The sequence below is a fragment of the Impatiens glandulifera genome, chromosome 2, assembly GCF_907164915.1.
Source record: "Impatiens glandulifera chromosome 2, dImpGla2.1, whole genome shotgun sequence".
Lineage (NCBI taxonomy): Eukaryota > Viridiplantae > Streptophyta > Magnoliopsida > Ericales > Balsaminaceae > Impatiens > Impatiens glandulifera.
The window spans coordinates 17,824,341-17,896,429 of NC_061863.1; the positions used below are offsets into that span (position 1 = coordinate 17,824,341).

A 72,089-nucleotide genomic window follows, 5' to 3' on the forward strand; every position below is an offset into this window, starting at 1 on the left:
ATAAACACGACGCCATTATACAAACGAATTGAAATTATCACAACTAATCATATGACCTAAGCATGACAATCAACTCTAAATCTATTCATTTTCTACCCACTTTTCTCATTTACTTTTTTAAACTACCACATTTATATTACCATCTCAAATTAAATATATATCTCTAAATAAACTCACATACTCTTTAAATTAATAAATTATTTAATTTTATAATTAAAATTATACAACTAAATTAAATTATTAAAATAAAAAATATATATTATACTCTTTAAATTAATAAATTATTTAATTATATATATATATAATTAAAATTATACAACTAAATTAAATGATTAAAATAAAATATATTATATTATGTTTTATAAACATTAAAAAAATAGATTATATGAATAAAAATAGAAGTCACTTAATTTCTCTTTTTTTATTTAATACTTTACCTAAAATAAATTAAATAATATAAAATAAAATACCCCTTATCATCCACTTTATATAGTTATAAACTATAGTGATTTATCTTAAAAAAAAATATTATAAGTAACTTAATATATTAATTAATAATAATTTAAAACAATACATAACATATTAAACTAATTTGAAAGATTTCTATTCATGTCTTCCTCCTATGCTAATAGTCATATTCATCATGGTATGAATGTTAGTTTCAAAAGTTTAGAAGGATAATGTGATAAAAGTCTAGCACTTCTGATTTTACAACTAATAAGGAGAGATTATATTAATATTTATAACAAATGTTTTTTCATCAAAAAGAGTTGTTAATTAAAAGATTATCATTAACTTAAAAAAACAATAATGATGTATATTAAATTATAAGAAAATATTTTGATATGAAAATTCGGTAAAATATATATATTGATATTATAAACAAGAAAAATGAATTATTAAAGAAGATTATTTACAAAATATTGAATATATTTATCTAACTTTAAAATATTTAATTTTTTAAAAGAAATCTAAATATTTATCCTTAAAAGAAAATACAATTTTATTAATTTTATTTATAGATATTACTAATAAATAACATGATTAAATATGAATTTTATAAATTAAATAAATATTTCATTTATAAAATTAAGATTAAATTAATATTATTAATTAAATAAAAAATTAGTTTAAACTAAACTATATTTTATCATAAAAACATCTCCATTACTTTTAATTATATTAAATAAAGGGATTAATTCTCAATTTGAAAAAATTAATAATATATTCATTCCAATACTTTTTTTAATAATTATGAGTGAATTTTTATCTAAAATTTTAAAAACTATAAAATTTCACATTTATATTGTATTTAACTAAAAATTATTTTAAAAATAAATAATAACTTAACATATTAAACCAACCTAATAATTATTTGTGAGTTTACACACACATTTTAAATAGAAAAAAAAGGTTAGATGTATGTATTAGTAAACTATAGATTGTTTCTAGCGTTTCATGTCTCAAAATAGTTTGTCTCCTCCTTTAAATGAGATGCACATCCACCCTTACTTTCATACTTTGAGGTTATGGTTCACATCTTAGGATCTAGTAAGACTTAATCATATCATTTTCAGATCGTTACTAACATAATATCATCTAGTCCATACACTAAGGATAATCTTGTTTTTATAAATTATTTCACTGGTAAAAAAAGGATCTTTACCGACGGTTTTTCCCGAATATTTTGTAAACCTCTCCTAAATACTCCCGAGAGGAACAAATCCTTCGGGATTAAAAATAGATTCTGAGTGGGGTGTAAAACCTTCGGGTTTATTAATTATTACCGAAAGTTCTACAAAGAACTTTCGGTTTTTACCTTCCCAAAAAACCCAAAAAAATTCTAAGTGTTGGGTGTGGGTTATTTGCGAAGGTTTTAGGAAAAACCTTCGGTTTTGAAATCCCTTGGTTTTTTAATTGCGAAGGTTGTTCAAAGACCCTTCTGTTTTGCCTTTTTTGAAAATTTCATTTCCGAAAGTTTTACAAAGAACCTTCGGTTTTGCTCATAAAAAAAAATTCAAATTTTTGAAATTGGTTTTTCCGAAGGTTTTATAATAAACCCTCGGTTTTGACTAATATCAAAACCGAAAGTTTTATGAAAACCTTCGGCCTCAACCTCTATAAATACAAACCCTAACCCTTCTCTTTTTCATTCCGCTTCTCTCCTTTCTCTCTCTTCCGCTTCGCCGCCGCCTGCCTCCTCCAAGCCGCGGGTTCTTCTCCTCTCTTCAGGTAATTTGTTTGATTTGGTTTTTTTGTTTTGTTTATTGTAAGATTTAGATTTTTCTTAAGTTTGTATATATATATATTATAGATCTAGATTTATGTTAGTTTACGTTTTTTTGTTTGATGAATATATATATATATACATATATCTGAAATGCATTTAGGATATGGGTGATGATTCGACATGGAAGAGACTTCGGCGTACACCGGAGAAACTGCATCCGTGTTACCAGAATCTGATAACACAATCAGAAATTGCGGCACGTGAGGAATAGGTCAAAAAGATGACGCTGGAAATGGAACAAATCCGACTAAGGGATGCCGAAAGAGGTCGTTTGCTCAGTGAAATCAAAGCGGACCGGGCCGAAATGTCTCAGAGATTAGAGAATCTCGAACAGGAACTTGTCTTGTTGAGGAGTCGACTGAATCAACCACCCGCTCCTTCCACCCCATCTAATAATTAATTTGTAGATTTATTATGGATTTATTATTGGTTTATGACAGTTATGTTTTAATATTTATGAATTATTGTTATTATGTTTGTTTGGTTTGGTTTAATATGTTTTTGTTGACTTTTCATATTTTTTTAAAAAAAACCGCATTGCCAAAACCGAAAGTTTATTTGAAAACCTTCGGTTTTGACCCATTTTTTTTTAAATATTGAGGTAAAAACCGAAGGTTTTCAAATAACCCTTCGGTTTTGTCCTTACATTAAAAAAATTAGATTTTTTTCTAAGTATGGGGAAGGGTAAAAACCGAAGGTTTTCAAATAAACCTTCGGTTTTGACCTTACATTAAAAAAATTAGATTTTTTTCTAAGTATGGGGAAGGGTAAAAACCGAAGGTTTTCAAATAAACCTTCGGTTTTGTCCTTACATTAAAAAAATTAGATTTTTTTCTAAGTATGGTGAAGGGTAAAAACCGAAGGTTTTCAAATAAACCTTCGGTTTTGTCCTTACATTAAAAAAATCTGAAAATTTTCTAAGTATGGGGAAGGGTAAAAACCGAAGGTTTTCAAATAAACCTTCGGTTTTGTCCTTACATTAAAAAAATCTGAAAATTTTCTAAGTATGGGGAAGGGTAAAAACCGAAGGTTTTCAAATAAACCTTCGGTTTTGACCTTACATTAAAAAAATTAGATTTTTTTCTAAGTATGGGGAAGGGTAAAAACCGAAGGTTTTCAAATAAACCTTCGGTTTTGTCCTTACATTAAAAAAATTAGATTTTTTTCTAAGTATGGGGAAGGGTAAAAACCGAAGGTTTTCAAATAAACCTTCGGTTTTGTCCTTACATTAAAAAAATCTGAAAATTTTCTAAGTATGGGGAAGGGTAAAAACCGAAGGTTTTCAAATAAACCTTCGGTTTTGTCCTTACATTAAAAAAATTAGATTTTTTTCTAAGTATGGGGAAGGGTAAAAACCGAAGGTTTTCAAATAAACCTTCGGTTTTGACCTTACATTAAAAAAATTAGATTTTTTTCTAAGTATGGGGAAGGGTAAAAACCGAAGGTTTTCAAATAAACCTTCGGTTTTGTCCTTACATTAAAAAAATTAGATTTTTTTCTAAGTATGGGGAAGGGTAAAAACCGAAGGTTTTCAAATAAACCTTCGGTTTTGTCCTTACATTAAAAAAATCTGAAAATTTTCTAAGTATGGGGAAGGGTAAAAACCGAAGGTTTTCAAATAAACCTTCGGTTTTGTCCTTACATTAAAAAAATTAGATTTTTTTCTAAGTATGGGGAAGGGTAAAAACCGAAGGTTTTCAAATAAACCTTCGGTTTTGACCTTACATTAAAAAAATTAGATTTTTTTCTAAGTATGGGGAAGGGTAAAAACCGAAGGTTTTCAAATAAACCTTCGGTTTTGTCCTTACATTAAAAAAATTAGATTTTTTTCTAAGTATGGGGAAGGGTAAAAACCGAAGGTTTTCAAATAAACCTTCGGTTTTGTCCTTACATTAAAAAAATCTGAAATTTTCTAAGTATGGAGAAGGGTAAAAACCGAAGGTTTTCAAATAAACCTTCGGTTTTGTCCTTACATTAAAAAAATCTGAAAATTTTCTAAGTATGGGGAAGGGTAAAAACCGAAGGTTTTCAAATAAACCTTCGGTTTTGTCCTTACATTAAAAAAATCTGAAAATTTTCTAAGTATGGGGAAGGGTAAAAACCGAAGGTTTTCAAATAAACCTTCGGTTTTATCAATTCCCAAAAAACTTCTGATCAAGGTGAAGACCGAGAGATATATTTAAAACCTTCGCAAATACACATCAAAACCGAAAGTTAATTTTATAACTTTCGGTTTTAACACTACCTGGTTTGTTCAATTGTTTTGTTTTTAACCCACTAATCTTAACTTCTAACTAATATAATCATTTTCGTGTTCTATTTTAAAAATTAATATTGTATTTCATGTTCAAATATTTATGATTGTGTTTGATTATTATAGAGAAGTCTATATGAATGTTCATGCATGTTTGATTATCTTATGAATGTAGGTAATGTTTGATCATATGGATTGTGCAATATTTTAAAGACATCAAATGTGGTAAATTAATATTGTTATAGGTCATTAGAAGGTGAAAAACCAAAGAATTTAACAATTTGTCAAGTGCTAATTCCGAAAGTTATATAATTAACTTTCGGAAATAACCATCAAAACCGAAAGTTTTATATAAACTTTCGGGTTTTACATTTCTCAAGAACGAGAGTTTTATATAAACCCTTCGGTTTTTATGGATATTTCCGAAAGTTAATTATATAACTTTCGGAATTATCATTTCACAAAATTGTTAAATTAATTGGTTTTCTACCTTCCAATTTAGACTCCTAAGTAATATAATCAAGTGTGTGTTTTTATTTTAAAAATTTAGATTGTCTTTAATGTTAAAATGTTTATGAATGTGTTTGATTATATATAGAAGTGTATATGAATGTTTATGTTTGATTATCCTATGTATTTGTGTAATGTTTGATCATAGGGATTGCAAAATGTTTTATGGATATCAAATGTGTTAAATTAATGTTGTTCATGGTTATTAGAAATTGAGAAACCAAATAATTTAACAATTTGTAAAATTAAAAAACCGAAAGTTAAGCATATAACTTTCGGAATTAACCACCAAAACCGAAAGTTTTATATAAAACTTTCGGAAATGAACGTTATCAAAACCGAAAGTTTTAAATAAAACCTTCGGAAATTACCCTTATTAAAACCGAAGGTTTTATATAAAACTTTCGGAAATGACATTAATCAAAACCGAAAGTTTTATATAAAACTTTCGGAAATGATATATTTAAAATTAAAAAGCCCTAGCCTCTTTTCTTTTCCGCTCTGCCCGATCTCTCTTCCCGTTTTCTTTTCCGCCAGCCGTCCGCCCTCCCCGATTGAAACCGCCAAGACCACGCCGCCCAGTCGCCGCCGACGCCGAGACGAAGCCTCCAAGACGACGACGCCTCCGCCTGAAGAAGACTTCTCCGCTGAACCTCCTCCGTCCATCCGACTGCGTATCTGTCGCCGCTGCACCTCCGCCTCCGCCTGAAGAACACCATTGAAGGTTAGTTTTTTAACTTAGGTTTATTTTGTTTAGGTTTATTAGGTTAGATTCATTGTACACAGTTCTAATTTCATTAGGTTATATGATTTTGATTTAGGTTAGATTAAGTTATATATTAGGTTATATGATTTTGATTTATGTTATTGGAATGAAATCAAAATTGATGTTGGAATTTATTGATGTTGGAATTTATGATTTTCATTAGGTTAAATCATATATTGATGTTGATTTTGGTTATATTTGGTTAGATTAGGTTTATATGTTATATTTGATTTTTTGGGAATTTGTTAGAATTGGAATGAAATCAGAATTGAATTGGATTTGATTAGAATTTGTATGATTTGGATTGAATTTAGAATTGGGTTTTTTGGAAATTTGTATGATTTGGATTGAATTTGTTTGAATTGGATTTTTAGATTTGATTTTGGATTGGGATTTGGATTAGGTTTTTCAAATTGGTTGTTGGATTTTGTTTTTGCTTAGATTATGTTGGATTATTGTTAGATTAGGTTTATATTTTTGTTAAAAAAGTTTAGAAATTGTATTGGATTGTGTTATTGGTTTGATTTTGGTTGCTTTGATTTGGGTTAAATATTTGAGTTTTGATTTAGGTTTAATTGATGTTTGATTTAGGTTTTGGTTTTGTTGTGATTTGGTTTGATTGTTTGTTGGTTTGATTGGTTTGATTGTTTGTTTGTTTGAATGTTGGTTAGATTAAGTAATGATATGTTATACATTAGGTTATTTTGATTTGATTCATTAAAATTTGGTTATATTAATGTTGGTTATTGTTATTAGGTTTGGATTGGGAATTTCAGTCGCCCGCTGCCCGCCCGTCGACCTACATCCACTGATCTTGTTCGTCGCTCTGTTTGTGCAAGGTTAGTTCTTGTTGGTTTATTATATGATTAGGTTAGTTTCATGTTAGATTTATGTTAGATTTTCATGTTAGATTTAAGTCTAGATTTATGTTTGATTTGAAGTATGTTAGATTAGGTATTATGTTTGATTTATGTTAGATTATGTTAGATTAGGTTTGAAATGTGTATGAATGAAATAATGTTGAATTATAATTTAAATAGGTTTTGAAATGTGTATGAATGAAATAATGTTAGAATATATGTATGTTAGATTGAAGTTAAATTTATGTTAGGTTTTATTATTGTTTATTTATGTGTAATTTTGGTTATAATATTAGATTAAATTGAATTTTGGTAATGATAGAATAGGTAGAAATTATGTTAGCATTATGTAAGCCTAATTAATTTAGACAAATTTAAGTTAATAATAATGCGGGTTGTTTTCCATTTTATTAGAAATATGGAAGTACCCGATAAAAGCTGGATGACCTTACGTCGAGATCATCCAGATTACGAGGAAGGTGTTGACAAATTCCTCGAGTATGCTCTTAGGAATACATTCCGACAAACCGTGAAATGTCCCTGCGTGAAATGCTTGAACACGCCGTTTATGGAAATAGACGAAGTGAAGACTCACCTCATCGTTTATGGAATAAATATTCATTATGAGTATTGGTATTTTCATGGAGAAAAGAGACGTACTACTCAAGTGGTTAATGAAGATGTCGATGAAGATGCCGATGACTTCGATGATGATGATGATGACGATGATCAGTCGAAGGATGCCGTGCCGGAATTCAACGATGCGAGACCGGAGATGAATAATACAGTTAATGAAGAGGTCAACGAAGAACGTTATATGCACGAATTTATAAACGATATGTTCCCCAACGTTAATGACGTCCCGGATAACGATGAACCAGTCGAAGATGCGCATAGATTTTATAAATTGCTTGATGATTGCAAACGGCCATTGTATGAAGGTGCTCGAATAACGAAATCATCGGCACTACTGAAACTACTTCACATAAAAAATGTATGTCAATGGACGAATTCTTCGTTCGATATGTTGCTGCGTCTGCTTAAAGACTACATATTACCGATTGACGCTCAATTGCCAAACTCATACTACGAAAGTAAAAAATTCATTACTGATATCGGGCTAAAATATGACAAGATAGACGCATGTAAGAACAACTGTATGCTATTTTGGAAGGACGACATAAATGAAGATTCTTGCAGAGTTTGCGGTCTTTCAAGATGGAAAGTCGACCAAACAAGTGGGACAGTTCGGGAGAAGCAAAACGGGAAATTCATTCCAAAAAAGGTGTTGAGATATTTCCCTTTAATACCAAGACTGCAAAGACTATACATGTCCTCAAAAACGGCTCCAATGATGAGATGGCATAAAGAAGGAAGAGTTGATAGTGATACGTTGAGACAGTAGACCGTTTGCACAAATTGAAGACGAGTTGGTAAGTACATTATTTGTAATAACTTAATATGTAGATTGTTATTAATTATATAAATCATTTATTTCAACAGACGATTGAAATGGGACGGCCACCGTCTGTAATTGAAGTATTCAAGAGGACGCGTACACCAAAACCGACACAAGAAAACCCAACACCCGTCCCGGACGAACACGTGCAAGAGAAAATTGTAAGTGAATTGAATAAGTCTAGTTTTTTATTATAGAAATGATATTTTATTTGAATTGTGCAGGCTGAGATGGAAGAGGTTGTTAGTAACGAACCGGGAATATCGGATTTTGAATTGACGGAGAGGGTGTTCGGACAACAAAAACACGGGGTAGTGTTCGGAATGGGATCAGGCGTCCGGCCCACACACTTTCGTGAGGATCGTCGTAGTGGAAACAGTTCACAGCGAAACAATGAGCGATTGTTAGAAGAGAATCAAATAATGAAGCTCAAGCTGGAGGAACTGGAGAAGAGAGATGAAGAAAGAAGGCGCAAAATGGAAGAATTGCAATCAGAAAAGAAAGAAATTGTGGAAAGAATGGAGAGGGAGAAGTTAGAGATTACCGAAAAAATGGAGAGGGAGAAGTCAGAGATGAACGCGAGAATGGAGAGAATCGAATTATATATGAGGCAACAACCACCTCCTCCCCCCACAAGCTAAGGTTGTTTCGATTATGAACATGTTTTCATTATAGTAGTTGAATTTATAACAGATTGTTCGGAATATTTGTTTGGTTTCGAATTTTGTAATGTTCATGATCAATTAATGTGATCGTTTAATGTATGCTGCATTTCTTTTATCATTAATATATTGGTTTGGCTGAACAGGTTTTGGTTAGGTTTTGGTTGCGAGCAAAATAATCCGCACATTTTTAAAAATTTAGGGGAAAAAACCGAAAGTAATATTGAAATCTCTCGGTTTTTCTCTTTTTGGAAAAAACGAGAGATATTAGAAAACTCTCGGTTTTTAGCCAAAGAGAAAACCGAGAGTTATATGACAAACCCTCGGTTTTTATCCTAAAGAGTAAAACCGAAAGTTTTGTAAATAACTCTCGGTTTTCCTCTTCGGGTAAAAACCGAGAGTTTTAATATAACTTTCGGTTTTCTTGAAAAGGAGAAAACCGAGAGTTAGTGGAAAACTCTCGGTTTTACCCGAAGAGGAAAACCGAGAGTTATTTACAAAACTTTCGGTTTTAACAGAAGAGGAAAACCGAAAGTTTTGTAAATAACTCTCGGTTTTCCTCTTCGGGTAAAACCGAAAGTTCTTTGCAAAACCCTCGGTTTTTCCACACAGAGAAAAACCGAAAGTTATTTGTAAAAAGAGGAAAACCGAAAGGTCTTTATAAAACCCTCGGTTTTTCCATAAACGAGGAAAACCGAAAGGTCTTTGTAAAACCCTCGATTTTTCCAAAATGAGAAAAACCGAAAGGTCTTGTAAAACCCTCGGTTTTTCCACAAAGAGAAAAACCCGAAAGTTTTCATATAACTCTCGGTTTTTCTCTTTATGGAAGTCCCGAGAGTGTCAATACCGAGGGATGGCGAGGGTAACTAAAACCTTCGGTAAGGTGTCTTCACCGAAAGTTATAGGGTCAAAACCGAGAGTTTTAACTCTCGGTTTTGACCCCTTTTTCACCAGTGTTTGTTGAATTCTCAAATCAATGATCTTCTCCAACAACATGAATCAAAACCCTAGTTCATACTATGAGCATTTCAACAAGAAAATCATCTATGTCGTATAGCCCAGTTGCTACAGATTCTTCCCTATCATGTCACATTTTGAATTTGTCAAGACGTTTACTTCATACAAAGAGCTTTGAAAACAGAATATATCTAGTCATTTGACTAGGGATAGGTATTCATAGATCATTTATTGGATCCATATTCTACACTAGGGGCATTCTGTTTCAGAAAAATGCGTCAAACCTTATTAGGTGATAGGCTATAGTCTAGTTGTTAAGGATGATGTATTTGGACTCTTGATCTGTTTTGGATAATGAACATGTTGAAATCCCTTTTGAACATCGGGTGATGTTAGATTTGTTTAAAATCGTTTTGAGACCAAAATCGAATTTTAAGTTTTTAAGTTTTAATGAAGTGTAAGGAGTTTGTCAATAACTTCTTTATACTTCATATGATTGATTGATACCAAAATATAAACACTACCTGTTTGTTTTGACTAATTCAAGAACTTGAAATTTTTATTTTTTATAAAATTATTGATCTTGATTAAACATGATCGGAATGGATCAAAGATAATCCAAATAGGTTCCCAAAATAATTAGAAATATATTGGGAAGTTTTCTGGGTTGCTGTTTTTGACAAATAACTCAAGAACATAAAACTCAATTTTGAATTTTTTAAATTCAAATTTGATTTTCTGTTTTAGATTGATAGATCAGTTTTAGCTTCAACAAAAAGCTTGTAAGTAATTGATCATAAGATCGTTTTCCAATCCAAAAAAATCAACAACCAGATAGTATACAAACTTATAAAAATTGAAATATAAAAATTTCAATTTCATATTGGAAGTTTGAATTAAAGGATGATTGGAAACATACCAAGTGTTGGAGAACACTCTTTAGACCTTAAGAAAGCTTTGGAAATACCTAGATCCAAGTTTTAAGACCTTATACAGAATTTCTGAAAATCCAGAAAGCTTGAAACTACTTTAATGGCAAATTTCTGAAATTTTCTGATTTGAGGCTTGAGAGTTCATACCTTCCTTCAGATTGATCAAGGATTGGTATTTATATCCTTCCAAGGTCGGTTCATCGACCAAGTGGGCTTCATTTAGTCAAAAAATCATTAATGATCTTTTGGTTGTTTTTCGCTCAGTCGCCGAAATAGGCCACGAAGATGATCCTAGGCTTAGGGGAAATGGTCACCGAAGTAGGGTGATCATTTCACTTTTTTGAATGAAGCCAAATGATCTAGAAATGGAAGAGTTTCATCTTTGAAAATCAAAGATAGCTGATGTTCTTATCTGCTCGGCGTCGTGTGAAGAAGACGATCCAAGCTAAAATGGCATCGTTTTGGGCGAAAAGTCAGACGCAGAACGCTCCATTGGTGTTTCGTCCGCGTTCCATCAGCGACTGAGTAGTTCGTTTCCTTTCAACTAAGGTGTTGGGGCGCAACTTAGTTGATCATGTGCTTCACGAGTGCGCCATTGCTTTGTTGCAGCGGGCGATGCGGACAACTCTTGGGAATCCAACGACTATCCGATGGTTGTGCCTTCTGCTATAGCGCTCTTCTGGATTTCGGTTACACCTGATTACTAATATATATTTTTTATTTAACCTTAAGGTTTTGTTTGAAATTAATTTTTCATTCACCTTTTTAGTTTTGTTTTTAAATCTTTTAAAATATACAAAATATTTAAATAAATATGACATTTATTTTGTCAATTTATTATTTTTTTCATTTTTGTGTTAAATAAATAACTTATTTGGGATAAAATAGATACAACACTTCTCCTAAATTATTTATTTTAATACCCTTTGAATTTATTAAAATTAATTTGAGATAAAATGAATATAATATTTATCTCAAATTATTTTATTTATTTTGGCCATTATCCTTAATTAATTTAGGATTTAATTATCACAATAATTAATCCAATTAATTGTTCATTAGGTTTTAACCTTGGTTTTAATTATTTAAAATTTATTTATCTAAAGTAATTATTTTAAAATTCATAAATTGGGTTGGGTGTGTAGAATTTTAGTGTTTATAGTGACTATCAAAATATTACCGATTAGATAGTTATATATGAAGAGTTTTAAAGATTCTTAGAGTTAGAGATGAAGTGGGCAAGTGGACGGCTAAAAAGAGGGGAAAGAGAATGAGGGATTAGAGTTTTATTAGTGTTGATAAAAAAATATTAGGAATCTAGTAAGAGGCCCATGGAAATTTAATATATAATTATATAATTATATGTAATAAATTATATAATATATAATTAAAATATATAATAAAAATAATTAATAAAAAATAAATTCAGTATATGGTTTGGTTTTTGAGTTGAAACCCTACTCGAAAACTAAATAGAAAACTGTATTTAAATTCGAATTGGTTTATAATTCGATAACCGAAAAGGAAATTCGAATTCGGTCGGATATTCAGTTCAGACCAAATATTGAACACCCCTAATAATTCTTATGTGTTGGGCACCCTTTTCAAAAAAATAAAGAATGACACGAATATTTAAATAAGTTTGATTCTTTATTGGATCATAAAAACCCACTTTCTACAGATCTCCCACTTCTCTTCGGATGTTAACATCAATTGCAATTATTCGATAGACGACTCATTAAGATGGATGTAGATGAATAATTTGGCCCGAAGTCAACGGGAATGGGCGCCCAGTCAATGTAGAGGTCAACTTATTGGTTGGTCGCAGAATTCCAAGGTCGGAATACATGCCTCACTAGTTTTCTCAATTGAAAACTAGGTCAGGATAAATTTTCTCAGTTGGACGTTGGACCTGATTGGTTTTCTCGATCGAAAACCATGCAAGGGAAAAAATTATCACTCGGCTTCAAGAACACTTCTCCACAAGCCTCCATTCGTCGATCCAAGGGAATGATAAGCTTTATCTCCTCATGTAAAATATGTATAATATCATCATGAAGTATCATTCAACTAGGAATTGGTCAAATTGGGTTTGGATAGATCTTGGGAAAAAATTAGATTTTGATTTTACAAAGTTTAATTCGGCATTTGGAACCTATCAATAGTTTCCTTACGTTCATTAGGATGGAGTTAAACCGTGAAATCACTATTGACTACAAGTTATGACCCATTCAAGAACATATATTTTCATTTTTATGAAAATTTTAGTCCTTGAACTAACATCCTAAAACTGATTACAATTGGTTTTAAAAACAATCCTAACACCTTTAGAAATGTGTTAGGAAGCTTTTTATGTTACTCTTATTGAGCTAGAGCTCAAGAACATAAATCAGTTTTAAAAATGTTTTAAATCAAATTTGGGTAATTTTAATTTAGCTTGATTTGTTTGAATTGACTTCAACGAAAAACTTTTAAATGATCATAGAATCAAATTTAAATCAAAATTTTGAAGAATCGAGCAGTATTGAAGATCGACCGAACTGGAATGTAAAAAATTCGATTTGAATTCATAAATTAATTAAAGCATAAATTGAAGCTTATAGTGAGTTAACACTACTAAACTCTTTAAGAAGCTTTATGATGATCTAGAAACGAGCTTTAAAGCCTTACATAAAATCTAAAATAATTTAAAAGATTAGGAAAATTTCTATGGAGGATTTTGTAGAATTTGGATTCAAGGCTTGGGATTCTAATGCTCGCCTTTGTTTTGAGAAATGAGGCTTATTTATAGGCAAACAAGGTCAGTTGGAGGATCAAATGGCTCGAATTTGAGAGAAAATGTCAGTAATGACTTTTGTCTTCATTTCATCATTCTCATCTAATTAAGTCATAAATGGACCTATGATTGTAGACAAAATGATCACCAAGCTAGGGTGATCATTTTAGCCTTTGATTCAAGTTATTTGGGGGTGTATCGATCGAGTTTCACTTTTGAAAGATCAAAGTTTCGGCCGATGTCTATCTGCTCATCTCGAGGAAGAAGACGATTAGAGGTCAAGGATGCACATATGGGCATGACATTGGGCGTTTCGTCCGCATTCTATTAGCGTGCGTCGTTTCGTTTGTATTTGGGCTAATAGTGTTGCTTCGGGCATTAGTTGATCTGGTGTTACGTGGAAGTGTTTGACTTCCGTTGTAGAGGGCGATATGGTAGATTGTCGTCCATTAGATGATGCTTGGGTGCTCATCTAATGTGTTAGAATCCAAACCACAATAAAAGAGAATAAAAGCGATAAATAAGAACGAACACCAAGATTACGTGGAAAACCCTTTACGGATTAAAAATCACGGGCAGAAGAGAAGTTTCACTATATCGAAGATTGTACAAATTTTGGTGAACAACGTAATGAACTGAATGAGATAAAAGACGGTCGCATTCTCTATATATTGTCTAACCCTAGAATATGATGTGAATTAAAAGGGGTCATACCCATTAAGACTATAGGTCCATACAGTGCGGGCAAAGGCCGCTGACCCAACAAGAATTCGGGCCACAAAATCTAACAATCTCCACTTTGAAACGAATTCCAATCTTTGATAGCATAACCACAAAATTAAACCTCTTCCACCAAAAGCCCCTAAGGGCATAACTCAGCAATGAAGACCAACCAAGTTCAAGCAATGCTCAAACTTGGTAATAGGAAGTGACTTGGTCATCATATCTGCAGGATTATTGTGTGTACTCACCTTGCTCACAATAATATCACCACGAGCAATCACATCACGCACAAAATGATATCGTACATCAATGTACTTAGTCCTCTCGTGAAACATCTGATCCTTATTCAGAAAAATAGCACTCTGGCTATCACAAAAGATTGTAGAAATCTGTAAATCATCACTAAGTTCGCCAAACAAGCCTTTCATCCAAATTGCTTCTTTGCAAGCTTCTGTAATCGCCATGTACTCTGCCTCTGTAGTAGACAAAGCAACTGTAGCCTACAACATAGCCTTCCAACTAATAGCGCAACCACCAACACAAAAAATGTAACCAGACAATGATCTTCTCTTATCAAGATCTCCAGCGTAATCTGAATCAACGTAACCGACAACTCCATCTCTATTTTTCCCAAACTGTAAACAAACATCAGTAGAACCACATAAGTATCTGAGAATCCACTGAACTGCTTTTCAATGTTCCTTACCAGGGTTTGCCATATATCTACTAACAACACTAACTGCATATGCTAAGTCAGGTCGTGAACAAACCATAGCATACATAAGGGAGCCAACGGCACTAGAGTATGGCACTCGCGACATATAATCATCATCACTATTTGACTGTGGTGACAAAGAAGACGAAAGTCTAAAATGAGCAGCTAGTGGAGTACTTACCGGCTTGGCACTTTGCATGTTAAACCTACTAAGGACTTTTTCGATGTACCTCTTTTGACTTATGTACAATTTTCCAGCCGGTCGATCTCTAAGAATCTCCATTCCAAGCATCTTCTTTGCTACACCTAAATCTTTCATCTCAAACTCGCTACTCAACTGTGCTTTCACCTTTCTGACCTCTCTTTGATCTTTAGCGACAATTAGCATATCGTCAACATACAATAATAGGTAAACAAACGACCCATCATCACATACTTTAAAGTAGACACAACTATCGTAACTGCTCCTCCTGAAATCATGAGTGGTCATAAATGTATCGAATCTCTTATACCACTGTCTTGGTGACTGTTTCAAACCATAAAGAGACTTTTTCAGCTGACATACGTAGTCCTCCTTTCCTAAGGCTACGAATCCCTCTGGTTGCTGCATGTAGATGTCTTCCTCAAGTTCTCTGTGTAAGAATGCAGTTTTTACATCTAACTGTTAAAGCTCAAGATCGTGGAATGCCACAATACCTAGTAAAGCCCAAATAGAACTGTGCTTCACAACTGGAGAAAATACTTCAGTAAAATCAACACCTGGAGTTTGACTATATCCTTTTGTAACAAGTCTGGATTTATACCTGGCTTCTTCAACTCCCATCGTACCTTCCTTTCTCTTATATACCCATTTGCAGAGAACAACTTTCTTGCTCTGTGGTAGCTTCACTAGATCCCATGTAGCATTCTTGTAAAGCGATTCCATCTCTTCCTACATAGCGATCATCCACATGCCAGAGTTTTCACAGGTAACCGCTTCTGAATACGTTGCGGGTTCTTCTTCTGAATCAATCTCTTCAGCCACATTTAATGCATACGCAACTAAATCAGCCTCTGCATATCTCTGAGGGCGTCTAATTTCTCTACGAGGCCTATTTTTAGCAATTGAATGTTGTGGAGGTGCTTCTGAGGAGCTAGCTAGCACCATCCATAGAAACTGGAATAGACTCTGGAGTTTGCTCTGGTGTAGGTTTCAACCCAATCTCAAGCTCCACCTCAATACTTGACTTCTGTTGATTTCCCTCAGAGGGAGTTGAAGACGGAGACCCCTAAAGCATGCTAGTCTCATCAAAAACAACATCTCTACTGATGATGACTTTACTAGTCTCAGGACACCACAACTTGTATCCCTTCACACCTTGCTTGAACCCTATGAACACACACTTCACCGAACGAGGCTCTAACTTCCCATTATCCACATGAGCATATGCAGGACATCCAAAAATTTTCAAATCAGAATAACTAGCAGGAGAACCAGTCCATACCTCTTGTGGAGTTTTCTTATCAATAGAAGTCGAAGGAGAGCGATTAACGAGATGAAATGCATACGCAGCGGTCTCAGACCAAAACGACATCGGTAGCCCAGCATTAAGGCGCATACAACGCACCTTCTCCATCAAAGTCCTATTCATCCTCTCTGCAACTCCATTCTGTTGAGGATTATGTCGAACTGTATGATGCCTCACAATACCTTCAGTTCTACATAAAGTATTAAACTCATTAGAACAAAACTCCAAACCGTTATCAGTTCGGAGATGCTTCACTTGCCTCCCTGTCTGCTTCTCAATCATTAACTTTCACTCTTTAAAGGTAGAAAACACGTCACTCTTTTGTTTCAAAAAGAATGCCCAAACCTTCCTGGAGAAATCATCTATAATAGTCAACATATAGAACGCACCACCTTTAGATGGTACTCTAGAAGGCCCCCATAAATCAGAATGAATGTAGTCTAGAGTCCCTCTCGTATTATGAATACCAGCCGAGAACCTAACTCTTTTCTGCTTACCAAAAACGCAGTGTTCACAAAACTTTAGCTTCGTAATACCCTGCACATCAAGAAGCCCTCTCTTGTTCAATTCGACCATGCCATTCTCACTCATGTGACCTAGACGCATGTGCCATAATCTTGTAGCATCGGAATCAGACAAAGACGAACTAGCAACAGCAACATCACCTGTAATCGTAGAGCCTTGCAAAACATATAAATTGGCAGTTTTCTTGAGTCCTTTCATCACAACAAGAGACCCCTTGCTGACCTTCACAACTCCACCTTCACCAGTGTATTTGTACCCTTTAGAATCAAGAATACTCAATGAGATCAGATTTCTCTTCATGTCAGAACGTGCCTTACATCACCAAGTGTTCGAATAGTGTCATCAAACATCTTAACTCTAACCGTACCAATACCGGCAATTCTGCAAGATGCATTATTACCCATCATAACGGTACCTCTAGAGACCTCTTCATATGTAGAGAACCAGTCCCGATTAGGACACATATGAAACGTGCATCCAGAATCAAGAATCCATTCTTCGCTCTGTTTCGAATCAATATTAGACGTAACGAGGAGTTCTCCATCATTGTACTTTTCAGCAACATCAGCTTCGCCATATTTCTCTGGTTGATTGCTCTTATGATCCTCACCAGCCCTCTTATTTTTATTTTGTAACTTATAACACTCAACAACAATATGACCTTTCTTCTTGCAGTACCTACACGTCTTATCTCTGTTCTTGGATTTTGACCTGCCACGATTATTGCTGCTAGAATACCTCTCCTGCTGTCTGCCTCGTGCAACAAGGCCTTCAGCCATGTTATCTGAACCAACGAGTTTATGCATCTTCTCTTTCGAAAAGAGTGCATCATAAACCTCATCCAGAGTCAAAGTCTCACGACTATAGAGAATGGTATCTCTAAAATTAGCATACGAAGGAGGTAGTGAACACAATAATATCAGTCCTAAATCTTCTTCATCGTACTTAACCTCCATAGATTCCAAATCAGAGACTATTTCTTTAAAAACAGTTAAGTGATTTTCTAAAGACGTACCGTCAGACATACGTTGGGAATACAAGCATTGCTTCAAGTGTAGCTTGTTAGTCAGCGTTTTCGTCATACATAATTGCTCCAATCTTAGCCAGAGTGCAGCAGCTGTTTTTTCCTTCAAACAGTCTTGAAGAATCTGATTCGACAGATGCAGATAAATCTGCGATAGAGCCTTACGATCTGCTCGTTGCTTCTCTTCATCAGTCCACGAAGACGACATCTTGTCAGCGCCATATAGCGCATCTTCCAGATCCATCTGTGCCAAAATAGCTCGCATCTTCACTTGCCATAACGCAAATCTGGTGTTACGATCCAGCAGCGGAATATCGTATTTCATCGTGGTCATGACCAAAAATAAAACAAACAAATTTGGCTCTAATACCAATTTGTTAGAATCCAAACTACAATAAAAGAGAATAAAAGCGATAAAGAAGAACGAACACCAAGATTACGTGGAAAACCCTTTACAGATGAAAAACCACGGGCAGAAGAGAAGTTTCACTATATCGAAGATTGTACAAATTTTGGTGAACAACGTAATGAACTGAATGAGAGAAAAGACGGCCGCATTCTCTATATATTGTCTAACCCTAGAATATGATGTGAATTAAAAGGGGTCAGACCCATTAAGACTATAGGTCCATATAGTGCGGGCAAAGCCCGCTGACCCAACAAGAATTCGGGCCACAAACTCTAACATAATGGTTATATGGTATGGTGTAGTTGTTTTTTCTAGTTTCGGCTGCACTAGATTATATCCATTTTCAGCCTTGGAGATTGTTTGAAATTGATTTTTCTTCACTTCTTTGGCTTTATTTTACCTAAAAAATAGACACAATTATTTTAATAGACATTAAGATTATGATAGATGAATTTGACTATGACAAAGTCGATACAAATATAATACTCAAAGACAATTACATTGATTTCCTAAAGTGGCACAATCTCGTGGCCAGAAATGGTAACATTCTAGACATTACAAACGTCTATCTAATAGTAATGGAGGTCTTAATCGTGCATTACTTATAATTTGCTCCCATTAGCAGTAGGCCTTCTTCAAAGATCTATGAAGCTTCTCAAACTCTACGAGAAGGACACTACGACATTTCAGAGCTTGTTCTAGCGAAAACACTCATAGTAAAAAACCTTTCCAAAATTGAATGTCTCGACGAGGTTTGCCTTTATGCTTATGGGTTCTAAAGAAGATCAGGACGCTTTCTTTAGTCTCCACTACGAAGATCTTTAGCTCAGAAATTCGGAGAGAATGTATTATATCAATCAAGAAGCGAGTGACAATTGAAAGCAACATGCCCATAATATACCTAATGTCTTGGTACAAGATAGATGAAATGATATACTCATTGAACAAGCAACTTATAGTTGTGTTGTGTGAACTATATCAAATGGTTTCCTACTTCACTCCTCTCCTATTTAGGCAATTCGGACTCAAGGAACCCAAGTTTTTTGAGGGAATATTATCGCCCACTAATAGACCCGTCTACTTCAAGCCATATCGTCCTGACATTAAAAAGTGAAATTCAACTAACAAAGATCCCCTCGAAGGCAAAAGGGCATATAATTGATTTTTATGTACTAGTCAAGCGAAGGAAAAAACCAAGACAATAAGACTAAGAAGATAAAAGAGACTTAGAAGATAAAGAAAACTTAGAATAGATTTCTCTTTTATGTAATTTTCCTTCATGTAATTTCCTTTATGTTTGGATTTGTGTTGAACTTGTGAGCGACCTATTATTGTAAGGTCGAGGACGAGGGGCGTAAGGTTTGTGATTTAGAGTTTGATTTTTATCCACACACTTAGGTAAACATATTGAAATGACTCATTTTAATATACTCAGATTTTCTACACACTTCTAATTTTACATGCACGCATATATTTCGATTTTTGGATATACATGCAAAAGAGTAACACATTACTCTTTTCCTTGTTTATAGATCTCGGACTCACTTCGTTTTCTTAAATATAGAATTAACGCTCGCCACGGAGACTCTACATGATCTAGTATCAAGTCGATTTACTAAGGCAATGTCAAAAGATGAAGCTTACAATCCTACTCCTAGTTGAAGAACGAATCGATTCACGACCATCGAAACTGAAGCGATCGCTATTAAATCTGATTTGAAAGGTCCTCGAGGACAAGCTGACTAGCTTCATGATCTATTCACATCAATGGTCCCCTTCTGGTTCTATACCATTTTCATCCTCTTAGCCAATAACCCATGCACACGCTTCAGGCACCTCTCACCCTAGCCCATCTAATTAAGCCACTAGTAACGATGAAGCTGTTTAAGTAGAATATTAAGTTCATTCCGGTGAAGAAGACAAGGCTTATACAAATAGATAGTTGGTGTGGATTAATTAGATTAGAAAGGGAAAGCAGTAGTAGCAGAATGTGATGCCAAATTCGAAGAGGTAAACGCAAGGGCAAACGCAGAAAGGAAGCTTAGAAGAGAAAATCAAACACTTGGGTCCACTAATGGACAAGTTGGTTTTGGTTTAAAAGTTGTGTATGATCCTATTGAAGAAATGAATCGAATGAGAGAGATACAGATTCAAATATTGAAGAGATGAACAAACCATCTTCTAGAAGCACTTCTATGGCCACAGAAATGTGGAGACATACTTTAGAATAAGCCAGAAAGGCTATTATGTGACACGGGCTGAAATTGCCAAATCTAGCTAAGTGCGTTAGAAAAAAGGACCATGCGGTCTTTATGAATGAATATATCACGAATATCATGCCTTACAAGCTAGGAGTGGCCACGATGACTCAATTGTTCCATAAGTACTTGACAGATACAACATTAGAATGGTACACACGTCAAAACATAGTCCAATATCAGACTGTAGTAGAATTAGCCAAAGTATTCAATAGTCGCTTTGCTATGTACGTTAAAGTTGACAAGCCAGAGAGGAAACTATGAACGATTAGTTAAGGTCCAAACTAAACATTCGAAAGCTACGATAATAGATGGAAGGACTTTGCGTCGGACGTAAATGAGTTACCTAGTGAACAAGCCAAGTTGACATGATTTATGTCAACATAAATGTTCAATACAAGAAGAAACTTTTCGGGACTATATGAATCGATGATGCCTTCAAGAAGAAGCAAAAGATGTGAAGAAACCATAATAGGTTGTCCCCAAGTATAATCCGAGAAAGAAGCAAGAAGTCAATCATATTGCGAGCATTTAGGAGGACAAAAATACAAGGTCGAGACAACAACCAAGATAAATTGTTCCTCCTAAACAGATTCAACCGCCTCCTCAACAAAAGAACACCACCACAATTAAGCTGCGTAAAATGTTCAATAACCTAGGGATGTCATTGTCAAAGACTTTAGAGGTGATGTTAGAAAGGAAGTTGGTTCAACTATTAAAACCCAAACTAGAAAGAGAAGTAATGGGTAAGTTTGTAAATGAGTAGTACACATACCATTAAGCTAAAGGGCACTCCACTTATTTTTGCTTCAGCCTTAAGCATAAAATCTTAGACTTTATCGATAGAAACATTGTACAAGTACCACAAGTTCAAGTTAATCCACTACCAGCTCACGATGTTAATCTTATTTAGTTAGATAAAATGGTAACAAGAATATTAGATGCATCTGGTTTCATTGAGTCAGATAACTAGATGATAGCCTTATTCGATCTTGAAGACTACGAAAAATTTAATCTGAAGAATTGGTGGGAAATTGAGTTGGTCCAAGCTAATGCTGAATCTGTGAAACAGTGAAAGATTGGTGGTCTCGGGGCATAGAGACTAAGTCTGTTGTAAATGTTAATGATTAGAGGAAATAAGAAAAGATGTGAGAAGGAATTTGAATAGTCCAAGAAAATAGAGGTTAATATCACTCAGAAAGGCACAGATTGTAAACTCATATTCATGAAGACAATGTCTCTCGAGAAGCAAACTGAAGTTGATAAACGCAAAGGAAAAGAAACAAAGGCACCTCAGACACATAATTTCGGAGATAGCTTTTTGCTCAATTGAAGAAAACCAACACAAATGTATCCATTTGAGAATTTCTCATGAACTCCATCGAACATTGTCAGACTGTTCTGAATAAATTATCTCAAGTGAGTATTTTGATTAATACCTCTTTGGAACAATTGGTAGGAATGGTGTGCGGAATTGCCTCAAAACCAAATATAGCTTTTAATGACTCGGATTTGCCTTTGTATGGTGCAGATCATTCTATGGTGTTGTATATCGCAATAGCTATGGAAGAAAAAAAACCTTCTAATGGTTTTGGTGGACAATGGATCAGCATTGAATATTTGTCTTTGGAGAACGTTAAAGAAAATGAGAGTATTAAGAGAAAGTGTTGTACCATCTTATTTATGTGTTCGCGGTTTCGTTAGCACAGGAAAAGAAATCATTGGCAGTTTCAAAACAACAGTGAAGGTAGCAAGAGTTCCATCATAAATCGAGTTTGTTGTAATAGACATGAAGCCTTCGTACAATATCATTATGGGTCAAATGGTTGCATCATATGAAAGTAGTTGCGTTTACAATCCATCAGAAAGTTTTCTTTGTATCGCAAAGAAAGGTGGTTACGATAAATTTAGAGTCTTTTCTTTGTTTTGATCCTGAAAGGATGAGGTTATAGTCCGTACAAGCATGAGACACGCCACTTCTGAATAGGCTTGCCTCAATGATTTCATAATCGGTATGATATCAGGGTTATGTAACGATCCTTACAAAGTATTAGTGTTTGATTATTTTTAGACACCAACACTTTCTATGATGAACATGATGAAGTATTTTCCGGGTTTTGGTTTAGATCAACAAGCTATAGGAATTCCAAGTTTAGTACAGATGATAGGAAACGTGAATCGTCGTGTTATGGGTTACGAGTCAACTGGGCTCAATGAGAAAACAAGAGGTAAAGTAATTGACATGTACATTTTAATCACGCCTACCTTGAATGGAAAATTCGTGAAAAGGGGAGAAATCATTCACAACTTCAAATTCCCTAAACCTTTCATCCACCTACTCTCGAAACCTAGACTCTTAGGTCTCGAAATATTTTTTAATTTCTTTCTCACTCAAACCTCTTTTCTTTTCTATGATTAAGAGGAACCTGATGATTGGCAAGATTACTCGAAGAGATGCATGAGAATGTCCATGAACGGGAACAAGAGACAAAATTTTAGACAAACATGACCTTGTAAGTCACTTTGGTTAGAAGAATTAATCCACGTGGGTTCTAACTTTGAAGACGTTACTGACAGCGACGAAGATGATCCGTACTTGATGAAGAAATCGTTAGGCGTTAGGAACACGCTAAAATACACTAAAAATAATCTGGATGTAGAAGAAACATTTTCTAAAAAACTAACCAAAAATATTTACTCCCCTGCTCACTTAATTTTTAAGAACATTATTTCATATGATGTTTCGAATAATGTTTTAATAATTTCTGATTTCACGCCCTCGGACTAGACGTTCGAGTAAGAGATAACCTATAACATTAAACATTACTTTGAAAAGTATGAGGATGTATTGTCCATCGCTTAGGAAACAACTGAAATTAATCTTAACACAGACGAAAATCCTTATAATATTTTAATTGGACAAAGTTAAAATGATCAAAAACGATAAAACATAATTAAACTCTTAAAAACGAATAAATTGTTTTTGTTTGGTCGTACAAGGACATGTCATTACTCGATCCTCAGATCATTCAACATCGTATATCGCTCTACAATGACGCTAAACTAGTGAAGTAGAAGCTCTAGAGAATTAAAATCGACATCGTTGAGAAATTCAGGAAAAAAGGCAAATCAACGCAGGATTTCTTGAAGTCTTAGACTATCTAGAATGGGTCACCAATGTAATCTTAGTCACAAAGAAGGATGTAAAAATCCGAGTGTGCGTCGACTATCGGGTTCTCAACAAGTCAAGTCTCAAAGATACTTTTCTGCTACCGCACATTGACGTGTTGGTCGATCACATGACATGGAATCAACTAGTTTCATTTATGGATAAATTATTATGATATAATCAAGTGTTAATAAAATTAGAAGATAAAGAGAAGATGGCATCCATCACTGATGTTATAACATTTTGTTACCGAGTCATGCCTTTTGGGCTAAAGAACACAAGAGCAATGTACTAGCAAGTAGCCACGATGATTCTACACAACTTGATTCACAAAGAAGTATAAGCCTACATCGATGACATGATCGTCAAATCACAAGAAAGAGAGGGTGATATCCAGAACCTCGACAAGTTTCTACAATGCATCAGAAAGTTCCAACTTCGACTCAACCTAAAGAAGTGCATGTTCGAAATTAATAACAAGAAAGATATTAGGATTTCTAATCACACAACGAGGTATCAAAGTAGATCCAAAAAGATTGAAACGATCACAACCATGCCTCCTCCTCAAAGCGAGAAAGAAGTGTGAGACTTTTTGGAAAAATCTAGTATATAAGTCATTTCATAAACAAGTTAACCATGATATGTGATCATTTGTTCAAACTCCTAAAGAAAAACGAATGGTTTGTTTGGGACGACGCTTGTTAGAATGTCTTTGAGAAGATCAAGAAGTATCTTAAGACCCTCATATTTTGATGCCTCCCAAGCCAGGTGTTCATTGATCCTCTACTTATAGTGACGGAATATGCAATGGGAAGCCTACTAGCTCAAGAAAATGAAGAGAAGACCGAAGTTGCAATGTACTACACGAGTAAACGAATGAAATGCTACGTGTTTAACTGTTTTCCAGTAGAAAATGTGTATTGGGCCCTATCTTGGGTTACCAAAAGGGTAAAGAATTACATGCAAGTCCACACAATCAAGTTGGTGTCGATGTTAGACTCAATCCACCATCTATTCCAAAAGATGATGATCTTAGAATACCACATCAATTGAATAGTCCAAAAGTCTATAAAAGGAAGTGTAGTAGTAAACTTTCTTGCAGATCAACCTATCGAAGTAGAAGACGACGACGAGTTAGCATTCCTATATGATAAAGTTATGACCTTAGATTCAACTACCTGGAAGCTATTATTTGATGGAGCTTCATGAAAGCAAGGTTATGACATTAGAATCCTACTCATCGTTCATGTAGGAACGTATAATTTCATCTCAGTCAAGCTCAAGTATCTTCAGACTCAAGCTCAAGTCTGAAGAAAAGCCCACGAGAAATGAGCTAGGTGATTAGAAGTGGTAAGTGACTCTAACTTAATAATTTCACAAATTAGAGGTTAATGATAAATAAAAAAGAAAACCTAAAGCCTTATCATAAGAACTTATCAACGTTAATAGCCAAATTCAAACACGTGATGTTCACACATGCTCTGAGAAGTCAAAATCAATTTTCAGACACTTTGGCCACGTTAGTAGCCATGACACAAATCCTAGAAGGAATCAAGATCAAGTTTTTGAAGATTCGTCAAAAGCATAAATGTAACTTCAAGAGAAAGATGATACAAACAGAGATGCGGCCCATAAAGCGTGGTTCAAACCTTTACAAAAGTACATCGAGAATGGTAAGTATCCTACGCATTTCTAGAAGAAAGAAATAAGGGTGTTGCATCAATATTCCACAACTATGTGCTTTTATCTGGGAAATTGTATAAATGATCCTTAACGACCAAAACATGGTGTGCATCGATCAATTTCAAGAAGTCAATATCATAGAAGAAGTACACAAAGGAATGTGTGGTCCACACATAAATGGCTTAGCACTAATAAAGAAGATCCTTCCTTCCGAATACTATTGGTAAAACATGGAACAAGAATGTGTGACTTATGTCAAGAAGTATAATCAATATCAAGTTTAAACTAACTTGAAGCACACTCCAGCATCCTTCTTCTACAACATGACATCAATGTGGTCATTCTTAACCTATGGGATGGATATCGTCGGGAAGATCTATCATCTTTAAACGGACACGAGTTCATCCTTATAGCCATCGACTATTTTAATAAGTGGGTCAAAGATCAATCTTACAAGGTCTTGAAGTCATCACATGTCGTCAAGTTCATGCGGAACAAAATTATTGCACGATACGGAGTCCCTCAAGCATTGATCTCATACAACGGTGGCCATTTCCGAGGAGTACTTAAAGTACTAAATGAATACTAGATCAAGCATCACAGCTCATTGCCTTACCATCCTTACACGAACGGTGTAGTAGAAGCAGCGAATAAGAACGTCATCACAATCATTAAGAAGATGACACAAACGTATAAAGACTAGAACGAGAAGTTGTCTTATGCCCTCTAAGGTTATCGAACAACCATTCGAACATCAACAGGCAAGACCCTGTTCGCATTGGTCTATAGTATGGAAGTTTTTCAACAAATTAAGATCAAATTCTCTACTCTTAAAGTACTACTCAAGAGTTAAGTGATGGAAGAAGATTAATGCAAGTCTCGATGCAATCAGCTAGCATTGATGGAAGACAGAATATTAGACGAGCTATGTCATACTCAAGCGTACCAGGACCGGATGGTCAGAGCTTTCAACAAGAAAGTAAAGCCTCAAAATAAATAAGAAGGTGATCTAGTCCTAAAGATGAATCTACGAATATTATACCCTAGAGGAAACTTCCAAACCCCTTGGGAAAGACCCTTAATCGTCAAGAATGTAATCTTAGGTGGTGTCACACGATTATCCACCTTAGATAGAGAAGAACTTCCAGTTCCCTTCAACGTTGACATTCTCAAGAGATACTTCGTCTAGACCGCATGTGGTGGAATTCATTCACGTTTGCAAACAAAGCTAGAAATTATTCTAATACTTCAGATGATTTCTAACCAACACCCATATGTCAATACAATGGGTATTTTTATTAAAATAAAAATAATCAAATCCAAAATTTCAAAACAATTCCAAATAAAATTCAAACTTACAAGTTACGAACTACGTCTATACCTAATCTCTTCTGTTATGAGAGTACGTATATGTTTGATCTAAAATAAAAACAAAAAAATAAATTCCCCAAAAGAATGTAACTCAAAATCCAAAAAATATATAATAATTCCCAACATGTATGGAACTACGTTCGGACCTGATTATCTTTTTATGAGAATACGTAGGTATTTTGTCACAGACTCGTCCCATTAAATTCAAACCAACAAAACCCTTGTGTCAACACTAATGGCATTTTTATTAAAATAAAAATGATTTAAAAAACGGAAGAGTCCATCACATACCCTACCCAACAAAGTTTGAGTTAATAGCAACCTTAACAAAAACTTAAAACACATCACATTCCCAGCAAAGTTTAAGTCAATTGTAACCTCAGAAAAAATATAAATCACATCGCCAGTAAAGCTTAAGTCAATTGTAACCTCAGTAGAAAACTAAGTTACAATTTATCCCCAACATAACGGAACTACGTTCGGACATGATTTCACCTTTCATGAGATGTAGACAGTTTTCCATATGCTCGGTCCCAATAAATTTAAAATTATAAAACTCTTACGTCAATACTATGGACATTTTTATTAAAATAAAAATATTCCAATGCAACTTATGTTTTAGTCATGGTTTCAAGGAAGGATGATGATCCTTAACCCTCTAGTGTGAAAGAGAAACAATGAATAAAGATAAACAAGTAAGAATGTGGGAAAATACGTCATTTCTATTGAATGTCTCATAACGAGACAATGTAACTCTTGAGATTTGAGCAAAGTGCCTTTCAAACAAATCTATCTTGAGCTCGACATAAGCTTAAATTGTTGATATGTAAGAGGGAGCTTGCGGAAGATGAACGCCCAAACTCAAAACCATGTTGCCAATGAAGGTGACGTCTCATCTTAAATAGTGGTCAAGTGTAGGAACCTAAGGCCTCAAATCAAAAACAAAGAAAATCAAGTCAAATAAGACTGCGTTGGTTGAGATACAAAAATCAACACTTAATCAAGACTCTTGTTCAGTTTGTCAAATGCAAAAACAAAGTATTTGAGTCTATTAGATACACTCTGGTCATCAAGAAAAGTGGTCGGAGAAAAAAGATAAAGAATATTCGTAAATGTTGAGATATTGAAATCACCATTTATCATTCATTTAAACATTCTTCTAATTTGCAAATGCAAGAACAAAATATGCTGATTCTATCAGATATACTTCAAATATAAAGAAGAGCTTAAAGACCTTAGAATCCAAAGTACATTGACCGCTAATTCTAAGAAGTAGACTAAACCTCATGGTGCATGATTGAATGATTAAGCATAATGTGAATCTAAAAACCATGTTTGAGCAAATTCCTCGAAGAAAAAATTAGGGCAAAACGTCTATACGAAAGGTAAGACCCTAAATCTATGGTGTTGATCTCAAAGAACATCATTTACATTTGGTCTCCTCTTGAAACAATCTAAATAAGGATGTACGGAACCGATTCCCGGAGATGTTTCAATTTAATGACGCAAAATGTCAAAAAAATAGTGTAAAAGACGTTAACCCCTCGAAAGTTAAAGGGGTCTAACTTTTAACTTAAACACAAGTGACAAAACGAAGACAATGACTCTAGTGCAATCAAACTGATATATCCCATGAGTACAACTGCTAAATTGAGGTGCAATATTCTGTCACCCATGAATATAACCGCTAAATCGAGGAGCAATATTCAGTCACCCATGAATATATACGCTAAATTGTGGAGAAATATTCAGTCACACATGAATATTACTACTGAACTGATGAGTAATATTCAATTCACATCCATGAATATAAGCGTTAAACTGAGGAGAAATATGCCGTCACCCATGAATATAACGGCTAAACTGATGAGCAATATTCAATTTATGTCGGAATATAACCACTAACTGAGGAGCAATATTTAGTCGCACATTAATATAACCTCTAAACTAAGGAGCAATATTCATTCACACGATATCTTGAAGAATAACCACAGATCCGATTTGTGGTTGTAGAGTCCTTACACGAATGAGACTCGTCAGATTTGTTCTCTTTTTATTCAATGAATCCGATGTAAACTATAAATTGGGAACCTCCTAATGTACCGTACATATTTCCCAACCTTGGACAAGAGAGTCATTCTTTAGACATTCATTTTCACTCCCCAATTTTATAGTTTATATACTTTTAATAAATTTAAGTATATGATAAAACAGGTTCATTACACGAATTATTTCAATAATAATTATTTTTATAACAATTCAGTTCCAAATATAGTTGGTTTCAGATTTTAAGTTAAGAGGATAATTATTTTAAGTTAAGGGGATAATTATTTTAAGTTAAAATACTAAAGGTTATTATTACATTTAAGATATTTAAAGTTTTTTTTAATTAATTAAGATTACCTTGAATATCAAATAATAATATATATATATATATATATATATATATATATATATAATTAATGTGATTTACTATTTTTCTATATATATTATTTTTAATTAATTAATTTAGTTTTAATTATTTTAATTCCATTAGATAATGATTAATTAAGATTATTAAAAATAAAATTATAATAGTTAACTAAATAATCAATTTTTAATAAATTAAATAAGTGAGAAATTAAATTTTTTAAAATAATATACATCTACATAATTAATATGTTAAAATAATTATTTATTTATTTTCCATTTTAACGGTAAAACACATATCCAACGGGAATACGGGACCAACCATCCAAGGAATTGGGAGCCGATCGTCCACAAGTTCCCGCTAACAATTTGAGCCTGAAGAACTCCGATTCACTAGTCGCAGATGACAATTCACAAATCCCACCCATTCTTTCTCTTCTCCATTTGATTCTCTCTTCTATATCCGTCAATTGATCGGTACACCTAAGCTCAGACTCGAAGGAGTGAAGTCAAAATCGGGAAATATGAGCAATCTTCGAACTATCTGCAGACCTCACACCATCTTCTCTTCGATCGCATCTTGTTGCCGGGATCGAGTTCATTCGAGGTCACTATCTCTTGTTAGGGCTTCGAGTCGAAATCCTTATTCAAATCTCCGCCTTTTGTCTCCATCCGTCTTTTCTCCGCGGCTTGATTCACCGGAATTTATCTGGACTGAATCATGGGCAACTAGGTTTAGTCAGAGGAGGACGATGGTTCGGGCATCCAACTGGGCTGATACCAAATCTCCCTACGAAACTCTGGGTATTCATTTTCTTATTCCCCTGTTAAAGAAGATTGCGTCTGTTTTAGAATTGTATAAAATGATTACATGGTTTTCTCACTAATGTTATTTTAAATGCAGAATTGGAAGGAGATGCTGATGAAGAGAAGATAAAGTTGGCTTATAGACGGTTAGCCAAGTTTTATCATCCCGATGGTTTGTTCTTGATCTAATTCCTTGGAAGTTCTAGGTAGTAGGATGGAAAGCATAAATCTCTTACTACTTATGTTATAAAAACAAGATAAGATGCTTATTTTTTTCTATTTGGAGACTGTGGAGTACTTTTTACAACTTATGAGGTCTAAATCTCTTCCCACTAGTTCCCAAGTTAGGAGGAATTTTCCAATAGAAGAATTGAATTTCTGTTGTGAAGTTCTTACAAGTTAAGATAGCTTCTTGTGTATTATCATTTCTCACAATCCTCCTGTGTTTGCTAATGTAGCTAGAAGAGTATAGGAATATTAAAAACTAAAATGGTTTCACCTGGCCGGAGGATCATGCACAAAGCTGTTTTTTCAGTCATTTATTACTCTATATGTCATTTGCATGCAACCGATGGTAGACAACAGCCCATATTTGGATTGAACATGATTCTTCTTCAGTTTTTGGTGAAGCCACTGTGGAGATTATGGCTAATTTTATTGTAATTCTAGTTTTCTTTAAGGGAACTCAAAGCTTTGCAATGCACATGTTTCACAAATGGTTGTCCTTAACTCTAATGTGACTCATCCATTTGTAGTTGAAGTGGTTATAGTCTTGAAATAAGAGAGTAAGGTCTTATGTTCTATTATCACTAAAAGCACCTTAAAGGGAAAAAAAATCAGTCTCAAAAGAAAACTGTAATATATTAGCTGTCAGAAAATGAAGAAGGTAGGAATGTTGAGAGAATGTAGATTTGGTTATGTATTTCCTTTTCAAGATGTTTTTTTTTTCTATTTACTTAACAACCTTCAAAACTTTGCATCTTGTCTATTAGGCTTGTTTGGACTAATTCTTTGAGTCTGTGTTATATATAGTCTATGATGGTAGAGGTACTCTTGAAGAAGGAGAAACTGCTGAAGCTAGATTCATCAAGATCCAAGCCGCTTATGAATTACTTATGGATGTAGAAGAAAGAAAGCAATATGATATTAATAATCGAGTAAACCCAATGAAGGTCTGACATTTTTACATATCCTATTAGCTAGTATCATGAAATTGTTTGCTTGGGAAATTTCTGAAGAGCCCTAATCACTATGTACATTTATTTCTGATAAAATGAAGGACTTCCACTAAAATGGTTTAAAAGAAAGTGAAGCTTTGCCAAATATTTGTCTTGGACAGGCATCTCAAGCATGGATGGAGTGGCTTATGAAGAAAAGGAAGGCGTTTGATCAGCGCGGTGATTTGGCTATTGCAGCATGGGCTGAGCAGCAGCAGCGCGATATGAATCTCCGTGCACGCCGCCTTTCTCGCTCCAAGGTATTATGAATTGTTTCTTATATTTATTTATCATTCGTGAATTCAAAATATACAAGTATTTCCTTCCATTAGGTATGGACTAAAATTAAAAAAACAAAAATGTAACCTACCATTTTTCTCGTCATGGAGTTGAGTTTTGGGCTGAATGTTAAAGTTTATGTTATTAATGTTGTACAACTTGTTACTTTCCTGTTTTTAGAGGTTTTGAAATGGTTGTGAAAACTATTTCAGGTTGATCCAGAGGAAGAGAGGAGAATATTGGCAAAAGAAAAGAAGGCATCTGTGGAGTATTTACACAGTACTCTGAGGAGACACACACTTGTCCTAAAGAAGAGGGACATAATGCGAAAGAAAGCCGAAGGGGATAAGAAAAAAGTTATTAGTCAACTTCTAGCCTTAGAAGGACTTGAATTAGCAACAGATGATGAAGATGACGACGATGAGACAAGACCGAAATAATGTTTGTTACACATAATAGTTACGCAAAAGAAAGAAAAAAGAAAATGGTTGTACATATTATTGTTGGTGTGCCCTGTTTTTATTGTTATTAGCATTCAACTCGCTAAGACTCTCTAATACTAATACTAGCAAAAAAAAAAAAAAGAAGAAGATGCAACACCTTAATTAAAAGCTCTTCTATAAAATCTATTCTATAACCCAACAACTAAGATTTGATGCATACCGTAGTTTAGTCATTAGACAAGTCTCTAAAAAAGTACACAATATGTGAATGAATGGTTATCCTCAGGTAGAGCAACAATTCTATGATTCATTCATTATAATGGATTACTTGCCAATTACAATGTATGATTTTTCGTAAAATAGACCCGTCATATAATCAAAGCTATAAATTTCATCTAAGAGAACCACATCAATCAATGGCAACATAGGATAAAGAGTTTTTCACCGCATCAAAGGTTTCAAAACTAATCCTAATAATATTAGTTTTCAATAAAGAGCTAAATTCTTAATTATTTCAACAAGTTATTGTAAAGATCAATGTTAGTGTTGTCTTAATGACTTCTCCGTTTGATGCGGGTTATTGAAATTCAAAAGAGGTTGCCAACAATTCAAAGCTTATGCCAAAAACTTTTAGTTTCGGCATTTGTTGTTGATAATATCTGAATACGAGGAGAAGCCTATAGTTCGAGGAGGCTCGGTCCCATTCCCATTTGATCTCCCTCCAACATCTTCTATCGAAATTAAAAGAAGTGAATTATTTGGTTTGAAAGAATTAGTATTGGTGGTGGATTATTTGAAATAAGATGAACAATAAAATCCTTCAACACTATCAAATAAAAGAGACGTGAAATTATACCTCAAAATAGTTCTGACCCATTCATAATAATTGCAAGATCTCAAAATATAGTTCATGAGACAGAATATAATAATCCACTTAATAACAAACTAAAATAAGTACAAAATTCCAACAAATTTGCTAAGCTGAAACTTTGTCAAACCGATTGTAGGTTCACTTGGGTGGTTTGCTCCAAGTTTGTTTCTGTTCCTCAAAACTTCCAACAACTGCCGATTGTTGTCTGTCGGCTAGCCGAGCCACAAAATCATCATAGCATGCAACTGAATCCACATTTTCCAAAATTCTAACCATTTTTCCCATATTAGCATCAGTAATAATTGTCTGCCCATCTTCAGATTCTAATCCCATTGCCACTACTACAACAGATTTCTCTATAAATTCTGAATTTAATTGAGACCGGTCGCCAGCCATTACTACTGCACCTAATATTTCACCTAAAAACATGCCCTGTAGAAGAACATAAACAAATGCCAATTATTTATTGTATACAAACTAGTGTAACTAACCAATGAATAGATATCAACTTACCACATGTTGATATCTGTGTTTCTTTTGTTGCAGCTTGTATAGAAGAGACAGTAATCGTTTAGCTAGAAAAGCTTCAGGTGTCTTCTTGTTGATACGAAGCCTTTCTAGAATCACGGGGAATTCACTTAGCTTACGCTGGACACTCAATGGGATAAGTGTGATGTTAAGACCAGATTCGAAAACTGTTTTCGCAGCCATGGGATCAAGAAACATGTTGAATTCTGCAAATTTGTTTGCGGGAATTGTAAAGATATTGCCATTTTCTGTATTTTTATTATCACCACTTCTTATGTGTCCACCATTTATAAAGACCTCCTGCATCACATCCAGAACCGTCATGATTTTTTATATAATTTTTTCAATCAAACTAATAGAAATGAACTTGTATTAATTAGTGTACCTGAATAAGTGTGTTTGCATTTTTGTCATTAATGATTATCTTAGCCAGATTTGTCAATGGACCATTAGTCAGTATGGTAACTTTTGATCCTGAATCAAGATTTTTTGATACAGAATCCCACACTTCCATGGCCAATGGCTGCCTAAGTTCAGGATGATCAGTATCCCGAGGAGCTCCATATTTTACTGAGTTCTCAGAAGTAAACCTGAAACCAAAACCAAAAGAAAAAATGATAATGGTGAAATGTTTTTGTCGTTTTTTTACCCAAACAAAGCAATTTACAAGGACAGTTTACCTTCGTGGGCTTCGTGGTAAATCACGAGCTAATCCATAAAGGGTGTCTGAGTCGAGGAATCCACCATTACCATTAGGGATAGCTTGGGTGTACTTGCAATCACCAACAGCCGAGAAAACAGAGTCAGACTGGTTCATTGGAAGTACATCTCCTAGACCAACAGGAATGTCATCGCGACCCATCATGTGTAGTAAATCATAGATGACATCTATGGTTGCTGCATTTGCCCAGCCAGTAGCAGACACAAGTATAGCCTGGGTACAAAAAAAAATGTATTAAAAAACAAAATAGATATCATCAAAAGATGAAACAGAAATGGAATTCTAATTACCTTAAGGTTGATAACCTCTACAGGTTGTTTAAGGAGATAAAATAGAGCAAGGAAATCTCCAGCACTCATATCCATGTCAAAGACCACATTTTTACCTAGTTTTCTCCCTTTAAAATCAGGCGTATACAGAGTTTCCTTATAGTAAGGAAACTGATTCGTGAAATTGAACCTCCCAGTGTTTTCGGTTTTATTAAGAACCTGGAAACAAATAAACCATCAAGATAAACTAATTATATGCTGAAAAAATAACACTATCATATCATTAAATAAATAATGATAGAAGTTCATTTTGCTTACTTACTTATCTTGTGACTAGTTCAATTTTCTTGTAATTTCTACCTTTATTTCTTGGTTAAGTTAAAAAATCATTTTTACACAATTTTTAAGCTCCTCAATCTTAATACTTAACTAAATTCGTATGAAGAGACAATAATGGAGTTTAGTAATGAAGTTCTTTCCAATTAAAAATAATATAAACTTACGTCCAAGATGACCCAAAAGTATTCTCTGTTTAGGGGGTCAATGGGATCCAAATTTGGTTTTGCTCTTGTAGCAACACGAACAGACACTGACTCAGGTCCACTAATTTCCTTAGTGTAGCCATCCTGAGTAGAACATAAGAATTTTGTCAACATTAAAACTAATGGAATATTGTTAAACTAGCTAGCCAACATTAAAACTAATTAATTTTACCTGACATCTACCTTTCCCATTTTTGACAATGCAAAAAGGGTCACGAAGTCCGGTTTGAACATGACCACTGTGAACTCCATTTTCTGTCAAGTTAAACTTTGGAGACTTGCGGCCATCAAAGAGAGGATTTGAACCATCAGATATTCCATAAGGTTTGTTTGATGTAATTACGGTTATATTCATGAACTCCATTTCAGCAAAGGTATTCACCCCTGTTGGATTATACGAGGTGTTCCTCATGATTTTACTAGCTACACCCGCAGTGAATGAGTCCCACATAAAATAGGTCTGCATGCAAATAAATGCAAAGATGTTTACATGAATCGTTGTTTAACAACAACTATGGAAAACAACACTAAAAAAAACAGACAGCTGCAATGTTTTGTCTCTATAATATATATACATGGTACATACATACATACATACCGTGTTGAATTGGTCATCAATCCAAGTGTCGCGAGTAATTTTCATGGATTTGAAGCAGTATTGTGCCTCGTATGTAAAGTACTGCATCTTCTCAAATCCGTCGAAAAACTCCTTAGTTATAGGAATGGTGTTTGTTGCATCAAGAGGAACCAATGTCACAGGAATTCCTGAATGGATTACCTAAAATAGCAAAACAAAAGTCAGTTGAATGTGTTAAATTAATTATTAGGCATTGTTGAGAATGAGAAATTAATCCAACACCTGGTATGCAGCAAAAGGATCTCCAAATATGTTGAATTCTGCATACGGGTTGCTGGTGTAATCAGTGAACAGATTACCACGATCACCACATTCTTGAGGCTGGAAAGAAGATGCGGTGGTGTTTTCTTTTCGAAAACAATCTGTTGGGTTCTTAGACCTCACACCACCACCCATGACATAAATGTGTTGAATGTTCTTCTTAAGATGAGGATTAGTCATAAGAAAAATGGCTAAATTGGTGTGTGTTCCGATAGTGATAACAGTAATAGGACCGGAAGATATCGTGTCAATCATAACTTGTTGAGAAGTAGGTTGTCTGAGAGGAGAATATCTCCTGCTCCCCTAATAAGCAATAAATCATCAAGAAACTTCAGCTTGGCTTTTTTCATTTGATCATACATAACATATATAATAGATAGATACATACCTGTGGAAGAAAACTTTTCCTCAAACCATAATTTGAATTAACATCTAATCGTCCTCCCCGACCTGCATGAATTGTTTGTCTGTATCTACAATAACCAGCAGTGCCAATCCCCTGTTACAATAATTCAACATTCATAATTAATAATGATATTATTAACTAACTCTGGTTGGTGGTTGTTTGTATACAAAACAAAAAAAGTTAACCTGTTCAATTAATGGAAGATATCCTCCAACATTTGGTTGTATGGTTCCATCTTCGTCTATTCCTCCTTCACCTCCCATTCCAACAACAATGTCATCGCGGTTCATCATGTAAAGGATATCGTAAACTTGATTTACAGCATGACCGGCATCGGTCCATGCATTTGTGTTAATAGTTATAGCCTACAAAACAATCAATCAATGTTACTACTTACTTACTTAACTTACTGTTATTTTATTTATGATTAATTATATAACCTGCAATTCGATCTCCGATCGGTTAAACTTCAATAGGTATATGAGAGCAAACAAATCGTCAGTGTCAACATCCGTATCAAGCAGAATCCGGTGAGGCAAGCCATCGGAAAATATTGAAACAACTCCGAGCAGTGTTACAACAAAGATCAACAACGAGGATCTAAGCGTCCAAATTGTCTCCGCTTCCATCGCACCAATCGAGTTTTCTCCAGCCGCCTTCAATAATATTTACTACTATTATCAATACTTCATTCAGGTAGGCATAATGTCAATACAAAAAGTAAGTGAATCGTAGACTTCTAATGCATAAATAAATAAATAAATATATTCACAACCGCATTAATAATATCACATTCTTTATAATAGTTTAACAAATTCATTTCAATCAAATGCACTAGTGACATAATAAATTTTCATATATATAACTCTACTGCATTAATAATAACTCATAAACTATCAACCGAAAACATATGTAACAGAAAACATATGTAACAATTATCATTTTAAGAATAATAAAAATAGTTCCACCATTGTCATAATTTCAACATCTTTATTGTATCATATTTTTCAAATCATTCTAACAACTCAACTTGTATTATTGATCCAAAATATCATTTTCAAAAATTATAATAAAAATTTCTTACCAATTATACCAATGGATGAGGAAGACTGCTTCTTTAATTATGTATGCTCTTCTTATCCGTTGAGAAAATGAGAGGAAGGCTGCTTCTTTAAATAATACATGATTTAATTAGCATGTTGGACATGTGTTTGAAAATCGAACACATGTACAACATGCATTGCATTATTTGACTTATATTTAACTATCAAAGTAACAGGCATGCGTAAATTAAAAGTGAAATTGGCATGATATATAAATAGAATATAAATACACTTTTGCAGATAAATAGAATATTAATATACTTTTGCAGATAACGAGATGAGATGATTGGGATAACTAATTAGATCACCTATATACCTATCCAGATAGCTAGATTGAATTGATTGCAGGGAATCAATAATCTATTGATTATTTTCAAGTCTCAAAAAATCTATTAATTATTTTCAAGAAAATCTATTGATTATTTTCAAGTCTCAAAAAATCAATTTACATTACATTGGAGTTTTTTTTTTAATATTTGATAAAATGTACGATTATTTACAAAAATGATAGAAAAAAATATTGATAAAAAGTTGACACTAAGATTAGAATGAATTGAAAATTTAATAAATTAGGATTTTAAAAAAAAATAATAATAATAATCTGTGCTCCTAAATTCTCTTTTAATCATTTCATTTTGTCATGTCTTTAATAGCAGGTTGGTTACACTTCAACACGACATAGACAACACAAACACGCTATCATTTCCCTATAAAAAATAATATTTTATTAATTTAATTATTAAAATAATATTTTGTTATTTTAATTAATAAATTAATTTAATTATTAAAATTATAATAATATTATAAATAAGTTATTTTCTAAAACCAAACAAAAGCTAAAACTATAGATTAAAGGAACTCTAAAATACTAATAATATTTCAATTAAATCTTGGCTATAGTAACTAAAACTAAGATCATTATATATTAGTTTCTAAATTTTAAAAAATTGTACTTGAATTATTATTTTATTTTATATTTACTTTTATTAGATATTATAAAATTTCTAAATTATGAAAAGTATTCAAATATATCACTTATATATATATTTTTTGAGTCAAGTTACTCCATAAAAAAAAAGGAAAAAATAAGTTTAGTTTTTGTTACTAATAATTAAAAAGCTCTAACTGAACCAAGGTATTTTAAATAATAAATGAATTATTGCTTATATTTATTTATTTATCATTTGTGAATTTAAAATATACAAGTGTTTCTACCCATTGGGTATGGACTAAAATTGATAAAACAAAAATGTTACCACCATTTTTCTTGTCATGGAGTTGAGTTTTAGGCTGAATGTTAAAGTTTGTGTTAATAAGTTGTACAACATGCCAGGTTCTTGTAGCCAGGTTCTCCATATGCCTTGTTAATTAATATTTTTTTCCTAAATAATTTGGATGTGAAGACTTCAAACATGTGTTGCTAATGTTTTTCGGAAGTATGTAAAATTAAACATAAAAAAGTATTTGTGATTGTTCTAATGGAGGGTAAGATATTAAAATAAAATGCATGATTGTAAATTAGGACTTTTTCTATATCTCTTGCTCAATGACTTGAACAAGAATATCAATTCAATTAAATCGTTACACAAAATGGTTTGAGTCACAATCTTTTCTATATCTTTACCAAGAATTGGGTTCCTAATGAATCAAGGTCTTTCAACTAGCTTAATAGTTAAGTGAAGATAAATCTTCCTCTATAATATTTTATAAGTTTGTAATATTGGAGATGTAAGTGGATAACAACTATTTTAACATCATTATTTTTTTTATAGCTGCAACCATTGATGTAGTTCCATAATTTTAAGAAAAAAATGTCAAATTGTGGAGGAAAAAATAATTTGAACCTGACGTGAATCGAACACGCAACCTTCTGATCTGGAGTCAGACGCGCTACCATTGCGCCACAGATCCACATGCTTCATATATGATAGATTTATTTAATAATACATAACAGTATTTGTAATTATTTTATTAATTCAAAATAAATATTCAAACAAAATATTATGTTTAGTCTTTGTCAGTTTTTATTCAGACTTGTAATTAATCTTTTGTTGCACAATAAACAAAATTATAACTTTTATTTATTATTTTCTCTATCTCAAAATAAAATTATTTTTTTCACAACTTTTCATACATTTGTATAAAATAAAATTCAATCAAAATCACTTTTAATTTAATAAGTTTAAAATTAACTATCATAAAATATCCTAACTATCCGAGCTAACTCTAAAAATAATAATCGGCTCAAAAAATAAATGTCATAATTATATATATTTATATTAAAAATACTTTAAATGAAAATTGTTTCATTACAAATTATGAATTTCTTACTAATTTTTTAAATTAAAAAAAAAATATATTAGTACAAAATTAATATTAAATTTATAATAATATATTTTAGATCCTTAGGTCTTACTAAATTTATAATATTGATTAAATTTAGTATGACTAATAACCTAAGTCTCAGTTTTGATTGGAGATATAGTAATATAGATATATGATAATGATATCTATAATAAATTTAAATTATGTTTGGTTAAAAGAAGTTTTTTATACAGTGTTGTTAATGTTATAATTTACACATAAAAGGAGGTATAAAATTGTAACAATGATGTATAAAATTTTATACTTTTTTTTTTCTCTCTTTTTAGTCTTATTAATTTTTACTTTTCTCTATCATGTAAGGCTGTAACATTTGAATCCTTCTCTTTATTTTAACCTAAATTATTGTATTTTTCAATCTTACAGATATGGGAGTGCACATCATTACGCTATTAGTGAAGTTTAAAAACTAAACATATTTTTTGAAATTTTCATTCTCAGGTATCTCTTCGGTGTATTTATTTATTTATTTTAAGTGCCTAATAATGCTTTAATTGCAATTTTTTTTATTAGGTTAAATTACAATATAGATTTTAGTCGGCTTTGTTTTAGTTAGTCTTATTTTAAAGTAATAGAACAAATTCTTATTTTCATCTTTGTAGATACCTAAATTCTTATTAAGCCTCCACAATAGAATAATTTATTTCATAAAGAAGTAAACTTTAACAAATTATTCAGGTTTATTATTTGTTTATGATTTTGTTATTATATATTTAATAATATTAATTATTGATAAATATTTATTTAATTATAAGAAATAAAATACATCTATAAAGAAATTATATTATCATCTAGCATTATTATTTATTTTTTAAAATATTTATATAATAATTAAATATTTTTTATTAGTTTAAATATGATTAATAATAAATATTAAAATAATTTATATAAATAAAGGATAAAATAATTTTTATTATTTTTTTATACCACTGACCAAAACAAAATTTTAAAATCTATATAATTTATAATTATTTTATCATACCAAACACTAATACTCTATATAATTTATACATCTTAATATTCCTGTATCTATATAACTAGTAGTACCACAAACCAAACAAATTATCTATAAGCTATTATTATTAATTTAATATCAATTTTGTGTAATGGAAGCTAGAGAAAGAGACTAGCACTAGTGAACTAATATAGTGCGATTTTAATAAATAAAAAAATTGCATATGCTTCCTATTAGGGCTAGTTTAATTGATGTGTTTTATAAAGATTTAATTTTACAAAATAATAATGTCATTATCAACATTTTTTTTATCAAAATATAATCAATTAAACTAGCCCTAATATGAATAATTTAAAAATGGGATTGACTTAAAAAAATAACGAGAAAATTATGGATAAAATGAATTGATAAAAGTAAGTTTTACCATTTTTTTAATAATTATATAAACAAACAGTGAATTATATTAATTTTTTTAAAGAAATTATAGGGTGATATCACATTTATACCGTAAAAAATACTTTTTTAGGGGTGGACGAACCCCTACATAGGGAAAATTTGATGAAATGGCCTGATAAAGGGTCTAAATCCAAAAAAGGACCCCGCCTAATAAACCTTGCAAAATGGTCTTTTCATCCTGCGAAATGTCCGTCTTGCCCCTATGACTGCACTTACTCAAATTACATTTACGCGAATTACACTTACGCGAATTACACTTACGCGAATTACACTTACGCGAATTACACTTACGCGAATTACACTTACACGTATTAAACTTACGTGAATTATACTTACGCGAAATGTCCATCTTGACCAAGGGTTATTTGTGCTTTGTCTTGTGATAATTTTTGGGGAATCAATTAGATTCCCCCTGTCAAAGACTTATTTCCTTGGATGTTGGGAGTTCCAACTTAAAAAATGAAAGGCTAGTACAAAAGTAAGAATCATCTCTAAGATACATTCTCAAATTCTTCTACGAATCCATTGGGTTTTGGTTCAAAAGGCAGATTGTACTCGATTTAGTGTTTGAAGGCAATTAAAAATAGTGTCTTAAAATTGTTTATCTCTTGCAGGTGGATGAGCTTCAGAACACAATTGAGGACGAACAAAAGTGTATGATTGAATATTTAAATCGGATAGGAAATGATGAAATCGATAGTGCGTGTAAGGAAGTTGTAGGTGATTATGAGCATTGGCGGTTGATTAGTTAAATTATGTTTTTTCACTTGTAGGAAAATGTTATTTTACTACAACAATGTTTGCTTAGACCATCTCCAACCTATAAACTCATTCTCAAACCTAAAATGCAGTAAACATCTTATCAAACAGTAATTCATCTCCAACCCAAAAACCCATTTCATACCCAAAAGAATATTCTTAGAATATTTCTTTCTTACACTAATTTTTTAACCTTATTAATATTATCTATATATTTATCAACTTTACATATTTAACCTCAATCTTTTATCTTTCATTTAATAAAATTAAAATAAAATTAATTATATATCAATAATTAATAAACAAAAAATAATTCTAATACATTTAAATAAACAAACATATTATATTAAAACAAACATTGTTAACATATTATAAGATAATTTATAAAATCAAAATTATAAAATATAAGTTAAGAATATAAAGTAAATTATAAAATAAATTAGATTAAATTTCAAATATAATAAATTTAATGATTTAATTATATATTTAGAAAAAAATTTAACTTTTTATCTTAAAAAAAAAAAATATAAGTTGAAGGATTAATTTAAATGTAAAAAAATTAAAAGTTATAAAAAAAAAATATAACTTGAGGGCCATTTTTTTAAAATGGCCAAAATGCAGTCCAAACGCATATACCAAACGCATATATGCGTTTGGTTGGAGGAGAGAGAGTACAAAACTCATTTTGAGTTTTTTTTTTTTTTCAGTTGGGTTGGAGCAATAAAGGGCACCCCAAACGCATTATGGGTGCCCGTTGGAGATGGTCTTAGTCATTTGGATTTCTAATTTGACAATGGTTATAGACTTGTTCATGCAGCTTTCTGTCTCTTAAAAATTATTTGGAAACACCTTATCCAATTTCAAATATGGGTTTGAACAAAAAAAACATCTATAAATTTATTTGAAAACTTTAATATGGTCGCACATCTAATAACATATATATAGAAAATAAAATTGTAATTGGACTGTCATCCTAACTTCCGTAGAAATATATGTATATAATATATTTAAAAATTATTACACAATAATACATATAACATATCCTGGTTTAAAGTGCCAAATCACATATAATAATGTCTGTAGGTAGAACTTCTTTCTATATACACCAAGTGTTATATAACAGGCCTGAACTCGAGATTTACATCATTTGGGTTGAGCGACGTTCCTCCTCTTCTGGTTGCTGTTTCTAGATCCTTTTGTCCAAATCTACTTGCATAAGAAACATTTAACATATATGAATGTAATGAAACCATTATAAGAAGCTTTTGTAGAACATTAACAAATAATAATACATTTTTCTATAAAGCTTTCTACATCCTTTCTTTTTATGAGAACCCCAAATCTCTCCTGAACCTGAGCACCATCAACATAATAATTGTATATGAGCACATGAAAGTTGAAACCACCTAAAATTGATTGAAATGGTTTCTTGTATCCAATAAGATTTTCAAAAGTCAATACCACCACCACCTACCTACCTTCTCAAGGGATGTCCGTTCCACTCACATAGACATGCCCAAAGCTCTTTGATCTACAGAAGAACCAACAAAAATCAATAAGAGTATAGTTCTGAGTAAAATGTAGATGAATTATGATCTACATACGTTTTTTCCATTGATATGTTCTAAATAATTTCTGAATCTTTCACTACACATTCACAGACTAAGCAAAAATATCCTACCTGTAGAGAATGTAATCATGCAAGAACATACAAACAAACATGTGAGAAAATGTAGGGGGAAATGCAGGAAAAAAAGAGTGACAAATTATGAATATCAATAGATACAAGAAGCTGATTATGACCTAAAAACACAACAAATTAGATGACATATATCTATAATTAGATAGCAACCAATATACCTGATGGCTTACGGGTGCTATTGGAGTGATAACCTGACATTATAAAATAAAATAAAAAAGATGAGGATCTAATTCAGAGTAAAGGTTGGTATTGAAATTATAATAGCGCAACATAAACACTAAAGTGGATGTTTTAACAATAGTGAAAACGACTTCAAGTTAGTCATAATCACAATCTCATAGATAGAGCCAGAAAGGAAGTACATGTGATTTGCGTGAGCTAATTCCATACATACTCGTGAGTTCCAAATGTGCATTTACAATGACAACCTCTTAGCTATATTTAATACATATTTTGTAAATTTGAACATAAAGGTCATTGACAAATAAGAAATTGGTTAATGGTAGCTTTCATGTTACCAAAAGTTGGAAAAGAGCAAGAAAGAAAATAAAAAATAGATGCATATGATACATTAATATATACTTCAGTTGCTAACTTTAAATTCAAAATGACGGAACTAGTTATTTCGATTGTGAATGCAGCAGGATGGTGTACAAAATCGTAAGTGTTTACAGATGACTAAAGTAACATGAATTGCACAAAGACTTTATTTGGAATGGACTTGCCTCCATGAATTGCACAATAAAATCAATGAGCTTTTGCTTCCGCGCATGTCCTCACAATGATAGTTTGTTATGAGAAAGATGATATTATAGCCCTAAAACAAGTTCACAAACAATCAATCAGATGTCTGGTATGTCTCAACCGTATCGATAATCCCACTTATCATTGATATTGAGTTACGATCAAGAACACACAAAATGATCAAAACATATACTTGCACTGGCTTTCTCCTCTAGACCTGAAATGATTCTGCCCGCATTGATAGAAATTTATACAAAGTGAATTTATGGAAGTCTCAATTAAGCATTTATGAAATACTTTCTCCTCAGGACGAAATGGATTGCTTATCCCACCTTAAGTCTTATACGTAGTGAATTTATGGAAGTCTAAATTAAGCATTTCTCAACCTCATTTCGACAAATCAGAATTTGAATGCAAAGGTCAAAGAGGCGACAATCACACAGATTAGTATGTATTTGATCATAAAGAAGGGGGAAAACAAAGAACAATGCTTAGTAGGTTCATCACCACGTCTCTACTTGTTTGTGATGCTACTTGTGAAATTCTAACATAGAAGTAGATTTAGTTGTTATCAATTCAATTGAGTTCATGATACAATTTTCCAATTTTCTTCTAACCCTAACAATTTAGAATTCTTTACAACCACTGCAAATCCCTTTCATCTACTTTCTCTATTAATGTGTAGCCTAATGTAGTGAATTAAATAAATTTTTCACAAAACAAATCATGTTGGTGAATCTATTTCTGTAAATTTCACAATCTTGAGCAAAAACTCTTTAATTAAGTAGGGAATACAGGATGATCTAAAATGAACAAAAGAAAGAAAGCTATGTTATGATCCAAATTTTCTAGCTCCATAAACAACAAACAATCCTAACCTCAACCAAATCCACGTGGGTGTTATTAGATTAGTTTCAAAGAGAAAAGCTTTTTGCACTTTTCTCTCGTTTTCAGTGTGAGATTCAAGAATTTCTTTACCGAAGACTTAATCATCAACCAATGAAAGTGAAAAAAAAACAGAAGAACATCAAATTGGTCGTTGATTATATTACGCTTACCATGAAAATAGAGATAACAAAGAAATAGCCTTTTGGCCCACTTCAAGGGGAATCAAAATAGAGAGAGAAACGAAAAAAATGAGGTTTTCTTCAATTTCTTTGAAACTTATAATTGAAAGAAGCTATAGTGGGATTAACATGAACAACATAGGAAATGCTAACGAATCCTCCACCGATTATGAGAGTGTTAAGCTCCGGGATTCTCCTCTTCAATTTCCATATCCGTTGAAACACTTAACTTCTGCTTTCATAAATCAATGAAGTACAAACCTATGTGTTATTGATTATCCATCATCTTTACAGAGATAAACTTGTAAAATTTCTTAAAACTCTAGATCCTGCATCCAACAGAGTATCACTTGGACAATACTCAAAACCCTAGAATACATAAGAGTGCATTGAGATGAGTGTTGGCTTTGACTATTGGATCTTTCTAAGAACAACTATGAAGATATGAAACTCTGGAAAATAGATATTTGCTAAAGAAGAAAAAGTCTTGAAAAAACTTGAGTGTTGTATATTCAACCTTTACAACCAATCCTTATATAGGAGTAATTAGCCTAGAACCTTAAATTACTTATACATATAGGCCCAAGCCCACTAATAATTAAATATACCCTAATGGTATAAAAGACAATATAATAATATAATATATTATATTGTATAATATAATAATATATCAATATAATATATTATTATATTATATACACTAACATCAATAAAGGCCTACAACTTTATATTTTCTCACAATCAATGCTTAAACTCACAATCTCCCCCATAAGCTTGATTTGGTTCGAGATACTTCGCGCCGAGCATCTCTCGCATCTCTGCAAATTTGACTCTTGCTAGTGCCTTAGTGAGAATGTCTGCACGCTGCTCTCTAGTGCCTACAAACTCTACAACGATCTGTTGATTCTTGACGCATTCACGGATGAAGTGGAACCGAATGTCGATGTGTTTTATGCGTCCATGAAACACCGAGTTCTTCATTAATTCTATTGCAGACTTGTTGTCGACATAGAGGGTTACCGACCTCATCTTGCATCCGAGCACCTCGCTCAACAAGTTTCTTAGCCAAAGTCTTTGGCACGACGCTGCAGTAGTTTCCATAAACTCCGCCTCACATGAAGATAAAACAACAGTTCGTTGTTTCTGAGATTGCCACGTGATCAGATTCCCGTTGAGATAAAACACCATCCCTCCAATACTTTTTCTGTCATCTGTGTCACCGGCTAGGTCACTGTCAGTAAAACTAACGAGTTCTTCAACTTCTCGTCCTCTTCTTAACTGAATCCCATAGTTCATCGTTCCCTTCACGTAACGAAGAATGTCTTTTACTACCTGTTGGTGTAGAGTGGCAGGCTTCTCCATGTATCGACTCGCTATGTCAACTACATAAGAGATATCCGGTCGAGTGTGTGTCAAGTACTTAAGACACCCGATGATACGCCAATACTCCTTCGGATCCACTATGCTTCCTTCCACGTCCTTTCCGAGCTGCAACTTTGCTTCCATAGGATACTTGCTCGAGTTATAATCCTCCATTACAAACTGTTTCAACATCTTCTTCGCATAAGCTTCCTGCTTTACCTTAATGCTATATTTCTTCTGGTCCACCTCGATACCAAGAATTAACCTGACTGTGTAATGTTTCGCCACCGGTGCAAAGTTCTCCTCAAAATCATTACTTTGCTTATGCACATAGCCTTTTGCTACCAATCTCTCTTGGTGCTTGAGGATGTTGCATTCGCTGTCTCTTTTAAACTTGAAAAACCACTTTAACTCGATGGTCTTGTGATTGGGTGGTAAGTTAGTGAGCTCCCATGTCTTATTCTTCCTAATAGACTCGAGCTCATTGTTCATGGTTTCATTCCATGACTCTTCGACTACCGCCTCGTGATATGTTGTTGGCTCATCGGTGGTGAGCAACAACAATTCATCAGGATCCATCTCTACTAGTGGTGCCTCCACATAGACATCTCGTAGGATTCCGAACTCCACGGGATTTTGTACGAGCTTGTTATTGTTGTTGCACCACTCCCACTTCTTCTCTTCATCTAATATAGCGTCTCTACTCACATAAATTTCCCCGTAAGATGAATTAGGAAACTTGTGTGCCTTGCTTCCGTCTTCGAACTTCACATTTCCGGTAATTTTCTCGTCGAGCTCATTGAACTTCTCTCGATGGCCCTTCATATGGTTGTTTGCTCCATTGTCAAGGTACTACACATCGGTGTGATTACACTCATCGCCACTTGCGAGGAGTTTCTCCATGACTTTCTCTTCACTGAACAACACCACATCTGGTTCCTCCTTGGACGGTTCTTGCATGAACTCTTCAAGGTTTGTCTTCTCGTCTCCCTCAACAAACATTAATACTGGCTCCTCGTCATAGAAGCTAGCGAGGTTTGCATCATCTTCTTCGGGCAAAGCTTTTGTCACTACCTCAACAAACATTAATGCTGGCTCCTCGTCATAGAAGCTAGTGAGGTTTGCCTCACCGTCAGACCTATTGTTAGGGCACTTAGACGCGTAGTGCCCATACTTTTGACAAGCGTAACACTTCACTATGCTCTTGTCTTTGCGGGGCTTGGTACCTTCTTGTCGAGGTGAGCTTTCTGCACAATCTCGTCCTTGACCTTGACCTTGCCCTTTGCCACGACCTCGGTTATCTCCACCGCTGCCGCTACGACTCGATGATCCAGAAGAAAAATCGGCTTCTCCGTTTTTCTTCATTCGTGACATCCATTCATCATGCGTGAGCAATAGATGCTCCTCCTCTTGGTCTCCGTATCCGCGAAGTCTCTCCTCGTGGACTTTGAGACGGCCGACGATCTCTTCGACGGTCATATTCTTGAGGTCACCAAATTGCTCGATCGTTGTAACGATCTGCATGTATGTTTGTGGTAAGGCTCTAAGAAACTTCTTGACGACGGAGATCTCCTCCACCTTCTCTCCTAACGAGCGAATACCAGTCACAATGGATGTCAATTTCATGGCGAAATCATCCACCGATTCCCCATTTTTCATACGAATCGCCTCAAACTGTGTCTTCAAGGTTTGCACTTTTGCCTCCTTGACTCTCTCCACTCCAACATGCATTGTCTTTAACGTCTCCCACGCTAGCTTAGCGGAATCCTTCTCAGCCACCATGAGAAGAACGTCCTCAGGGAGTGCTTGATAGATGGCGGCGAGAGCCATTCTATCCATCCGTTCGTCGACATCTTCGAGCATCACGGCTTCCCACACTCCTTGTGCTTGTAAGTTTACCCGCATCTTCAATGCCCAAACCGAGTAGTTACTCTTCGTGAGTAACGGATAGGAGAGCGTCACATTCCCTTCTCTTCCAATCTTCATTGCCGCCGCATCTTTGGTTGATCTTGTCGACGACATGTTCTTCAATCTAGCTCTGATACCAAATGTTGGCTTTGACTATTGGATCTTTCTAAGAACAACTATGAAGATATGAAACTCTGGAAAATAGATATTTGCTAAAGAAGAAAAAGTCTTGAAAAAACTTGAGTGTTGTATATTCAACCTTTACAACCAATCCTTATATAGGAGTAATTAGCCTAGAACCTTAAATTACTTATACATATAGGCCCAAGCCCACTAATAATTAAATATACCCTAATGGTATAAAAGACAATATAATAATATAATATATTATATTGTATAATATAATAATATATCAATATAATATATTATTATATTATATACACTAACATCAATAAAGGCAGCTGTTGATTTTGAACAAACGGAGAGTCGTGGAAAAAGAAGGGAGGGATAGGGTTTAGGGTTTAGGGTTTCGTGGGTTAAAGAGTAGAGTCGTGAAAAGAGATTGGAAAATGTTTATATACGATGAAAGACGTATATTATATATATATTACGCGTAAGTTTAATTCGAGTAAGTGTAATTTGAGTAAGTGCAGTCTCAGGGGTAAAACGGACATTTCGCGGGACAAAAAGACCATTTTTACAAAGTTTATCAGGCGTGTGCCTTTTTTGGAATTAAACCCCTTTCAGGGCCATTTCATCAAATTTCTCCTACATAAATCTGTCCCTCATCCTAAATACTAAACTATTTTATTTTAAAATATTAAATATAGTTTAATTTTGTTATCTAGCTCTTTTTCCAAAAACATTTTTTTCCCAAATAATCCTACATATAAAAAGCTCTTAGTAATTAGAACATGTTATATTTATTTATATATTTTCTCTCTCAATCTCAAATTTTGAAGTGTATGACTCATGACTTCACTATGTAGAAAGTTTTTTTTAATTATATTTGTTTATAACGCTAACTTTCATTTCTCTTTCGGAGAGTGTAATTAATTTTCGCGAGTTAAATACATAACTCGTAAACACACTTAACTAATCGAACATAACTCCACGTTTGATAGACTCGAACCTAAAACTTCTAGAAAGACTAAGAATATTCACCTCTTGTAATTACCACTAGGATAAAAAGTTATAAATTTAAATTATTTCTTCTATTATATATTAATTATTTAAAAATATTAAACTTAATCGAGTTATTTCAAATTGTGATAAAATAAATAAAACATGAAGAATTATGTGAAATTGAAACATGCTTAGAAAATGTAAACCTTCAATTTTTAAATTGTTAGTTGAATTTTACTGATTAATTTTGTACCCGGGTCATTTGTTTAAGCTAAAAGAAAACCGGTCCGTATTTGGAAAGCGCGCTCAAAGTATTTAATTTGATTTCGCGCCAAAAAAATGAAAACATTTCGCCGTACAATCTCACAAAGGAGAAAGAGAGAGGAAACTTCTCAAATCAATCATGTTCATCGCCATCCAATGTTGCGAATGCTCAACTATGCAGGTAATGTACCAGAAACTCTTGATCTCTGTGTCTGTAACTGATTTATAATGGTAATCTGGTGATATGAATTTCAGGTGAAGCAGAGAAAGAAGAGCAGTAACAAATGGTGCTGCGTTGTTTGTGGCCAGAAACAGTCATTGACGAAAGTGTTTGCTCAAGGTCTCATGGCGAAGGATGTTCGCCCCTTCGTTCAGAGCTTCAACATGTCTCGCCAATTCTCCGATCAGAATAGCAGGAGCGAAACCCTAGATCCGGTGCTCGATGACAGTTCTATTGATCAGTTTCCAATTAATCATAGGAAAAGAACCGATTGGACTGAGTACATTGATCCGGAAGAGAACTGTCGATCTGAAGAAGAAAAAGGTACCTAATTAGATCCTCTTCCAATTGATGAACATATAATCAATCATATGAATATAAAACTCATGGATTCACGTGGTAGCTTTATCTGAATTCCATTTTTATAGAGGAGAAATGCAGTGGTGTTCTTCGATTGATTGCTTTCTTCAATGATTTTACAATTTCTAGCCATCATGTGAAAGTAGCTGACAACTATAATGTGCAGAAAATAACGAATTTGAACCAAAGATTGTGACTGAATTGCCTGAATCATTATTCAAAAAACCAAAGCTAAGTGTATCTGCTAGAAGATCATATAACAAAACTGATGTCAAGCTTCTGAAACCAGTTTTCTCCAAGAAGAAATCCTCACATTCCCAAGGTAATTCTCAATTACCCTATTCTTTCTTTTACCTGCTACATTTGAACTATGATTATCAATATGGAAACTTAAACCAGCAATGGAAGTGGAAGCAGAGGAGCAGCCAAAGGGCTCTATGCCAATACAAAAGAAAGAGATAAACGAGAAGAACAGTTTCATAGAGTTCTGGGAACAGATACTATCAGAAGACAATAATGATACATGTAAATTCTCTGAAAGAGACAAAGAGGGTTTAAACATGGGAGGGAGATTTGTGGATCTTGATGGTCATTTAGATGAAAGCTTAAAGAATGCAATAGTAAGTGATCAGAGGGTTGAAGATGAAGTCCATCCAGAATTCATGTGAGTTCTTAATTTCTAGGATGTTAATATTTTTGGGAAATTTGAATTGATTGGTGTTAAGTAGTTCAAACTTAACTGATCTTTGTATGATTGTATTCCTATAACTATCATTGTTTGATGGATCGTTTGAATCAAAAGGAATGTTGAAACAATGAAACAAGCAATAAGCTAGAAAGATGTTTGGACTGAGGAATCTTGTTTTCTTCCTTGTTTGCACATACAGAGTTTAACCTCCATGTTATTTTCTGACCAAAATACACTTGATCTTATAACTTAGCTAAAAAATAAAAAGAAATTAAGATTTTCTTCTTTTTGAGATAAAAAATAATCATTTTTATAACACAATTATATGAGTAAAATAAAAAAATAAAAAATAAAAATTTATTTAAACTTAATATATTTTATAACTAACTCACGTAGAAACAAATAAAAGTTAATTTAAACATATATATTATTAAAATTTAGCTAATATAACCCTTGGTTATAACTGTGTTAATTATTATTTTTTTAAAATTTAAAATTTAAATATTTTTTTTTTTTTATCTATTAATTAATGAATTTATCTTCTTTTATATTTTATATTTTATTTTTATTTTTCCTAAAATTTTGCTTTCTTTCTCTACAATCTAAATTATTTTTTAAATATTAAAATGTATAAAATAATTAAATATTTACTTCTATTAAAAATTTTAAATTCTAAAATAAAAGATTAAAGCGAAAAACTATTAATTTTATTTTTATTAATATTAAAAAAATAAAAAAAAATACCCTCCACTTCCACAAAAACATATTAATAGAACAAAATTCATAAACAAATTATAATAAAAATTTTGTTTGTAAATTTTGTTTTACTGTAAATAATGTTTTGTGCAAATTATTTCTTTATTTAATATAAACAAAAATAAAATTAATATTCTTTCTATTTAATATTTGATTTAAAATTTAAAATTTTTAGTATAAATAAATGTTATAGTAAGAGAAACAATTTAAAAATAAAACATAAGAATAGAAAAAGAGGAAATAAATAAAAAGAGATAAATTGATTAATTAATAAAAAAAGGAGAGAAAAAAATAAATATTTAATTAAAAAATATTTAACAATAGTAATAAACAGAGACTAGATGGACTAATTTTTAATAGTAAAAACGTTTAAATGAACTTTTTATTAGTATATACGTCTAACTGAGCTAGTTAGTTGTATAAATATATATATATATATATAAATATATATATATATATAAATATATATATATATATATAAATATATATATATATATAAATATATATATATATATATATATTTATATATATATATATATATATATATATATATATAATAAATATTATTTTTTAGTTTCACTTTTTCTAAAATAGATGATTTTGTTAAGAATTGTGACAAAATGCATCCTTATCAGAGCGGTTAGATGAGCCAACCTATGGTGGGGCGGGCCTACCCACTAAAACTCATCGTTTGACGGGCCGACGGCGAGCCGGCCTCTCGCCCACTATCTTGGTGGGCTAAAAATCTCCAACCCAACCCAAGGTGGGTTGCGGGTTAGGCGGGCCAACCCGCGGGTTGTCTCACTACAAATAAAAATAAATAAAAATCATTAATAGTTCTAGAAAACAAGAGTTCAAGACGCCACAATGTAGAAGTCTAATGTAGAAGTCCCATAATGTTTACCCCACATTTATACAGTTTTTTGCATCCATTAAATTCAACGTTTTCTATATTATCAATACCCTTAATTTTCTTAAAATACATCCAAATATCATATTATTCTCTAGACTTTTTAGATGACCCTTCATCATGCTTAACACTTTCAAATTCATCAACATTCAAATTAATACCTTGATTTTGAGAGGAGTCCATTTCGAAAATCAATATATTATTTAACATAATATTAAGTTACAGATTTTCAGTGTGAAACTTCTGGAACTAGAACCAAGTTTGAATCTACGAACCTTTGAAGACGAGAACGAAGAGAAGAAAGACGGAACAAATAAGTAGTCGGCGACCAATCGGCAAAATATTGAGTATTGACTGTTGTAGTAATATTGACTGTTGTAGCTTTAATCCACGAACCCTTGAAAGAGAGAACGAATATAAGAAAGGCGGAACAAATAAGTAGCCGACGACCGATGGGCAAAGTATTGAGTATTGACTGATGCAGCTTGGGAGAGAAAAAAACTAGGGCTATGCGGCATATATCTATAAGGCTATAAATCAAATTAGATTTTTTTATCAACCCGTGGGCCAACCCAAGCCCGACCCGCCTAGGCCCGCGATCCGAGCGGGCTGGACCGTGTAGGCCCACTTTCAAATGGGTTACTAATATTTCAACTCAACCTGTATAAATTGTTTGGCGGGGCTGGCCAACCCAACGGGCCTAACCCAAATTGACGGCTATAATCCTTACTATAATAGAAGAATATAATTCTTTCAATTTTATAATCTCTAATCTAATTTTTCAGTCATATATTTTAAAATAAAAATTGATATATTTTAAAATAAAATAACTGTTTAAGAACAATAAAAAATGATTACATGAAAAATAATTTAAAATTAAAAAGATTATAAAATAGAAAAATACAATCAAATTACTCGAAGGTTCTTCAGAAGACTAACGAGCGATAGTCTTCACACAATCAACATGTTTTCTGAATATAACTTCGGAAATTGTCATGATAATAGTATTGTGAATGAACTTAATGACCTACTTTAGTTGTTAAATGTTCTCTAGTTTCTTTTCAACCAAATAGTCTACCATAAAATAATAAGGATATAATTTATTTTGTAAGTTTTGCTCTTTTATTCACGTTTTATGTTTCTCAATAGCCACCGAAAATCATCGGCATAATTTAATGAATTTCGGTCAAATTTAAAAAAAACTCCAAATATTTGTCATATCGTGAACAATGTAAAAGAAGATTAGAAGTTGTCTCCATCACCTTGTAACATATATAATAAGATTACTAATGGAATAGTATAGAAATTTGAGGGAGAAAATATATAGAGAATTGTATTACTTGTGTTGCTTACATAAGAAGTCTAGTGTTACATAATAAAAATTACAATTACATGAAAGGAAATGATATAAACAGAGAATCAAATAAAATCATATAAATTATAAGTGATTTGACAACTAGTAGCAAATCAATTAGTCTAATTAATTTGCTATTGATAATATTCCATTCTTGAAATTGTTTGAATTTCCATATTTCATTCCAAGGAAGAAAGAGAGATAATTCTACACTACCCTTCAAGTTGGGTAGTAGATATTGAACGTGCCCAACTTGCCACATACTTCCTTAAATCGACTTGGGAAAAGCTTTAATGTGAATGTTGACCACCTAATATCAAAGGCCCTGAGAAGCTATGAGAGTGGAGAGAATGTTACCGAGGAGATGGAAATGTTGATGACATTCTTTCAATTTGACTAGTTCTAATCCATGATTCACTTCGTTAGAGGAGTGACTCTTGGCTCTTGGCACTTGACACTTGGCACTTCACTTAGAACTTGGCACTTGGCTCTTGACTCTTGGCACTTAGCTCTTAAATTGAAAAGTGATAATTTTTGGATAGATGAAATGCTGAAAGAAATCTGTCGAGACACGAAGATGTACAGATTCGGCTGAGATATAAAGTGAAATTTTGAAATGAAGTCCCATTTGTTTAACATAGTGGTAAATAAAGATAAAAAAGTACTTAGGAAGTATGAAATAATATAATCACTTGAGTTCTCCACCAATGACTATTTCCACCATTGGAGGAGGCAACAAAAAATTGTGAACATGTTTCTTCAAGATGGAAAAACCTACTCTGATACCATGTAGAATTTTGAGGGAGAAAATATGTAGAGAATTGTATTGCTTGTGTTGCTTACATAAGAAGTCTAGTGTTAAATAATGAAAATTACATTTACAGGAAATAAAATGATTTTAAATAGTGAATCAAATAAAATCATATGAATTATAATTTTTTTTAGGAAAAACGACTTAGCGTCATTTCATTAAAAATTCCCAAAACGAGAAAAAAACACGAGTTTAATAGATCATTCTAGACAGGCCTAGAATGATTTTGAAGTCGTAACATTCTGAATACAAGCTAAAAAGCTAAAAACGTAAATGAATTATCTATTTACAATGCTTTCAATTCTAGTGAGTTTAAAAAACGGTAAACTCTAGGTCCTGCAGATATTCCAGTTCTTCTCCGTGCTTGGAATTTCTCTCCACGTTCTCGCAAGGGCGCTGCAATCCGATACAATATCTTTCCATAACTCGTCAACGCTCCTGCGGGTTCTGCCATATACCCTTGCATTCCGTTCTTCCCAAATATTATACATCACTGCTCTAAAGCCGCACTTGAACACGCTTGTTGCAAATCTATTTCCCTTGGTTTTGAGTAGTGCTGCTTCTTTGATTTCATTCCATTCGCTCGGGAAACTAATCAACTTCAGGCTTTTATAGAATCTGTCCCAAAGCTCCGAAACAATACAACAGTTCCCGAATAGGTGATCTATGGTTTCTTCATTTCCTATGCATAGAAGACAACTCGCATCCAGGATGCTCATATACTTGCTGATACGATCACGAGTGTTGAGTCTTTCCCATAAGGTGAGCCATAGGATGAACTGGTGTCGAGGGATAATCTTCGTTGACCATACAAGAGGAGCCCATTCTACTTTCTGCGTTTTTTCCCGGATTACCTCCCATATTTTCTTCAATACCAACTTCCCATTGTCCTCATCTTTCCATTCATGAATATCCGGTCTGTCGTGTAGTTGTATGTTACTTATATGATCAAGTATCCTCTTTCCTTCTGGAATTCTTCTCAAGAACAAGTTCCAATTCCCGTCTTTGGTGTCTCTAATTTTCGCTTTTGCACAGTCCATTCTGATACGAGTATTTTAAAACTCCTCCTTGTCGATGATAGACTGTTTTTCGAACCATGGGTCGTGCCAGAATAGAGTGCCTTTTTCGTCCCCTAGTCGGATGTCATAAAGATCTGCAATACCGCTTCTTAGTTTAAGAATCTTTTTCAAAGACCAGCTCATACCTTCGTGAATTTTGCAGGTCCAGATGCTGGTTTCGTGTTTCATTAACCTCGTATGAACCCATTTGATCTATAGTGACTCCTGATTGCGCTCCAAAGCCCACAGATGCTTGAAGGTTAGAGCCTTGTTCCACTCAATACAGTTCTTCAAGTCGATGCCTCCCTCATCCTTCGGTTTGCAGAGAGCGGTCCATTTTAATTTCTTTCCTCCTCTTCCACTACTACCCCAGATAAGGTTTCTCATCAGCGTGTCGAGTTGCTTCATTACCTTCTTCCGAATGACCATTTGTTGCGCCTAGTAGCCAACTATGCCCATAGCCACGGTTTTGATAAGTTCGATCCTCCCTGCATAAGAAAGTTTTTTCACTGCCCATCCAGATATCGTGTTTTTACCTTTTCAATTAGCGACTTATAGTGTGAGATCTCGATCTGCTTCGCAATTAACGAAATTCCTAAGTACCTTATGGGAAAGCTGCATTCCTTGATGCCCATTATGTTGAATATGTCCTGCTTTGTTTCGTCCTTCACGCCTCCATAAAATGCCACACTTTTGCTTTCATTAATAGTTAAACCTGTTACCTCAGAAAAGAAACGTTAGTGCAACCCTAATAGTTTGAATGAAATCAACGTCTGCGTGCGCTAAAATGAACAAATCGTCAGCAAAGCATAAATGTGTTACCTCCTCTACCTCACAAAATGGGTGAAAGATGTATGGACGATTATTTCGGAACATCGCGAAGATGCTCTCAAAGATCACCATGATAACTACAAAAAGGTAAGAAGAGAGGAGGTCCCCTTGCCTTACCCCGTTTTCACCCTTGAAATAGCCTCCGTGGACTCCATTGACGCTAACAACAAAGCAGAATGATGAAACGCATTGTATAATCCAATCGATAAAAATCACAGGAAAAGTAGAAACAACCATAAAATATCGAATGGATTCCCATCTAACAGAGTCGAAAGCTTTCTTGATATCTATTTTGAAAGGCACTCTCAGGGATATTTTCTTTTTCCCGTAGCCTTTTAATAGGTTTACATGAAAAGAATATTATGAGAGATTGTCCTACCGGGGATGAATGCAGATTGATTAAGATTTATTATTTTTCCTATTACATTTTTAAACTTTTAGAAATGATTTTTGAAATGATTTTATAAATCACATTGCAGTAGGAAATTGATCTGAAATCTTGTACTTTCTCAGGTACCGCAGTTTTCGGGATCAAGGTTAGAACCGTTGTATTCCATTGTTTTAACATCTTCCTGTTTTTGAAAAACTCCAGAACCCCATCAGTAACAATTTTACCATAACCGACCAATTGTCTTTGAAAACTGTTTATTAAACCCATCAGGACCCGGACTTTTATTCCCATCAATACTAAACAGAGCTTCTTTAACCTCAACCTTCGTGACCACCCTTATCAACTCGCGACTATCTTCTGCAGAGATTTTCCTATCAATAATCTGATACAAGGTATTCAGGTGAATTTGATGTTGATTTTTTGTACTCATAAGCTGCTTATAGAAATCGATAGCCAGATCTTGTACACCCTTTTGACCCTGAACATATTCACCATCATCATTCTTCAGCCTGTACACATTGTTTCTCATGTTTCTAGCCTTGCATTTTCTGTAGAAGAAAATTGTGTTTTTGTCACCCAACGAGAGCCAACTCTCCGATCAGAATAGCATGAGCGAAACCCTAGATCCAGTGCTCGATGACAGTTCTATTGATCAGTTTCCAATTAATCATAGGAAAAGAACCGATTGGACCGAGTACATTGATCCGGAAGAGAACTGTCGATCCGAAGAAGAAAAAGGTACATAATTAGATCCTCTCCGAATTGATGAACATATAATTAACCATATGAATATAAAACTCATGGATTCACGTGGTAGCTTTATCTGAATTCCATTTTTATAGAGGAGAAATGCAGTGGTATTCTTCGATTGATTGCTTTCTTCAATGATTTTACAATTTCTAGCCATCATGAGAAAGTAGCTGACAACTATAATGTGCAGAAATTAACGAGTTTGAACCAATGATTGTGACTGAATTGCCTGAATCATTATTCAAAAAACCAAAGCTAAGTGTATCTGCTAGAAGAACATATAACAAAACTGATGTCAAGCTTCTGAAGCCAGTTTTCTCCAAGAAGAAATCCTCACATTCCCAAGGTAATTCTCAATTACCCTATTCTTTCTTTTACCTGCTACATTTGAACTATGATTATCAATATGGAAACTTAAACCAGCAATGGAAGTGGAAGCAGAGGAGCAGCCAAAGGGCTCTACGCAAATACAAAAGAAAGAGATAAACGAGAAGAACAGTTTCATAGAGTTCTGGGAACAGATACTATCAGAAGACAATAATGATAGTTGTAAATTCTCTGAAAGAGAGAAAGAGGGTTTAAACATGGGAGGGAGATTTGTGGATCTTGATGGTCATTTAGATGAAAGCTTAAAGAATGCAATAGTAAGTGATCAGAGGGTTGAAGATGAAGTCCATCCAGAATTCATGTGAGTCCTTAATTTCTAGGATGTTAATATTTTGGGAAATTTGATGAAATGGCCCCCATAACAGGGGAAATTCCAAAAAGGGCCCCCGTCTACTAATGTTGGCAAAAAGGGCCCTTTTGCCCTGCGAAATGTCAGAAATACCCCTTCGGCGCCAGTTTTTACGCTCATAGACGCGAATTACCAATCACGCGATTTAATCTAAATCGCGTGAGTTCATCACCGCGATTTAGATGAAACGCGTGATTGGTAATTCGCGTTTTGAAATGTACGTGAATTACCATCCGGTTTCACAGTCTTCTTAGCCTTCGCCGGTGCCGGTTTCTTCTTGGCAGGAGCAGCGGCGGCAGACTTCGCCACCTTCGACTGAGCAGGAAGCTTGAAAGAAGCTTTCACTTTCACCAATTTGGAAGTCGAAACAAGTTTCTTCAGCTGAACCAACAACAATTTCTTGAAATTAGGAGGAAGCTGTTTCTGCTTCTCCTCAATGAACTTCGTGATCGCGTACTGACTCGATCCATTCTTCTCTATCAAACACCATTGATCAGATCTAAGAAGGATTCAAATTCAAAACCTAAACAAATCACAAAACGAAACTAAACCCTAGATTATTATATCATTATATATATATATATGCTAACCTCAAGATAAGGAGGATGAGTAGGAGGGTTTTTGGCCTTCCTAGGTTTAGGCTCCTTAACCGTCTTGACCTTTCCTGCATTCTCCGCCGGTTGAACAACCGCCGCCGGCTCAGCTTCCACGACGGCCGGAGGTGCCTCAACTACCGCTACAGCTTCTTCGGTGGCCATATCAGCTTCTTCTTAGGTTTAATTCAAGTACATTTAAAAACGCGAATTACCAATCACGCGTTTCATCTAAATCGCGGTGATGAACTCACGCGATTTAGATTAAATCGCGTGATTGGTAATTCGCGTCTATGAGCGTAAAAACTGGCGCCGAAGGGGTATTTCTGACATTTCGCAGGGCAAAAGGGCCCTTTTTGCCAACATTAGTAGGCGGGGACCCTTTTTGGAATTTCCCCTGTCATGGGGGCCATTTCATCAAATTTCCCTAGTTATTGGGAAATTTGAATTGATTGGTGTTAAGTAGTTCAAACTTAACTGATCTTTGTATGAGTGTATTCCTATAACTATCATTGTTTGATGGATAGTTTGAACCAAAAGGAATGTTGAACTTGAAACAATGAAACAAGCAATATGCTAGAAAGAGGTTTGGACTGAGGAATCTTGTTTTCTTACTTGTTTGCACATAGAGAGTTTAACCTCCATGTTATTTTCTGACCAAAATACACTTGATCTTATAACTTAGCTAAAAAATAAAAAGAAATTAAGATTTTTTTCTTTTGTGAGATAAAAAATAATCATTTTATTAACACAATTATATGAGTAAAATAAAAAAAATAAAAAATTTATTTATACTTATATATTTTATAACTAGTTCACGTAGAAACAAATAAAAGTTAATTTAAATATATATATATATATATATTATTAAAATTTAGTTAATCTAACCATGGTTATAACTGTGTTAATTTTCTTTTTATCAATTAATTAATGAATTTATCTTCTTTTATATTTGATATTTTATTTTTATTTTTTCAAAAATTTTGCTATCTATCTCTATCAATCTAAATTATTTTTTAAATATCAAAATGTATAAAATAATTAAATATTTACTGAAACATTTACTTCTATTAAAAATTTTAAGAGGAGTGATAAGGGAAGAGAATTTGAGAGAGGGAATGAACTATATCACTGGTTGAAAAATGATAAAAGGTGAGGACTACATCACTTGTTAGAAAAATGATAAAATATGAGGAGAGTAAAAGGTGAAGAGAGAGAAGAAAGATAAATTTTGTTATTTTTTGTCTCATCAAATTGTCCATATCATTTCCTCCCCATTCTCTCCCTCAAATTCTCTCTCCCAATTATTTCTCAAATTTTAAATTCTAAAATAAAAGATTAAAGCGAAAGATTATTAATCTTATTTTTATTTTTATTAAAAAAATAAATAAGATACCCTCCACCTCCACAAAAACATTAGAACAAAATTCACAAACAAATTATATTAAAAACTTATTTGTAAATTTTGTTTTACTGTAAATAATGTTTGTGGAGATTTTTTTCTTTCTTTAATATAATTAAAAATAAAATTAATATTTTTTTTATTTAATATTTCATTTAAAATTTAAAATTTTTAGTATAAATAAATGTTACAGTAAGGGAAACAATTTAAAAATAAAATATAAGAAAAAAAAAGAGGAAATAAATAAAAAAAAGATAAATTGATTAATTAATAAAAAAAAAAGAGAGAAAAAATAAATATTCAATTAAAAAATATTTAATAATAGTAATAAATCGAGTTAGATGACTAATTTTTAATAGTAAATACGTTTAAATCAACTTTTTATTTATTAGTATATATGTGTCTAACTAAGCTGAGTTATATATATTATTTTTAGTTTCAATACTCTAAATGAATTTTTTTCCAATAAAATAAATATTATTTTTTAGTTTCACATTTATTGATTTCTAAAATAAATGATTTGTTAAGAATTGTGATAAAATGCATTTTTACTAGAGCGGTTAGACGAGCCAATCCATAGCGGGGCGGGCTTACCTACCAAAACTCATCGCTTAATGGGCGGGTCGGCCCACCATCCTAGTGGACTGAAAATCCCAACCCAACCCAATGTGGGTTGCGGGTTAAGCGAGTCAACCCGCGGGTTGTCTTACTACAAATAAAAATAAATAAAAATCATTAATAATTCTAGAAAACAAGAGTTTAAGACACCACAATGTAGAAGTCCAATGTAGAAGTCTCATAATGTTTACCCCACATTTATACAGTTTTTGCATCCATTACATTCAAATTTTTCTATATTATCAATACCCTTAATTTTCTTAAAATACATCCAAATATCAGATTATTCCCTAGACTTTTTAGATGACCCTTCATCATGCTTAACACTTTCAAATTCATCAACATCCAAATTAATACCTTGATTTTGAGAGGAGTCCATTTCGAAAATGAATCTATTATTTAACATAATATTAAGTTACAGACTTTCAGTGTGAAACTTTTGAAACTAGAACCAATTTTGAATCCACGAACCTTTGAAGGCGAGAACGAAGAGAAGAAAGGCGGAATAAATAAGTAGTCGGCGGCTAATCGGCGAAATATTGAGTATTGACTGTTGTAGTAGTATTGACTGTTGTAGTTTGAATCCACGAACCCTTGAAGGCGAGAACGAATATAAGAAAGGCAGAATAAATAAGTAGCCGACGACCGATGGGCAAAGTATTGAGTATTGACTGATGCAGCCTGGGAGAGAAAACTAGGGCTATGCGGCATATGTCTAAAGGCTATAAATCAAATTAGATTTTTTTATCAACCCGTGGGCCAACCCAAGCCCGACCCGCCCAGGCTCGCGACCCGAGCGGGCTGGCCCATGTAGGCCTACTTTCAAATGGGTTGCTAATATTTCAACCCAACCCGTGTAAATTGTTTGGCGAGGCGGGCCAAACCAACGGGCCTAACCCAAATTGACGGCTCTAATCCTTACTAATAGAAAATATAGTTCTTTCAATTTTATGATCTTTAATCTAATTTTCTAATTATATATTTTAAAATAAAAATTGATATATTTTAAAATAAAAAATTATTTAAGCACAATAAAAAATGATTACATGAAAAATAATTTAAAATTTAAAAGATTATAAAATAGAAAAATACAACCAAATGACTCGAAGGTTCTTCAGAAGACTAATGAGGTCTTCACACAATCAACATGTTTTCTGAATATAACTTTCAAAATTGTCATGATAATGGTATTGTGAATGAACTTAATTTAATGACCTACTTTAGTTGTTAAATGTTCTCTAGTTTCTTTTCAACCAAATAGTCGACCATAAAATAATAAGGATATAATTTATTTTTTAAGTTTTGCTCTTTTATTCACGTTTTATGATTCTCAATAGCCACTGAAAATCATCGGCATAATTTAATGAATTTCGGTCAAATTAAAAAAAACTCCAAATATTTGTCATATCGTGAACAATGTAAAAGAAGATTAGAAGTTGTCTCCACCACCTTGTAACATATACAATAAGATTACTAATGGAATAGTATAGAAATTTGAGGGAGAAAATATATAGAGAATTGTATTACTTGTGTTGCTTACATAAGAAGTCTAGTGTTAAATAATGAAAATTACAATTACATGAAAGGAAATGATATAAATAGTGAATCAAATAAAATCATATAAATTATAATTGATTTGACAACTAGTAGCAAATCAATTAGTCTAATTAATTTGTTATTGATAATATTCCATTCTTGAAATTGTTTGAATTTCCATATTTCATTCCAAAGAAGAAAGAGAGATAATTCTACACTACCCTTCAAGTTGGGTAATAGATATTGAACGTGCCCAACTTGCCACATACTTCTTTAAATCGACTTGGAAAGATCTTTGATGTGAATGTTGACCACCTAATATAAAGGCCCTGAGTAGTTATGAGAGTGGGGAGAATGTTACCGAGGAGATGAAAATGTTGATGACATTCTTTCAATTTGACTAGTTCTAATCCATGATTCACTTCGTTAGAGGATTGACTCTTGGCTCTTGACACTTGACACTTGGCACTTGTCACTTGGAACTTGACACTTGGCTCTTAAAATGAAAAGTGATAATTTTTGGACAGATGAAATGCTGAAAGAAATCTGTCGAGACACGAAGATGTACAGATTCGACCGAGATATAAAGTGAAATTTTGAAATGATGTCACATTTATTTAACACAGTGGTAAATAAAGATAAAAAATACTTAGAAAGTATGAAATAATATAATCATTTGAGTTCTCCACCAATGGCTATTTCCACCATTGGAGAAGGCAGCGAAAAATTGTGAACATGTTTCTTCAAGATGGAAAAACCTACTCTGATACCATGTAGAATTTTGAGGGAGAAAATATGTAGAGAATTGTATTGCTTGTGTTGCTTACATAAGAAGTCTAGTGTTAAATAATAAAAAATATATTTACAGAAAAGAAAATGATTTTAAACAGTGAATCAAATAAAATCATATGAATTATAATTAATTTGATAACTAACAACAAATATTTAATTAATTAGTAAATCAATTAGTCTAATTAATTTGCTACTGATAACATTTTATTCTCAAAATTGTTTGACTTTCCATATTTTTTTACAAGGAAGATAGAGAGAGACAATTCTACAAATATTATGTAACTTTTGTCAAAAAGTTATAAAAAGTGGATAACAAGACTAAAAAAACATCTTGGTGGTGGTTTTAAAAATAAAAAAAAAATTATCCAAATTTCGGCATTTTGTTTGGCATGGGTTAAACAAACGAGTAATTTTAAGGAAAAATTATTCAAAATAATTATAACGGAATCCATATTTTACATTGATGATTTTGTTGAGGTACAAGAGCAAAAAGATTATATGGATTCACATCCTAATTCATTTTTTGAAATATGTTGACATCCATTTTTTCCACCAAAATAACCATGACAATTGAGTCTATCATTTTTTTTTCTTTAAGCTAGACACCAATAATCAAAAATGGAAAAACTACTCAATTTCAATAAACTTGTTTATTTTCAAAAATTTGCTAGGTAATATGATCCTCAGATGAAACCACCTACTTCTTATAATGATGTGAGAGAACCATTTTTAAATAAGGGGATTAATCATTCAAAAGGTTGTACTTTAATGTCTGATGGTGAAGAGGTAGAAAAGAGAGGTCACATATCAATTTTTTTTTGTGAACACCCCATGTTTATTCAATCAATAATTGATGTATCTAATTCTTATCACAACATTGAGAAAGTGTTTGAGTTACTTATAATATATATCAAGTAGGCATAGAACATGAGTGCATCAAATAACGTGCATGCCGATTAATTTTTTTACATACTAATTTATATTTTATAATTTTCATTGATTTCATATTTTAATTCAATAACTTATCATGTTATTATCTTTTATAGGAAATAAGTTGATGGAGAAATATTTAAACTTGTATCAAATCTTTTGTCCTTCAATACTGTTAAAATTTCGACTCCTAAAATTCTATAATTTTAGAGAAGGTTAATTAGTCAGATTTTTATTAAATTTCTACGATTTTAAATTTATGATAATAAGATTTTACGAGTTTAAAAATTTATAAATAATTTTGATTTTAAGATTTTATACTATTTTAAAATTATTATTATTTCAAATATATAAATTAATATAACTAATTTTATAAATATAATTTTTTTATAGTGTTATTTAGTTATTATACTTTTTAATTAATTTTATATTTAAATATATAAACTTTTAAAATTGGCTAAGTATAAAATATTTAATTATACATATAAATAGTAATAATAATTAACTAATATTTTTTTTTTCAAATTAAACTTTTACGATTTCAATTTTTTTTTTAGATTTTACGAGTTTATAAATGGTTAACAATTTTACGCAAATTCTCTATTTTGAGGACTTTGCTTGTGCCACACATTGTTTGGATTTGATGTTTGAGGACATATTCAAAATGTTGGATTTGAAGAGAGAACTTGAATGTGCCATCAATGTTAACATATATATTTACACCTGAGATATGTTGTTGAACATGATAAGAGAGTACTGACTAAAGAAAAAACGTTTACGTTAGAAAATTGGAGAAAAAGTAAATTTGCAAAGGAATAGACTAAGCAAGCACACAAATTTTATTTTTGTCTTCATGGGAATGCTATAACTATGCTACAAAGTTGATAGTCCATATTTAAATTAAGCTAATTCCATTAACGAATGGAAATAAAATTATGAGTAAATAAAATCAAACAAAGTTCACACTAAATTCAAACGTGAATAACGGTGAATTTAATCAAAATTATAATTAAAAATTATTTTTTAATTAATATTTAATGGCTAATTAGAAAATTAAAGTATATTATGTTATGATAAACATTCAACTTTAATTGACCAATCAATTCGCTAACGTATAGACTTTTCAATTGGATAACATTGAATGTCTAACATTGCATTTTTGCAAATTAATGTATAGATTAATGTTAATTAGTTATGGATTCACAAATGAATAAGCAATATTTATTGCTAATAAACGTATGGATGATTTTATTTGAAAGTTTAATTCTTAACAATATATATCCATTCTTTATTCATTTCAGATCACTCCATCCTTTATTTTTTACTCACTCTAGAATTTCAGAAGCCTCTTCTTATTTTGTGAGTGTTCTTCGAGTTCTTCGCTCAATTTTTTCATTAAAATCCGGTGATAGTTCAGGTACATTGATCAAGTTCGATGCGTAATGATTTCAGTGCAGAATCACTACTAGATTCTTTGTATCCTGTGAGAAAACCATCTGCGATAAGCTCTAACACAAACGGGAAACGATGAAACTGTTTTAAGGAAAATGTGCTAAACACATGCCTCGAATCAACAATTTTATTCGGTGATATTGTTATTCATATATTAATTTTCTTAATTTATTTGTAACATTATATGTATATATATTTTTCTATTTATTTAAAGACAAGAATACTAACAACAGTCTTAAAACATCTCCATTGTGCTAAACTATTTAGTAGTTTGCTCTATCAAAATTTATTGTCTTTAATGTTTCATAAATACTGTGATGTTACAAAAGAGATGATGAATGTTACTCGAAGGATGAAACGATTCTAAATTATTTAAAAAAGTTGTCAATGGTTATTGTTTAATAATGCCAAACTTAAAAAGGGAAGTATCGTCTCTTTTATTTTATATATATAATGCTAAGATAATATTATATGTATTGGAAAATAAAATGCACAAAAAAATAGTTTTAATTAGTTTAAGAATGTATATATTTATAATTAATTATTTTACAACTAAAACCATATGTTTCAATTAGAATTAATTTTAAATAATACCATTAATTAATTTTAATAATAAGAATAGTCTATCTAAGGAAATATAGTCTATTTATATATGTAAATATAGATTGTCTCATATATTTACCTTTTGATTATGATATTAAGTTATAATTTTTGTTGATAGAGTTACGACAAAGTAGGAGAATAATAAGTTTCTCCGAAAAAAAGATAGAAGGTCATAAACAACGGTAGAATGACAAAAAGGCGCATTGGCGTAGTGGTTCAAAGTTTAGATGCGTGGGTGCGAGGTGAAAGGAATGTTCTTTGTTCGAATCTTAGTTCAGTTAATAAATTTTTTTATAGAAATTTGATGTGTGATAAAATTTACTTTAGTCATTCATGTTGAAACCATTCAAATTTCTTGTGTAGAAATTATGAGATGAATAAATAGTCAATACTTTCTTGGTAGAAATTAGACTCATTAAAATGACTTTAGTCATATTAATGTTGAAACCATTTCAATTTCATGTGTAGAAATTATGAGATGAATGGGGCAGTCAATGATTTCTTTATAAAAAACAGACTCGTTAAAATGACTATAGTCAATGATTTCTTTATAGAAATCAGACTAATTAAATGACTATAGTAGATGATGTTGAAACTATTCCAATAAGATATGTAGAAATTATGATATGAATGAGCGCCCATAACAGTTTCTTATCTAAAAATTTAATATGTCAAAATAATTTTAACCATTGATGTTAGAATCATTCTAATTACTTGTGTAGAAATTATGAAATGAATCGGGGAACTTAACAATTTCTTATGTAAAAATTTAATTTCTTAAAATGATTTCTTATGTAAAAATTTAATTTGCTAAAATGACTTTGTCATTTATATTTTGAAGTATTTTAATTTCTTTCATAGAAATTGTGTGATTCATCATGACAGAAAATGAAAGTTATTTGAATAATGAGATTAAACAAGTTGTTTGTGGTAGAACTTATTCTAATCATGCATTTAAAGAGACGCGACTATGTTAGTTGAAATTGTCTTCACAAGATTTATCTAATTATCTCGGTGAGAACAATCTACCCAGATTTATTTTGAGTATGAATAGTCGTTTCACGTCGATTATTGCTCAAAAAATGGCAATGTAAGTGATTTGATAAAGACATTAAATATATTTGTAGTTATGTTTTATTGGATTATTTTGCTAAGTGATTATTTATATATACCATGCATATTAGCTAATAATATGATGATTCATGTTCATTCATAATAAGTATGATTATTTAGAAATTTATATACATATATAAATAAAGATTTATTTTCAATCTATTTTATTTTAATAGATAATTTTGAATTTTGTCACAAAATTATGTGTTTTTTGATTGACAAAGATTTGTTATAGAATATTAAAACTCATCTAATTAATTAAAATCGAATAATTGATGACATTAATACTTATTTATATAATAGTTAGTTTTATATTTGATTAAAGATAAATGATCAACCTTTTAATTAATTGTAATAATTAATATTCTAATTAATTATTATGTATTATTTATTTGATTATATTTCTAAGTTATTGACTATATATATTATATGAATATAGTTGTTTTTGTTGTGGCGATTAAAATTAAAGAAGCAATAATATATAATATAATATAATATATATGAATATATTAATTTTGGTTTAATATAATATATCTGATATACATTATTCAATTGTATCATAATGACTTACTGGATTTGATATATTGAAATCAAATAATTATAAGAAAAGTCTTGTTTGATTTGAGAATAATGTGGTAAACGTGTCGATATTACGGGATGCAAATGTGCAACAAGTGCTTTAGTTTTGGCTTATCGGGATAGAGGTAGACAAAAGAGAAAAATAAATGTTTAAACAACTTCGGTCAAAAATGCTTGAAACATTTAAAAGACTTTGGTCAAAGGTGCTCAAATATATATAGCTTTTATAAAATTAAAAATATTTATCTCTTCATTGACCACCTACAACATTATTTATATGAAGAAATAAACTGTTTACACAATTTTCTTTAAATCTCATCTTAATCTAATTAAAACAAAAAAAATATCTCAAATAATAACTTCATATTTTCTTGAATAACCCTTCAAAATTTCAACTTGACTTCAATTAAGAATTTAAATATAAATTTTAAATTTAATAAGTTGATATATATTTATAAAAAAGAGAAAATAAATAAAAAGAAGAATAAAAGTAAAAAGAAATAGTAAATTATAGGTTGTTTGTGACAACTAACTAGCCTGCTCTCGTCTTCTTCACCTCGTTTTCTCTCTCAATTTGTATTATGTATTATTTTTTCACCTCGTTTTCTCTCTCAATTGTATGTAATTATGTATGCTTGTCGTCTCCTACTCACCACTACTAAGCTCTAGTGAACAAAAATTGGGTATATTGGATGAGTTTGGGGTGGGCTTAAGCCCACTCAGTCCTAAGCTACATCCGTCTCTAGATTGTGTTAATTGTTTTTTATAAATATATCAAAACGACAACATTTTGACTAGTGAGACAACAAATGAGACAAGAGATTGGGACAATATATTTTTTGGGTTATTTTGATTGGGCTCCCAACTATTAAATAAAAAGCCTAGTCCGTTACAAAAGCCCAAAAGTCTAGAAGCCTAGAAGCCTATAAGCTCAAGAGTCCTTTTGTATTAAATATGGGCATGATTGTCTTATTGAAAAAAGACTCTTGAGTTGTCCTCGTTCTGCTATAAAAACTAAAGGAACTCGTCTTATCAAAACAAATCTAAAAGTCATCTAGCATACACTTTGTTAGATTAAGTTAAAGAAAAAAAAATTGGGAATTAATTTAAAAGGAAATAATTAATTAAGTTTAATTAATTAAAACGATTTAATTAATTAAAATGAATTTAGGAAAATAAAAATCAATACGACGTAGTTTTGATGATGCGTTGATAATTGAATAAAACTAAGTTCTGCAAATGTTTAATGCACATGTATAGTTCAAGAGGCGCTGACAACATAGCTGACGTCAGCAGAGTTGAAGAGGTATTAAAAGTAGGTATTAAAAGGCGCTGGTAGCAGCCTTGTCAATAGTAGCCTGAAGAAGCGCTAGTAGAAGTCTCATCAGTAGTGTTAAAAAAGCGCTGACAACAGCCTTACTTCAGCAGCCGTGTGAAGAAGCGCTGACAATAGCCTTACTTCAGCAGTTGTCTGAAGAAGCACTAGCAACATCCTTGCTTCAACAACAGCCTGAAGAAGCGCTAGCAGTAGCCTTTCTTCAACAACGATATGAAGAAGAACTAGCTGCAACATTGACTCTGTAACATTCTGAAGAAGCGCTAGCAGCAACATGAAGAAGCGCTAGCAGCAGTCTGAAAAAGTGCTGGCAGTATCCTTGCCTCAGAAGCAATCTGAAGAAGCTCTAGCAGCAGCCTTGCTTCAGTAGTAGTTTGAAGAAGCGTTGACAACAACCTTGCGCTAGCAGCAATATTGCCTTAACAACAGACTGAAGAAGCGAACAACAGTGTTACGTTAACAGCTGTGTTGCGCTAACAATAGACTTCCACATCAGCTTAAGACGAAAAAAATGTACAACTTCCACGTACATGATTATTCCACTAGCCCGCACCGTACTATCTAGTACACCACATTCTACCGAATATTTTGCGCACTACCATCCCATACGTCACAATCTCCGAATATTATTCTTATGAGTACGATCCCGTACACCTGGTGTACAACCATCAGAAAGCTGACATGTATCTACGAATTAGATTCGACCGTTACTACGCTTCAAATATAAAAAGGGCAGTAGAGTACAACGACGAATCTCTGGATCAATTTATTCTCTCTCTCTCTATCTCATCTTTCAAGTGCATTCTGAAAATCACTACGTAAAGATGAAAGATAATTTACTATACTACATGAGAGTATTTTTCAGTATTTTAAGTTGAACAGAACATTGTTTGTTCAACAGAGTGTGCTAGCTAGGAGTTTAGAACATGCAGTTGTTAAGAACTATAATTTGAGTGAGTTTGTGTAGAGGCTACATAAATCAAAGTTTTCTAGTAGAATTCTTCTAGAAACAAAAGAAGGGGTGACGTATGAGTTTTATCTCCGAACATCCATAGAATCCTGTGTTATTTCCTTACTACTTTTCTCAGTCTTACATCTGCCGCTTCAAATCCAACAAGTATTTTCCGCACTTGAAACCATTCAAGAACTTGCCACGATTTATTAAAGAATAGAAACAGATTTTAATCTCTAACAATATTAAAATTGAATTGAAAGTGAAAATTAGCACAATAATATTCAACCCCCCTTCTATTGTTATCACAAATCCTAACACATTTGTAGAGCAGATAATGAGATCTCTTCTTTTTTAGCTCTTATCTTTATTTGTTTCGTGTTTAACATTTGATTATAGTGAAACTTCTTTTGGACAAAAGTTCCGTGTTTTTTACTCCTTAATTTGAGGATGTTTTCCACGTTAAATTATTGGTGTTATTGTTTCATTTATATTTTTTTTTTTATGTTTGTTGTTTTCTCGCTTCTAAAGATCCAATCAAGTGGGGAATAATTTATTATCATAAGTGTGGTGATTATTCCGCTTTATTCCGAACATAGTGGTATCAAAACTTGGTTATAAGCATTTTTTTTGATTGGTTTATGGAGATTAACACAAATAGAATGATTTTGTTGAATAGTTCAAACTATCATATCTGAAAGAGTAAAATGAAAGATTTTCTATTTATGAAGTCTTTGTATTTACCTATTTTTGGTAGTGAGAAACCCATCTCCAAATCTAATAGGATCGACTTTATCGATAGAGACGGGGGTCTGACTATTGATGAAGGCTTATGAAAAACGGTTTGAAAGAAATCTTGTTAAGGATTTAATTCGCTTTCTATTCTACGAAAACCTTTATAAACACTTGAAACAGATTCAAGGCGGAATTGTTTACATGGGTTTGAAGCTCAAGATGAAGAATGAAAAGATGACAGAGATGAAAGAACACAACACTTTGTTTATGGATGTTCGGAGAAACTCTCCTACGTCACCCCTTCTTCCAACCACCAGAAGGATTCACTATAATATGATTCGAATCAAATACAGTTTGCACACACTTAGCTCACTATTGAACAGAACACACTCTGTTCAATTTACAAGATGAAGAATATCACTCAGCTAACGGTATTTTTGATTCTAACTCTCTCTTGATTCACACACAGTACAATAAGGAAAGCAACTTCACAATATAAATATTAAAAGATTGAT

General features: G+C 32.5%; 4 protein-coding genes and 1 non-coding gene across 5 annotated transcripts; 2 read left to right on the forward strand and 3 right to left on the reverse strand.

Annotated features, from left to right (window-relative positions):
* Positions 1-29,571: 29,571 nt before the first annotated feature.
* On the forward strand, positions 29,572-32,110 carry LOC124927033. Its single transcript, XM_047467372.1, has 5 exons — positions 29,572-30,064; positions 30,165-30,239; positions 31,100-31,239; positions 31,407-31,544; positions 31,776-32,110. Exons 1-5 carry the CDS (start codon positions 29,785-29,787, stop codon positions 32,001-32,003), a joined length of 861 nt encoding a protein of 286 aa, XP_047323328.1. The 5' UTR covers positions 29,572-29,784; the 3' UTR covers positions 32,004-32,110.
* Positions 32,111-32,847: 737 nt separating this feature from the next.
* Positions 32,848-36,870, reverse strand: LOC124924437. Its single transcript, XM_047464478.1, has 12 exons — positions 36,682-36,870; positions 36,427-36,606; positions 36,224-36,334; positions 35,797-36,138; positions 35,536-35,715; positions 35,110-35,397; positions 34,899-35,021; positions 34,417-34,614; positions 34,086-34,339; positions 33,791-33,995; positions 33,391-33,705; positions 32,848-33,309 (listed from the first exon to the last, which is right to left on the reverse strand). The coding sequence occupies exons 1-12, from the start codon at positions 36,868-36,870 to the stop codon at positions 33,016-33,018; spliced, it is 2,679 nt and encodes an 892-aa protein (XP_047320434.1). The 3' UTR covers positions 32,848-33,015.
* A 2,313-nt stretch (positions 36,871-39,183) lies between these two features.
* Positions 39,184-39,255, reverse strand: TRNAW-CCA. Its single transcript has one exon. It is a non-coding gene; the product is annotated as a tRNA-Trp (tRNA).
* A 9,329-nt stretch (positions 39,256-48,584) lies between these two features.
* LOC124924439 lies at positions 48,585-51,464 on the forward strand. Its single transcript, XM_047464479.1, has 5 exons — positions 48,585-48,660; positions 50,152-50,249; positions 50,324-50,612; positions 50,815-50,970; positions 51,048-51,464. The coding sequence occupies exons 1-5, from the start codon at positions 48,585-48,587 to the stop codon at positions 51,314-51,316; spliced, it is 888 nt and encodes a 295-aa protein (XP_047320435.1). The 3' UTR covers positions 51,317-51,464.
* A 7,579-nt stretch (positions 51,465-59,043) lies between these two features.
* LOC124924440 (histone H1-like) lies at positions 59,044-59,691 on the reverse strand. The gene is made up of 3 exons (XM_047464480.1): positions 59,524-59,691; positions 59,164-59,404; positions 59,044-59,048 (listed from the first exon to the last, which is right to left on the reverse strand). Exons 1-3 carry the CDS (start codon positions 59,689-59,691, stop codon positions 59,044-59,046), a joined length of 414 nt encoding a protein of 137 aa, XP_047320436.1.
* Positions 59,692-72,089: the final 12,398 nt, after the last annotated feature.

Bases quoted from the DNA above. Each gene is read 5' to 3' on its own strand.
- LOC124927033 (XM_047467372.1), top strand. From the start codon at position 29,785: ATGAGCAATCTTCGAACTATCTGCAGACCTCACACCATCTTCTCTTCG. The intron at 30,240-31,099 runs GTTTGTTCTTGA...TGTTATATATAG, and splicing joins CAAGTTTTATCATCCCGATG to TCTATGATGGTAGAGGTACT. The intron at 31,240-31,406 runs GTCTGACATTTT...TGTCTTGGACAG, and splicing joins ATCGAGTAAACCCAATGAAG to GCATCTCAAGCATGGATGGA.
- LOC124924440 (XM_047464480.1), bottom strand. From the start codon at position 59,691: ATGGCCACCGAAGAAGCTGTAGCGGTAGTTGAGGCACCTCCGGCCGTC. The intron at 59,405-59,523 runs GTTAGCATATAT...TTGATAGAGAAG, and splicing joins CTCATCCTCCTTATCTTGAG to AATGGATCGAGTCAGTACGC.
- LOC124924439 (XM_047464479.1), top strand. From the start codon at position 48,585: ATGGCGGCGAGAGCCATTCTATCCATCCGTTCGTCGACATCTTCGAGC. The intron at 50,250-50,323 runs GTAATGTACCAG...TATGAATTTCAG, and splicing joins GCGAATGCTCAACTATGCAG to GTGAAGCAGAGAAAGAAGAG. The intron at 50,971-51,047 runs GTAATTCTCAAT...AACTTAAACCAG, and splicing joins GAAATCCTCACATTCCCAAG to CAATGGAAGTGGAAGCAGAG.
- LOC124924437 (XM_047464478.1), bottom strand. From the start codon at position 36,870: ATGGAAGCGGAGACAATTTGGACGCTTAGATCCTCGTTGTTGATCTTT. The intron at 35,716-35,796 runs GTGTTGGATTAA...TTGCTATTTTAG, and splicing joins ATCCTTTTGCTGCATACCAG to GTAATCCATTCAGGAATTCC. The intron at 34,340-34,416 runs GTAATTAGAATT...TTTTGTACCCAG, and splicing joins TAGAGGTTATCAACCTTAAG to GCTATACTTGTGTCTGCTAC.